A 72,089-nucleotide genomic window follows, 5' to 3' on the forward strand; every position below is an offset into this window, starting at 1 on the left:
GATAGGAAAGCAAGTGTGAGCTTGGACACAGTTCAAACTCATGAAGGAATGGAACCAGAACATGGGACTCCTGGTCCGAAGAGCAAAGAGTCAGAGTTCATAGAAGAAGGAGGATTCCTGGAACTTGGACTAGATGAGGACTCCAGGACATGGATGAAGAAGAGGTGTACTCTTGAAGACAAAGACGAGACGAGACTCTTGGAGAGGATAAAGAGAGACACTTTTGAGTACAAAGACAGACAAGACGAGACTCTTGGAGATGATGAAGAGGAACACTCTTGGGTACGAAGAAGAGACGAGGCTCTTGGAGTAGAGAAGAGACGAGGATCTTGAAGTTAGGGAGTGCTATCCCTTAAGGCGCCCTACACAGTCCAAGGACTGGTCACGGACCACCTTGTCCGCTACGCGCCCTACACAACCTGGAGGATGGCCGCGGACCACACTAGGAGCAGGAGGACTACCAGACGGAGAGGAGTCAGGCAGCACTCGATGAAGTCCAATGGAGGGATTCCAATCTATCAAGCGTAGACTGATTGGAGGGTCCGGGGAACGCCAAGATCTGCTGACATGTTCTCCAGGATAAAGAGGTGAAGTGAAGAGAGAGGTATGCAGAGGGCAGTACCTCAGAGAAGCCATCTTGACATCAGGGAACCTGGACATCTGAAGAGATGGACGACAGCAGGAATGGGCCTCTGCTTAGGGTAGGATCTGGAAGTCTTTGCAGAAGAAGAAGACGGACGAACATCTGGATGAAGGACGTCAGGACTCCAGGACATCTGGGACTCAGAACAGGCAACTTCGGGACGTCAGGACATCGAGACATCGGAGCATCAGGGACATCTAAGAATAGACGAGGGATCCCGAGTCTTGTGGAAGGAAAGCCTGAGACTGGAACATACCACGAAGAAGGTTGATGACAAGGAAGACCTGGACGTTGGACGAAGACATCACAAAGAAGACATCACGAAGAGAGAAGACTTGAAGACGAAGTCTTCTGAAAAGGAGCTTGAAGATAACCACGTTGGAACAGTGACACTCCGAGGATGGAAGCTGGAGATGATGGAACTCTGAAGATGAACTCTCTGGAGGATGTTACTCCTGGAGGGTGTTACTCCATCCGAAGGCACAGAAGGAATGAAGCAGCGCCTTTTTATAGGGCAGGAGCAGGAAGTGCCCTGAAGACGTCATCTAGGAGGACTGTACCTTTAATAGAGAGAAGAGCCGCACGGCCAGCCCCTAGAGGGAGCCCTGGAGCACAGGGGCGGAGCCATGGCCTGCAGCAGCGTCGAAGATGAAGGAGGAAGGCCGGAGGCAGCTCCTGCCGCTGAAGAGGAGCAGCACTGGGGCTGAACCGGCCCCGAGAAAGAGGAGATGGTGTTGGCGGCTCTGTGCCGCAAAGAGGAGTCAGCAGCAGCAGCACTTGGGCTGTCATGGAGGGGAATCCCCATGAGGGGATTCCCCAAAGCGGAGGAGCTCCGGCGGCGGCACAGGCCATGAAGAAGGAGATTCCCAACGGGAGGGGATTATCCCAAAGGATCAGAGGCACGGCTCCAGCTGCGCAGGAGGGTCTGCAGCAGCAGCAGAAATGCCATGAAGAGAAAAGCAGCATGCCTCGGTGGCAGACCGGGCCACGGGAAAAAGGTGAGGCCCTGTCTGCGGAAAGCAGTGGGCAGGGATGTAACAACATAGTTTATAGTTTATTATAGTTTATAGTTTATTATTTTTATATACCGTCACATTGGTTTATACCATCACAATGGTTTACAGTAGAAATACGATAAAAGAAATACAATAAAACATTAAATAAGTAGAGGTAACAGCTAAAATATTAAAATAAGATTAATAGAGGATTTAGCTTGTTAAGAAAAGATTAAAAAAACCCATTCACTCTTAAAATAGTATTAAAATATAGTAATACAAAATATAGTCTGAATAAAACAAACATTAGATAGCTGCCTGTAGCCCATTTTCTGAGTAAGCACTTTTAAAAAGCCAGGTTTTAAGTTCAGCCTTGAATTTGTTTTTATCTGACAATAATCTCAGTGCTGTTGGCAAAGTATTCCAAAGCTTGGATCCGGCTATGGATACCGCATGTTCTCTTACTTGATTCAATCTTGCTCATCTTATTGTTGGAATAGATAATAGGCCTTGGTTTGCAGATCTTAAGTTCTTCTGTGGTACATGTAATTTTACATAGACTGGAGAATCCCTTCTGCGGAATCTACCAGAAGTAGATAGATAATGGATGCCCTGCAAGAGGCTCTGTTCAAACAAATGGCAATGAAACCCACAAGGGAGGGAGTTAAACTCGACCTAGTGCTCACTAATGAGGTTAATGTCTCTAATGTTCAAGTGGGTGCCCCCTTCAGCACCAGTGATCATCAAAGGGTATGGTTTGAAATTACAAATAGGATACAGAGAAGTCACACAAAGACCCAAGTTTTGAATTTCAAAAATACGGACTTTGTTGAAGTGGGGACATACCTGGAGGTAGAACTAGAAGACTGGGCGAAAATGAGAGAGGTGGAACAACAGTGGGACAAGCTAAATTGAGCAATTAGAAAGGCAACAAATCTATATGTGGCAGTGCCAAAAGTTCTGTATAATGACACTGTCAAAAAGTTTTAGTTATCTGTAAACCGATACGATGTGCAAACGGCTATCGGTATATAAAAACCTATAAATAAATAAATAAATGTTAGAAAAGTAAATAAAAGTAAAAGGAATAAGAAACTGAACTGGTTCTCAAAGGAGGTGGCTGTTAAATAAAAGCAAAAAGAAGAGCATTGAAGAAATATAAAGGATCCCAAAAAAAGGAAAACAAAGGCATTATGCTCAGGCATTGTGCTCAGGCTGTGGCCCCTGCTTTGGGACTCAGCCTATGCCCTAGGTAAGGCCATAGCCTTGGGCATAGGCCTAGGTCTGATGCATTAATTTAAAATGAATGCAACAAATAAAGTTTGTTTCATTCAGGGGGTCCCTGAATAAAATGATTTGACCTTATTTACTGCATGTTAGGCATTCGTTTTAAACGACTGCACATCCCTATTGTCTAACAGACCCAATAATAGATCTCTCTTTGCTTATCCTCTATCAACAAATGACTGTCTCAGAATAAGCTCTGTCTGAACCTATCAAAAACAAATAATTATTCTTGATCTAGCATCAACAGCTCTTCAACTTCAGAGCACCACACTCCAAATCTCACAATCTTTTGGAAATCTTGGAATTATTATCATTGACCCCAAATTAGACATGAAAAGCATATTAAACCAGTACTTCAGACTTCATAATACATGCTCCAACTTCTTAGGCACATTAAGCCTTTACTTGAATATGACGACTTCAGAACTGTACTTCAAACTCTGAATCTTACTAATATTGACTACTGTAATTCTCTCTACATGGGTCTTCCTCAGTCTATAATAAGATCCCTACAATTTGTGCATAATTCAGCTGCTCATCTACTCACTAATACTAGACTACATGATCATATCATTGGTCTTCTCCATTCTCTCCACTGGCTATCCATACAATGGAGGATAATATATAAAACACTTTCCACAATACATAATCTAATCCACAGTGTCAACAGTCCATTGTTGTGTGTAATTCTTCATTTCTATGCTCCTACATGAAATCTTAGGTCACAAAATCAATTTCTGTTCAAAATACTCTTGCAAAAATCAACCAGACTCTCAGCAACTCTTGAACATGCTTTTTCCATTGCTGGCCCCATAATATGGAACTCTATACCACTCCACATAAGATCTATACCTGGTGCTAGGGACTTCAGAAAAGCTTTGAAATACCATCAATTCAATCAGGTATATAAAGATCTTAACAGACTTTAAATACTTTCTCTCCTCCACATCCACAGTCCAATTTTCTTTAAACCATTTAGGTTTTTCTTTTCAAGTCTATTTTTGTATGACAGTTCATTTTCCTTTGCCCTTTATTTTTACCACTATATTTATTATTTTAATGTGATTATTTTATTATGAATGTTTTATTACATAAATTATTTATTAAATAAATAAACAAACAAATAAATAAATAAATAACAGTTAGGAATTAAAAGCTTCTTAACAATTATTGCTAATTACTGTAGAATTTACTCAATTTATTGTTTCACTCATAATATTATCATGAGATTTTTAAGGGTGAAAAGAAGTAATGTGAAGTAATTCTAAATTCCCATCATTTATTTCTGCTTTGACATTTTGAAATATTCTTCTATCTTCTTTCTTCTGATCTCTGACAACAAAGCCATGGAAGTTTTCTTAAATAGAATGCAGGATGTATAGGAATGCATAGCTATTTATGGCTAGCCAATCACTGGATTCTTTATTTTCAATATCACCTTATATGGGTATTAGCATATGTTCATATGCTTGCCATATATGTAGTCTTTACAGTAATACTGTATATTATAATATTTTTAGCATTTCTTATTTTCCTGTTTAGCTATCTTCCTGTTGCTGCTGCCTATCTACAGCATATTTCTGGTCTGCTTGGCTCAGTTTGGACACATGTAGCTGTCAATCAATCTTCAGCCCTTTTGTTGTTCAACCTCAGAAACAGTAATTTCTGTTTCAAATCAGTAAATGAATACAAGAATCAAATAATTACTCCTTCTTCATTCTACAGAACCCACACAATGGTCTTCTTTATGGAGCAAGTTATAGAAAGTTTTAATTGCAGCATCCCTCCCTGAATTGCCTTAGAGAGATCTTCACATATGATATATTTTTGTGGCAATATATGGAAACATTGGAAAGGGCTTTTGTGAAGGATTAAGGATATATCAAATATCCAGTGAGCTCTCTTTGCAGATTAGAATTGAAAAAAAAATTGTAATTACAATAAGATATTTCTATCTGTAATCAGAAACTGAGAGATATTTAACTATAAGAACATTAGATAAGAACATAAGATATGCCATATTGGGTCAGACCAAGGGTCCATCAAGCCCAGTATCCTGTTTCCAACAGTGGCCAATCCAAGTCACTAGTACCTGGCAAGTACCCAAACATTAAATAAATCTCAAGCTACTATTGCTTATTAACTATTAGCAGTTTATGGATTTTTCCTGTAGGAAATTATCCAAAACTTTTTTAAACCCTGTTATACTAACTACTGTAACCACATCCTCTGGCAATGAATTCCAGAGCTTAACTATGCTCTGAGGGCCGGATTTTAAAAAGGTTACACGCGCCGGGCCTATTTTAAAAAGGCCCGGTAAAGCGCATAAAGCCCCGGGACGTGTGTAAGTCCTGGGGCTTTACTAAAGGGGCAGGGTGGGGGCGGGGCGGTCCGGGGCAGGGCGGGACCAGAGGCCTCCGACAGAGTGACCAATGCCGCTGTGTTGGAGGATCGCGTGCCGGCAGGCTGCCGGCACGCACAAAAGGTAAGATAAAATTTTGGTGGGGGTTAGAATAGGGCTGGGGGGGAGAAAGATTAGGGGAAGGGGTGGGAAGGTCAGGTTAGAGGGAAGGGAACGGGGGAAGGCAGTGCAGCTCGGAGCGCGCAAGGTGCACAATTGTGCACCCCCTTGCACGCACCGACCCCTGATTTCATAACTTGCATGCGCCTGCGGTATACCGTAACACAATTTACAATAAATATTTGCAAATTCCATGTCAGGCATTTTGAGTGGGAGAGGGAGAGAGAGAGAGAGAGACTCTGGGGTGGCACACATAGTAGTCAACTATTTACTCTGCTGTAGGAGGGCCAGCTAATAACTAGAAGTAAGATGTTGGTGGTGATGTAGGGTTTTGGGGCCAGTTTTACATGCAGAGTGAGATGTATGAACAGCACAGTAAATCTCATAGAAATTTTGACATCATTTGGAGTGAGGAAAGCCAGACTAAGATGAGATTACTTCAATGTTCTTTCGCCCTAGCTTGATAGTACCCTGGTAGAGAGTCTATCAAGCTAAGGCAAGAGAACATTGTAGAAATCTCATTTTTGTGTGACTTTCCTCATGCTAATGACATCAAATCTTCACTGAGGTCTACTGTTCTGTTTGTATGTCTCACTCTGCATGTAAAACTGGCCCCAAAACCCTAACACACCACCAAAACCTCACTTCGAGTTACTATCTGGCCCTCCTATAGCAGTGTAAATAGTTGACTATGGGGTTCATTCTCTAACACTATCGCACGCGAAAAGTCCCTTTTCGCGTGTGATAGCTAGCTCAGGGCGGAGTCGGCCCCGGAGGAGTCGGGGCGGCACCGGGGCCGATGCTGCGGACACATCACTGGCGGCGAAAGGTAAGAGTCCTTATCACCGCCAGTTTCGTGCCGAATAACTTTACCTTTTATGGTGTAGTTATTCGGCGCGAAAGCCGGCAGCGATCGCACCGCAGAGGTGCGATCGCTGCCGGCTATCGCAGGACCGCCCCCCGCTTTGCCCCCCCCCTGCCCCCATTACCGCAGCATTCTCTAAGGTCTGCGACCTTAGGGAATCCAGGCCTCTGTGTGCCACCCCAGAGTGTCTCTCTCTTTCTCTCTCTCTCTTGTGCTGTAATAGAACCTTTGTTGTAATATTGTTAAAACTAAAGAACAGTCTATTATTATAACTGTAAAAAATGTATAATTACATTTTCTTTACACTCAAAATGTATTCATGACTCCATTTTACAACATTATAATAAATGATTTAACAAAATGTTTGTCTCATTATAAATGGACATCAACATGTCACTTCAAAGCAATTACAATTTCAAACATTCTAACTCTCCTCTCACATCCCCTTATAGCCTTCCCATATTATGCATCATTCCCCTTTAAAATCACTCATATCACTAGAAAATCAACTAAGACTGTGAAAACACTTTAGATGAATTTATAAATTGCTGAAGAACAGTCCAGAGACATAAAATGTCCACAGTTTTAAAACTACATTTCTTTCGCTGATGTGTCAACTTTCTTTGATAATCAGAGTGGACCTCTCATTTTATTCAATGGTGTATCAAATATCTTTATAATAATGATGTAACTTATCAATTGTCAATCACATTCTCAAAAGGGCTTTCAAAGAACTCCCTTTCACCTTGTTAAATACAGTTCATTGTACAATATGGTAGTAATATCTCCCAGATGTTATGCTCACTAAGTGGAAATTACATATTAAAATTCTTGTGAAATCAATTAAAAAGTACAAATACAAAACAGATCTCTTGTATGAGTTCATGTGCATATGAAAACACAAAGATAGTTCTCTCCTAGACAAGTGTAAAAGTGAATGAATTCCTCTCTGTAGCATTGTAAATTATTTATGCATTTATTTGTTTGATATCCCACCTCTTCCTCACATCTCAAGGCACAATATAATGAAACATGAAATGTAATAACCAAATGGCATAATATATAAATAATATAACAAAATCAACAGTAAACCACACAAAATATAAAACTCCTAGCAATCTATTAGGCATAAACAATTGCCAACAGACTTATTTCACCCAAGGTCTGTTCATAGAACCAGCTTTTATCCCTCTTTTGAAAACTCAGATGGTTCTTCTTCATTCAGAAATCCACAGGTAAATTGTTCCAAAGATCAAGAGTAAAGCAGCTAAACATACAATTGCAAGTCAATCTGAGAGAAGACAAAATAGCAACACGATGGGTGGGAGGGTCCGTATTCAGCCATTGTACGGTTCTGCTAGTTAGCCCTATAAACTTATTCAGCTAACTAGCACTGTATGTTCAGCAGCACAACTGTGCCGCTGAATATACCTGGATATCCTGAAGTTAGCCGGATAAATTTATCTGGATAATTTTAGGACAGGTATATAGGCTGACTAGAATTAGCCAGATAAATTATCCGGCTAACTGAATATTGCAGCTAGTCAGAAAATGTATCCGGCTAGCTCGACATCTCCTTGATCTGCCCATTTCTCACCACTTAGCTGGATAAGTCTGACTTATCAGGCGACATCCATTTTGAATATTGGGCTCATAGTTGCTGGCAAAACTTGCTGAGACAATCTCAGTGCTCTTGTGAGAATATATTGCACCAATAGCTTTGACAGGTATTTTGGAGTGGACAAATGCAGGCATCTAAATATGACAGCAAAAACTTTAAATTTTAATCTGTCACCAGAAGTCAGTGCAGCTCCTTCAAAATTGGTGTGATGTGATCACTACACTTTACACCCATCAGTAAAATAACTGATATATTTTGAAGGAGCTGCAATCATTTTATAGAAGATGATGTAAGATCCTGATATAATAAGTTGCAGTATTCGAAATGGCTCATGATCAAAGCATGGATAATCATGACCTGCTCATTCCTCTCCAAAAATGGCCTAAGATGCCTAATCTGGCGCAGATGCAAAAAACTATCTGTAGTACAGAAAAAATCAGCTCTGCATGGTTAACTGTGAATCTAGCTTTATATTTAGTCTGGTGTCAGTACTGTCCCAGCCATAAGTTTATCCGCGTAACTTTGCCAATGAAGCAAGAGGCACAAAGAACTGGCAAAATTACTGATTCTTGGAACCCCATATTCTATACAATTGAGGCACCTTTTGCACTCATCCCAGAATAAATTATTTGATTTATTTAAGGTGATTTGAATAAATAATTCAAATCATCTTAAGGCTGTCCCAGTAAAACCGATATCCTTCAAATGTTGCTGCAGCAGTCCATGATCTATGGTATCATATGTGACAGATAAGTCCAACAAGACAACTATACCACCATTGTCCTTATCCACCTGCACTCATGTACCATCCATCAATACTAATAGGACTCTCTCAGGTATATGATCCTTGTGCAATCCAGACTACCAAGTATGAAATTCTAAGGGACACCTGGAGGTCTAAGTCAGGGATGAGCATACTTTTTTGTGCTGGGGCCACATTACAAGTTATCAAGTGAAATGAGGGCCGGAGGGTGGGACAGGGTGGAGCAGGGCAGGCCAGGCCAAGTCTCACTTGGAGCTCCTTGACACAGCAATGAAATCCCCACCACATGCTGCAGGCTTAAGCACCAACCTTTTTTTGCACCCAAGGAGCCCCTTCAATCATGGATCCCAGCCTCTACCGAAATCAGAAAAACCTTCGAACCAACAGGTACAAGGCATTTTCCCAGCTTGCAGACGTCTTAATTTCAGTCACAAATGCAAGACATAAAGAATAAATAGTAAGGTGCAGACAAAAAAAATGGTCTGGAAACCACTAAAAGAAAGACTCATATGCAGTGCAATAATGCAAAATCAGAAATAAGATTCCTCATAAAACAAAATCAAGAAATATAAATCAGTCATAACTGTGAGGAAACCATACTAATACCAACCATATTTCAAAACAGATGACAAAAAGAACATCTAATAATTAAGAAGGCTAAGGATAACAAATGTTAAATATTTTCTCCAAATTAATCAAATACTTTAAAACAGCAGATATATCAAACACCCAATAATTAAAACTAATAAGGATAAAAAAAAAAAATTTCCCCCCTCTCCATTGCTGGAAACTTTTCATTTCCAGTCATCCTGAGATTGTAGAGGATTAGTAGAGGGAAGGAGAGGAGGGCACGCACATACTTCCTTCTTTCTCTCTCATATACACACATTCATTCACACATACATACTCATGCACCTTTCTACCCTCTCTTCTTCTCACTCCCCTCTTCTACTTCCTCCCTCCCTTTCCTCTTCCCTCTCACTCACCTTTAGTCATTCACCCCTCCCCTCTCTCAGCCTCCTTCCCTCTCTGTCACTCAACCTCTACACCTCTTCCATCTGTCACTGACCCCCTTACTTTCACTCACCCTTTTCCCTTGCTTCATTCTCATCCTTCCCTCTGTCACTTACCCCTCAGTCACTCCCTCCCTCCCATTCACTCCCTTCTTTCCCTTCTCTTCTCTTCCTTTCCATTCCACCCCTTCCCTCTCAGTCACTCACTCTTACTTGCATTCACTCTCCTCTGTCACTCATCCTTCCATTCAAAACCTTCCCTCTCAGTCACTCACCCCCTCACTCCCATTCACCCTCTTCTGTTTCTCATTTCCATCCCATTCCCACTCAGTCACTTGACCCTCTCTCCTACCCACCCACTCGCTCATTCCCTTCCCTGACACTCAACGCTTCCCACTCAGTCACTCACCCTCTCCTTCCCACTCATTCATGTCCCTTCAATGTTAGTCACTTATTTTCCTCCCCATTTTCCTTCCTTCTCTCTCTGTCCCTTCCCTTACTCCAATATTACTCACCACTCCTCCTCAGAGCAGAGCGGGGCCTCTCCTCACTAGTGGGGGTGTGAACCCTATGAGTGTGCCAATGAACAGGGCCTATCCTCGCTGACAGGGGAGTTGAAACCCCACCATAACACCAATGAATGGGTTTTCTTCTCACTGGCAGGGGTGAGAACCCTGCCTGCGCAGTGTGGCCTCTCCTCGCTGGTGGGGGTGGGAATGCCCTACCAGTGTGCCGATGAACACGGTCTCTCCTCGCTAACAGGGAATGGGAATACTGCCAGTACATCAATGCAGGAGCCTGCAGGAGCCTCTCCTCACTGGCAGGGAGTGGGAACCCTACTAGCACATCATTAAACTGCGCTGATGCTCTGGCCTGCCTGCTCTAGCGTCATCGAGAGTGTTAACTTAGCCTCTGATGATGACGGACACTCAGGCAGGCAGGTCAAAGCACCAGCAGGCTGCAGATAATGAAGAGTGTCCAAGTAATAGGCAGGCCGGAATAAAAATCTTTAGTGGCCGTAGTTTGTCCACCACTGGTCTAAGTGCACCTATAAGGTATACTTGGTGAACTAAGTGATATATGTTTTCCTTATATATAGAGAGATATATATAGATATTTCCTTTCGACCTGAAGTTTAAAGACTGACTCCATGTCACAAAGTTGCACATTCAATCTATACAATGCTTATGATGGAATTTGCCTACATTATAGAAAAATGAGCAAATAATGCTAGATGGCTAATGAACAAAGTCTGAATCCTCAGTAACTGTAAATATATGCTGCACATTTAGTAATAATATTAGCCAGTAGAGTGATAATTATCTTCTTCATTTGGAACAACACAGTATGAAATTCAGTTTTGGAGGCATGTGTGTGGGTGTGTATGTGGGAAGGGGGCCACTTTTGTGTATTTCTTGTACTATTACACTTGGAGAAAATTGAGTTCTGATTTTATAGAAACCTCCAGTTCATCACAAAAATGTTCAAACAGAAGGACTGACAAGGTATGTCCTTTATTTACCACTCAAGATATTTACAGTATTGTAAACAAAATATTTGAAGGTACAAATTATTAATCTATCCCAATTAATTATTCTTAGAAAGCAACTATGTTCATGTGGTAAATGTACATAATAGGAAAAATGATGACTTATTATATATATAATGCCTTATACAGCTGTCTGCTGGTGAGCCATAACCATCTAGTAGAAACAAGGAAGTTTAAAATAGAAAAGCATTTCCAACAGTAGCACCTGTCCAAGCCTAATTACAGTTATTTTACACCACTATCAAGGTTAAGAATGTTGTCCATAAAAAAGATCAATTTATAGTTGGACGTTTCTTTTGTGAGCACAAATTCAGGGTTGCTGTTGCTACTGCTTTTGTAGTTGAGGTGCTGTGGGTATCAGTCACAGAGATGTAGTTCCTTCAATATCACTAAATTGTTATGTACCCTTTATAGCTATAAATAAATGGAATACAGTTGTTAGGGGCATCTCTAGAGAAGTACATCCTTGAAATACACATAGCACAAAATTATCCTAGCTTGTTTGTAACATAATTCAGATTTAATAGGATAACAGTACAGTATGGTCTTTTAACCAACAATAAATTTTTTGGTAACGGCGCATTAAAATGTATTGAAAAATGGAAGCTCTATAACTTACTTTGCCCTATCATTATCTACATAAATGACAGAATATAGTTTCTGATTTATTTTGCTCTCTAGTGCTAGACACAACTTACAAGGCACAATGAGGAATCATCTGGTATCCTGTCACTTCATGAGAGATGTAGTTCAAAAGGTGATGTATATCATAGTAAGGGGATGATTCCCCACAGGCTGCTAGTTCACAGTCTGAATATTAAAGCTTTTTAGTGTGAATGCTAAATAGTGACCTAATCACTAACAATTTAATACAGTTGAGAATCTGTGCTAAAGTGTACATGTGTGACATACTAAATATTAGATTAAATGCATGCAAAATATGCAAATAGTAATAATTATCTCATTAACTGTTAGCACCATATTTACTTACCCCATCTAAATTTACTGAACCCATTGGGTCTTGGCAAATTTAGCATCAACTTGTAGTTAGGTATTATATATTGGTGCACAGGACTGGCATACTAATATTTGGATCCAGGGCAATCTCATATCCTCAAGGCCACACCTAACACAACTCCTGACATCGCCTACCTTGTTCCCACTCCATGATTACAACAAAGCCCTTTGAGGCCTCCAATCTTGCCCTTATCCTCCACAACTACAACAAAGCTTTTCCAGATTTTCAGTCTCCTCTCACGACAAAATCCCTCCTTTAGGCTATCCCCAACCAATACTCGTATCCCCTTGATTAATGCAAAGTCCCTCTGTACAACCTTTCCATTCTTCAACTTAAAATTTGCATCTGGGCTTACTTGCACCTCCTCCAATCTTAAAATTCACCACAACAAACCAGCAAAGTCTACACTGACAGGAAGAAAGATATCTACCTCCGGTTGGCACAACTATTAAAAGCACTATACCTCGAGAGCCGCCAACAGGCCTGGTTTTCAAGATATTCACAATTTAATATGCACGAGATTGACATGCATTACCTCCATTGAATGCAAATCTTTCTCATACATATTCATTATGGAAATCCTGAAAACTTGGCCTGTTTGTGGCTCCTGAGGTCTGGAGTTGTATACCCCTGTGCTATACTACTTCTTGTTAAAGTATACCTGTAAGGGACCCTTCGCAAGATATATACTTTGTTTCTATTATATTTTGACTTACTAAGTTAAAGACTGAATCCATTTCATAGAAACAGGCAATTAAGTTCTGTCCTTTTACATATGTATATGTAACCCTTACTAGGGATTTTTTTGTCCTAAGGGCACACAACACATTTATTTTTCTTTGGGGCTGCTCCAGCTAGCAATTTACTCCATGTTTAACTGTTTATCCTGGGCATATTCTTTTTATGGGGGAAACTTTCACTTATGGCTCGGGCCATGTTGTCTTGCTTTCAGTATATGTAGATAATAGGTGATTTCCATGGGGTGAGATGCTAGACAAATCAAACAAGACCAGATTCTGGGTATTAAAATAAAGTTTACTGATTGGTAATAATCAAACTAAAGTCCATTAATCCACAATGTTGAAGTTACATCAGACTTCATAGTGTGTTTCCCTATAAGTAGGTGTCCTTTTATTTCAGGCATCTAGGTAGAGCTCCTATGGTGATTTTACTTGCACAAAGCTCACCCAGCGGCTAACCAGGAATCATATTGGAGAGTAGGGATGTGAATCATTTTTCAACGATTAAAATTATCGTCCGATAATTTTTAAATCGTCTTAAATCGTTAAAGAACATGATACAATAGGAATTCTAACGATTTATCATTAAAAAATCGTTAATCGGGTTAGTGCGCACTAACCGGGAGTTAGTGCACACTAACAGAAAATGATACAAATTGACACTTTTCAGGTCAGTTAGGAATGAATATGTATTCCAACTGGCTGGCTGCCTTCTTATTTATTGATGTTACCAAGGTTCCCACTGAGGTGATGGTTGGGGGGATGGGAAATGGAAACGGTTGGTAGCTTGACAAAAAAAGTAATGTGATCAGTCAATGTGACTAGAACTTGTGCCTATCCCTGATAGCGGGAGTGTTGTGATCTTCCTGCACACAGTTCCCTAACCCTGATACCGGGAGTGTTGTGATCTTCCTGCACACAGTGTCCTAACCCTGATACCGGGAGTGTTGTGATCTTCCTGCACGCAGTGCTCTATCCCTGATACTGGGGGTGTTGTGATCTTCCTGCACATCCTTAATATCTATTTATCTTTAAATATATCTCTTTACATTTAATCTTTAGTTAAGACTAGCAAGTGAGCTGATTGAGGCCGTTTTTAACACATATTTTCGGTTTAATGCATATAGACTACAAAGATCAAGGTATTCCATGAACTGATGTCACTTACAATTTCTGACACTGATTATATAGTGTTGGATGACAAAGGAAAATACACATCCTGGTCTTCATATTGATTTTCACCGTGCTGTGACTATGTAAGAAATTATTTTATTCAGTTAATTGAACTGAGTCCTACTTGATTTGCAAAAAAATAAATAAATAAAAACAGTGACTGGCTGTAGGAGGGTAGTAATTGATATTGTGCAAACAGGGTGAGATAAATAGGAGCTGCACTAGAATGCTTCATATTCAAAGTTGACGATGTGGAATATAGCCATATTGGACTCCAAATAACAATGTGCAAGCTTGAAAAAAGAAATGAAATTGCACACCCTTAAAGGGCAGGCATGAGTACATCTACCTTATTAACAGCTTAAAAACAAACATAAAAACCATTTCACAGTAAAGGACCTGAATAGGCTTAATAAGATGCCATTGATCCTGCTAGAATTCTGCTGTTAAGTACAGCTTCAGCCAGGAAGAGTAGATTTTAATACAGCTGTTTTCTATAACACCGTATTGTACTCTTTTGCAGCAAATTATACAGATCAGAAGAATGTGGTTAGCTGTTTCCTCTGCAAGAAATGGAGTTCTAAATTAGGATAAAGTAGTCTTAACCAAGTCTCCAGGGGACTGGGAAGGGAGCAAAAGATCTCATCAAGCTTTTCACTCATTCCCCTCAAGGAAAGAAGGCTCCTTTGGTATCTGGTTTAAAAATATGATTGAAAATTGAACCCCGTGAAAAGGAGTGGAACAATATTTTAACACCACATTGGCAGATGGATTCCGTTTGCAGGTTAGCAGCGCAGCCCGATTTTCAAATCTCTCCATTTCAGAGAGGCAATCCGATACTTAAAAACAAGTTTATACCAAGACAGCTAATGCCAAAGTGTCTCAACGCTAACTGAAGATAAATTGTTTGAAGTGTACCGCCTGAAATGTAGTCCGTGCTGTCAAGCACATGTTACCGGGCAGTAAATGGAGTCAAGATGCTCAGGCTCTGATCCCATGCCGATGTTTGTGCTGCATAGAAAATCACATGCTTTCAATTCTTTTCTCTGTTGTTTTTCTTTTTTTTTTTTTTTTTACAGTGTTTTACCTCATGACAATAGTAAAAATAACTAAAACCAACTCAGCATAAGATACATTATTTTACACATAAAAGACATTTTCCATGCCATTTTTTGTGGTGCAATAACATTCATAAACAGGTTTCTAAGAGTAACTTCCTGCTAGTTTGCAAGCCTGTCATTTAATTGTCATGAGACCTTTTCCATCTTTCCATCTTTCCTTCTTATGTTTTTAAGACCTTATCATAGCATCTAATGTTATACTGTTATACTCTTTAGAAGTATTAACTGATGCTCGGCAGTTGAGTTTTAAAAGGCTGGCAGCACTATCCATTCTTTAGCAAGCTGGTTTGTGTCAAGATTGTAGAAACAAGGAATAGGACTGCAGATAAAGACTGTAAGGTCCATCCATCCAGTCTAGACAATTTACTTCCTTTTCCACTGCCATAGTCCCCAGTTCATCTCTACCTTTTCCTTTACTTCCTCATGCTTATGGATCATCTGTGCTTATTCCATGCTTATTTTAATTCTGTTAACTTTTTTGCCTCTGCCACATATAAGTGTGTATTTTCAGTACACACTTGTGGCGAAACTCGGCCAGAGTCGGGCAGTGTTTAAACTAATACTACACGTCTCCTTTATTAAAGAATTGAAAAAGACTTTTCTGTGGCATCCACTTCTTTGTTGTTTCCCCATGGATTTTCAGTAGAACACCTAACTGGACATGTGCATGCATACTTTTCAGCCCACACAAATCCAACCAATTTTCAAACACAAGTTTCCTGAATATATTGCATCTTGAAATTCAGCTTGTTGTATGCCTAAAAGTGCATCCCTAAAATGGATGTGTACTCTTACACAATATATTAAACAATGTTATAAAGCACACATTAGTGGATGCCAGCTACCAGGGACAGATTTAGGATTTTGCTGCCCTTAGGCCCTGTTGATGCTGTCACCTCCTACCTCCTGTAAGAAGAGGATATTACAGGTTACCAGAGGGCTGTTCTCTGTTGAATGTGATTCAGCAGAGTTGGAAGTCAGCAAATCTTCAGCCAGCCTGCTGTCTCTAAATGTTTGCTGCCCTAGGCACAGGCCTATTGTGTGCCTGTTGACAAATCTAGGGTTTCCTAATACACCTAAACATTTTTTAAAATGAAATGCACACATCATTTCCAAACATGCCACTGAAACCCTCTCAAAATCCCACTTCTCTATGTGATCAAAAATATTCATGTATTTTCTTATGGCTAAAAATCCACTTAGCCCGAAATGATAGATTCGGAAAGGTTAGCTTTGAGCTTTTGAATATGTACCACTAGAGTGTGGGAATGTGTGAGCCTGTATATGAAAGTGTATGTTTGTTTGTAACAAAGACTATTTGCTCTAGTCTTCCAAACTTAGAAAATTTTCTGTTATAAAATTATTTGCTGACCTCATTAAATGAAAATGATCACATCATGTGTTTAACAAAAGAAAAAGACTCAGAAGATCCTAGAAAAGCTGATTTGTCAGGAAGATCAGTTGTGTCCACTACCATAGTAGTGAGTAGGGATGTGAATCGTTTTTTGACGATTTAAAATATCGTCCGATATATTTTAAATCGTCAAAAATCGTTAGAGCCGCGATACAATAACAATTCCCCCGATTTATCGTCAAAAACTCGTAAATCGGGGGAAGGGGGAGGGCGGGAAAACCGGCACACTAAAACAACCCTAAAACCCACCCCGACACTTTAAAATAAATCCCCCACCCTCCCGAACCCCCCCAAAATGCCTTAAATTACCTGGGGTCCAGAGGAAGGGTCCCGGTGTGATCTTTTACTCTCGGACCTCCGGTGCTTGTAGAAATGGCGCCGGCGCTACCTTTGGTTTTTCCGTACAGAAAAATGATTCGCGGCAGGAGATCGCTCCCGGACTCCAGCTGGACCCCCAGGGACTTTTGGCCAGCTTGGGGGGGCCTCCTGATCCCCACAAGACTTGCCAAAAGTCCAGCGGGGGTCCGGAACGACCTCCTGCAGTCGAATCATGTTGTCTACGGCCGGCGCCATTTTGCGCAAAATGGCGGCGCAAAATGGCGCCGGCCGTAGACAACACGATTTGACTGCAGGAGGTCGTTCCGGACCCCTGCTGGACTTTTGGCAAGTCTTGTGGGGGTCAGGAGGCCCCCCCAAGCTAGCCAAAAGTCCCTGGAGGTCCAGCGGGGGTCCGGGAGTGATCTCCTGCCACGAATCGTTTCTCCGTACGGAAAAACGATTCGCATGCAGGAAGTCGTTCCCGGACCCCCGCTGGACTTTTGGCAAGTCTTGTGGGGGTCAGGAGGCCCCCCCCAAGCTGGCCAAAAGTTCCTGGGGGTCCGGGAGCGATCTCTTACGCTCCTGACCTCGGGGGACAAAAAACAAAATGGCGCCGGCGCTACCTTTGACCTGTCATATGACAAGGCAAAGGTAGCGCCGGTGCCATTTCTACAAGCACCGGAGGTCTGAGAGTAAAAGATCACACTGGGACCCTTCCTCTGGACCCCAGGTAATTTAAGGTATTTTGGGGGTGTTCGGGAGGGTGGGGGATTTATTTTAAAGGGTCGGGGTGGGTTTTAGGGTTGTTTTAGTGTGCCGGTTTTCCCGCCCTCCCCCCCACTGGACCCCAGGTAATTTAAGACATTTGGGGGGGGGGTGTTTGGGAGGGTGGGGGATTTATTTTAAAGGGTCGAGTGGGTTTTAGGGATGTTTTAGTGTGCCGGTTTTCGATTTACACGATTTTCACAATTTTCACGATATTTAAAAAACCCAAATGGCGACGATCCGATTCCCTTCCCCTCCTAGCCGAAATCGATCGTTAAGACGATCGATCACACGATTCACATCTCTGGTAGTGAGACAGAGGATATGAAGAAATGGAAGAAACTGGAAAACAAAGCCAACCAGAGACTTGTAAATCACTGCAAACCTACTACAGCTCTAATGTCAAGCACCACACAAGAACAGCATGTTGTTGCGATGCTGCTCGCGGCAGGGCTGTTACGCCTCTTCAGGCCAGCCAGCCCGACCCCCGACGTCATTCTACCAGCACGGCAGGAGCCGTGTCAGGGTTTCCTGCAGAGGCAGAAGGCTGCCATCGTGCCGGCGCGGCAGGAGTCGTGCCAGGGCTCTCTCCCGTGGCTGGAGCTGCACTGCGAAATCCTGCATGGCCCGGAGGCCGCTGACGCAAGCCCTCGTGGTTGGTGCCGCGTTGCTACATCCCTTGTGGCCCGGAGGCCGCGACTCTCGGCCTGCGTGGCTGGAGCCACGCTGCTGTTCCCATGTGGCTTGAAGGCCACCAACCCTATCTTGGGGTCTCAGAGGGAAGAGGGCCCTCTGCCCCAGTGTCTTCTCGTGGCTGGAGCTGCCCTCAGTCCTTCTTGTGTGGCAGGGAGCCACCTCCCACGTTGGGGCTTGCACGGCCCAGTTCTAGTTCCTCCTCGACTTCGGCATCTGCAGGGTCGCTGTCCAGGGTCCTGCAGACTTCCTGTTCCTGCCCTACTAGGGGAGGGCCCACGTCTCTCCTCTGGAGTTAAAGTGCCAGGAGGGAGTAGTCCCTCTGGCCCTACCTGCAAGCTCCTCCCTGGTTGTTCCTGCTTCAGCCTACAAAAGGCTTCTTTTGTCAGTCTTTCCTTGCCTTCGCAAGGAGCAAGTTCTTCTTGGAGTTGGTCTCCTGAGGATCTCCGTTTCCTGCTTCTGCCTGCCGTTCCAGCTCTTCTTGGGATCCCTCTACATTTCATGTTCCAGTCTCTGTATTATGTCTTGATGCTCCATGATGTTCAGTTGTCCGCCTGTTCCTGATGTTCAGTTGTCCACCTGTTCCAGATGTCCAGATGTCCTCTGCACCGCTCTGACTGTCCCTCTTGTTCACGACTAGCCCAGCTGGGTTGAGTAGGGCGCATAGTGCCCCAGTGGTCCGCGACCACCCCCGCTGGGGTGTGTAGGGAGCTGGTGGGTCTTTCCATCCGATGGTGCCATAGAGTCCTCTACCCATCTGAGTCTCATCTCAGATCTTCACTTTCGTCCTATCTGAGTTCCGTCTCAAATCTCCTCCTCCTCCTCCTCCTCCTCCTCCTCCTCCAATGAACTCTTGTTACTGTCTGTCTGTGGTGTGGTCCGTGCCTGGCCTTGATTGGCTGTGGAGGGCACCCTTGGCACAGATTCTAGAGTCTTCGTTTGTTCCATCGACCAAGTCTCCAGAGTGGTCTGTGACCAGCCCGGTTGGACTGTGTAGAGCGCCTGTGGGACTTTGCCTCTTCAACGCCTGAATCCTCGTCTACCTCAATGTCTGAATCTTCATCTACCTCAAAGCCTGAGTCCTCGTCTACCTCAACGCCTGAGTCTTCGTTCTGCCTTAGATGTCTTCGTTCCTCTGTCCGGCCTGCCGCTTCTGGCCGTTACCCAGCGTTCAGTCCAAAAGGGCTTGGAACGGTCGGAGGACCATTCAGAGACCACCATTGCATTGGTGGCCTCACGGAAGCATGCAGGTCTGGTAGAGGGTCAGGGCCTCCAGGTTTCTCCAGTCTTCACAGCAGGGACGTCTCACCGCAGGGACATACATCTTGACCCATGCTGGGAAGTGCCCCCTAGTACTCCCTTCTATCCGCAGTGCTACAAATGTACTGAGACCTTGGTGAAAATTAAAATTAGGTTCTGAAACATTCAGCTTCTTATTGATATGGATGTGCAATCACTTTAAATAAAATAGACTATTGCAACAAAATTGTCTGTTTCATCTCATTTTCGGAGTCATATGAAACAAAATGAAAAATGCCGAAATGTCAGAAAATTTGGTATTTTGTGACTGGTTCAGGTGGTAACTGGTGAGAGAAAGACAACCTGGTGTGTGTGTTTAGGGGGGGAAGATGACTTGTCACCCCTTACAGTCACCCAGTCACTTTCCAGTCACTCCCCTACACATATACCCACACACACACACCAGGCTATATCTCTCTCTCCAACCATCACCCCAACCAGTCTCTCTCCCACCTGTCACCCCATAAAGGCACCCAGTCACTCCCCCTCTCATCAGTCACTCACACACATACACATGGCTGCCTCTCTCTCACCAGTCACCTCCCCATCTAGTTTCTCTCCCACCTGTTAACCCATAAAGTCACCCCAGTCATTTCTGTTCTTACCAGTCACCCACACACATACCAGGCTGCCTCTCTTACACAATCACCACCCCATCCAGCCTCTCTCCCACCTGTCACTCCTATACAGTCACTCCAGTCACTCCCCTCTCATCATCCCCCCCCCCCCCCACACACACACAGCAGGGTAATTCAAAGTATGCATATCCCAAAATGCCAGGGCCCCTTTCCTAAAATACAAAGGATTGGTGAATTTAAAAAATGCATTTCTATTACATGCTTTTGCTTTTGCTGACTACTTCTTGATGCTATTATTACATCACTTGTTTGTTTACACTTGTTACCAGGCACTGGCCATCCACATACAAACACCACCTTACAATCTTAGCAGTACTAACAAGTAACTAAGGAGACAGCCAATGGGAATGCAGAACTATACCTCTAGCTAATGAACAGCTCCCCAATTGACACGTTTTAACATATTGGTAACACTTCCTGTGCTAACATCCAGTTAGTGTGCAATAAATCCTGTTAGTGCACAGTAACTCTGAAATTAAGGAAACCCAAAATAAGTACCCCCTGAACCATTTTAAAAACAAAATAAAACAGACAATAACATGAAAAAAAACCCCCAAACAAAACACATCCCAACTTATTTATTTATATTCCAGGTACTTCAAAGCCAATTACATTCAGGTACTTCCCTATCCAAAGACAGCTTATGATCTAACCCTTAGATATTTATTTATTATTTTTATATACCAACATTTGATCTCAATATCACACCAGTTTACATTCAGGTACTGTAGGTATTGCTCTATCCCCAGAGGGCTTACAATATAAGTTTTTGTACCTGAGGCAACAGAGGGTAAAGTGACTTGCCCAAGGTCACAAGGAGCAACAACAGGACTCAAACGCTGGTCTTCTGGGTCATAGTCCACTGCTCTAACCACTAGGCTATTCCTCCTCCTATCAAAATGCTATTTTTATAGCAGAATTAGAACCTGTGATAAAAAAGGGGGGCATGGATAAGCTAAATTCCCTTCTCCCACATCACATAGGTAATTTTCACAAGGTGAGGTAAATTTATCACACCTGTGCAATTTTTTGTTGATTATTTCACCACTGATGGGTTTATAAGAGTGAGTGAGAGAGAGAGAACCTCTGTAGAGAACAATATGCCTCTGAAAGAGGGGGTACTTTTAACTTGGTGTAGGGTAGGTTTGTGGGGGTTATATACACATTATACAACAGCAAAGTTGACATCACTGAAGATTTTCTGCTGCTTGAATAGCTGAAAGGTACAAGAGGAGTAGATTTGTACAATGCTCTCTCTACCTAGCTTCAAACAAGCTAGGCAGAGAGAACATAAGAACATAAAAACATAAGAACATAAGAAATTGCCATGCTGGGTCAGACCAAGGGTCCATCAAGCCCAGTAACCTGTTTCCAACAGAGGCCAAACCAGGCCACAAGAACCTGGCATTTACCCAAATACTAAGAAGATCCCATTCTACTGATGCAATTAATAGCAGTGGCTATTCCCTAAGTAAACTTGATTAATAGCAGTTAATGGACTTCTCCTCCAAGACCTTATCCAAACCTTTTTTGAACCCAGCTACACTAACTGCACTAACCACATCCTCTGGCAACAAATTCCAGAGCTTTATTGTGCATTGAGTGAAAAATAATTGTCTCCAATTAGTCTTAAATGTGCTACTTGCTAACTTCATGGAATGCCCCCTAGTCCTTCTATTATTCGAAAGTGTAAATAATAGAGATGTGAATCGGCCATCCATTACTCCTACCATGTGACAGGGGCTAGCCAATGGCACGGATACCCTGTCACATGGTAAGGGCAAAGGGCCATTGGTGCCATTTTTATTAGTGGCAGCCGACGGCCCGAGAGCGGAAGATCGCTCCCAGGACCACCACTGGACCACCAGGTGATTTAAAATGTTTTTTTTTGGGGGGGGGGGTCGGGAGGGTGGGGGAAGCCAAGGGAGGTGTTTTGAAGTGTCGGGGTGGGTTTAGGGATTATTTTTTGTGTGCCGTTTTTCCCGCCCTCCCCCAAAACGATAAGAGAACCCCACGAACAATTTTGTGGGGTTTTCCTATCGGTTTCGGGGAGCCCCCGATTTCAGATGACTTTGAAAATATTGTACGATATTTTCAATTGTCAGAAGTACGATTCACATCCCTTGTAAATAACCGATTCACATCTACATGTTCAAGACCTCTCATGATCTTAAAGACCTCTATCATATCCCCCCTCAGCCGTCTCTTCTCCAAGCTGAACCGCCCTAACCTCTTCAGCCTTTCCTCATAGGGGAGCTGTTCCATCCCCTTTATCATTTTGGATGCCCTTCTCTGTACCTTCTCCAGTGCAACTATATCTTTTTTGAGATGCGGCGACCAGAATTGTACACAGTATTCAAGGTGCGGTCTCACCATGGAGTGATATAGAGGCATTTTGACATTTTCCATTTTATTAACCATTCCCTTCCTAATAATTCCTAACATTCTGTTTGCTTTTTTGACTGCTGCAGCACACTGAGCCGACAATTTTTTTTTTTATAATTCTATATTTATTGCTTTCAAATAATTACAATAAACACAATACACTGAAACATCATAATGACAATTGTAGATTATAACCAAACCAGGCAATATCATAAATCAATTACATTTTTCCTTATCAAACCTTTGTCACTAATAGTTATATTAGGAAATATAAGCGAAATCCTCACATTTTGAACAGAAAAAATAGGTAATAATTAAACTTTAGGTAAGTATACATTATTTGAGACTCAATTCTATTTTAATGTCGGTTCTTTCACTTCAAGGAGATCTTTAAGACCATCTTGATCTGTAAATGAATAGGTTTTACCTTCTAATTTTACAACACACTTACATGGATATTTTAAACTAACTGTTATATTATCCCTGTCTGTGGAAAATGCAAATTGAACTAAGAGAGTTCCCCTAGATTTTATTTCTAACTCTTCCTGGGACTTTTGTAGTAAGTCAGATAAATCAATGGAATTACTACCAATTTCTTTTCCTATAATATTCTCTGTTGTTTTACCTATTTCAACCTCATTTTTCTTGCCTCCCAGATAGAAGGCTTTAACTATCACTGGTAGACATTTTCCAGGTATTTTCAAAATTTGTATTGAATTGCTCCTAAATAATTCCAATGGATCTATTTTCTTTATGAATGGAAAATTATTGACTCTCAGATTCAATGATCTTACTATATTTTCTAAATTTTCTAATCTTTTATTTACTACATCTTCAGCATTTATCTGATGCCTCTGGATTTTTTCAATCTAAAGTATGCGTTTTTCTAATACATTTACAGCTTCTTTTTGCTTTTCCAACTCGGTAGTATTTTGTACTAGCTAGCTGGAAATTTTCATCACTACTTCAGTTAAAACATCTATTTTTGCCATATAGTTCCACAGACTTTCCAAGGTTATATTTGCAAGTTTCTTTAGCAAATTGTCTGTTTTAATTATTACACTAAGGGGCGGATTTTAAATGCCCTGCGCGTGTAAATCTGGCCGGATTTACGCGTGCAGGGCCCTCGCACGCCGGGCGCGCCTATTTTGCATAGGCTGCCGGCGCGTGCAGAGCCCCGGGACGTGCATAAGTCCAGGGGCTTCGTAAAAGGGGCATGTCTGGGGCGTGTCGAGGGCGTTGCAGAATGACGCAGCGTTTTGGGGGCGTGACACGGCGTTTCGGGGGCGGGCCCGGGGGCGTGGCACCGGCCCGGCGTGGTCGAGGCATCCGGACCAGCCCTCGGGTCAGGTGATGGTGCGCCAGCAGCTCGCTGGCGCGCGCAGATTTACGCCTGCTGAAAGCAGGCGTAAATCTGGCAACAGAGGTAGGGGGGGGGGTTTAGATAGGGCCGGGGGGTGGGTTAGGTAGGGGAAGGGAGGGGAAGGAGGGGGAAGGGCGAAGGAAAGTTTCCTCCGAGGCCACTCCGATTTCGGAGCGGCCTTGGAGGGAACAGGCAACGCGCGCCAGGCTCGGCGCACGCAGGTTGCACAAATGTGCACCCCCTTGCATGCGCCGACCCCGGATTTTATAAGATACGCGTGGCTACGCGCGTATCTTATAAAATCCAGCGTACTTTTGTTCGCGCCTGGTGCGCGAACAAAAGTACGCGCGCGCGTATGTTTTTAAGATCTACCCCTAATGTTTTCTTGCTCTCCTTTAACAGAATCAGTATACCTCGGCGTACCTGTCTCTTTCGGTGAAACAGTAAGATTTTCCAACAAACTCAATTGTGTTGCTTCTTGCTTCTGCTGTTCAAAAACTTCCAAATTCCTATTAGGTTGTTCTGATTTTTCTTGAAAGTCCAGAGGGTTTAAGATCTCCTTGTATAAACCACCCGTGCTCACTGGGGAAAAAAACCCTTTCTATTCCCGGTGGTGATGGTGGAGCTGGTGCTCCAGGGCCCAATGATGTCTCAATAACCTGAGGAGAAGCACTCCGTTCTAGTATTTCTCCTACAATGGTCTGCCCAAATGGGTTATTCTGAGGATCCAACCATTCTAATACGGTTTTTTGTCCTATTTCTGCTATAGCCACATCACTAGGAGGCCTTAATTTGGACTTCCTTTTAGTGTGTGGCATAATTATAGGAAAAAAAACCAAAACAAAACCAAATATCCAGACACTAGACACATATTCGATAGTAAAATGTATAAAATATAGCGAGGATTTCACTTTGGAAGCTTTAGAGGAGATAAGGCTTATGTAAATCCTACTTGAAGGTGTTAATCAGGTCACGAAACCCAGCATTACAAAGTCCAATGAGTAAAACTGAAGATAATGGCGAAATCCCGGTGAAGCCTGGCAAAGCCCTGCTTAGCCGCGCGCCCCTTGAGCACGTGTAGCTTTAGCAGCGCGCCGGCGTCAGCTGCGCGCCGCAGGCAATTCAGAATTTATAGTCACTTCCAGGTCCCGCCTTCGATAGACACCCCCAGCAGGCAAAGGCAGCGTTTGAAAGTATAGTTACCGTCAGGGCAAGCCAATTCACCCCCGGAATCCTCTGCTCACTTCCAGGTAATTGAAACCAGTTCTCTCAGGTAATTCTAGCTAGTTCTCTCCTCCCTGCCTCAGAGAACTAAGGCAGGCAATTCAGAATTTATAGTCACTTCCGGGTCCCGCCTCCGATAGACACCCCCAGCAGGCAAAGGCAGCATTTGAAAGTATAGTTACCGTCGGGGCAAGCCAATTCACCCCCGGAATCCGCTGCTCTCTTCCAGGTGATTGAAACCAGTTCTCTCAGTTAATTCAAGCCGGTTATCTCCTCCCTGCTTCTGAGCCGACGATTTTAAAGTATTATTCTGGGGTCACTCTCTACATCTCCACCTCTAAGTCTGCTGTATCCCATCCTGCAGCCGAGGCTCTACCTCCCCATGGTGAGGCCCAGCGGGGCTCCTCCCCCTGGGTGGTTCCACCTCTCACCTTGGCTAAAGGGTCCACTCACTTACTTATCCTAACAGGGATACTCCTTCTAGTTAATGGTAATGGATTCCACAAGTGAAAATCTACTGAATAATGGAGTGGCCCCTAAGTGTCTTTGGTGAGATGGGATTCTTGAAAGATAGTCTTGTCTTAAACCAAGGAGCAGAACCTTATATTATGGCAACCTTCCATCATATTCCAATGCCATTGTAACTGAATATCAAGGCAGAACAGAAAGGCATGGAAATGGCTGGTGTGATTGAAAAAGTAACTGAACCAACTGAGTGGTATGCACCTATGCTTCCAGTGGCCAAACAAAATGGGAGCAACTGCCTATATGTTCATCTAACAAAACTCAATAACATTTTCAAAAAGACAAAATTTAACTTTCCCACACGAGAAAAAATAACGCCCAAGCTGGCAGTAAGAGCATATTCTTCAAATGTATAGCAGTCAGTGGATTTTAGCAGATCTTATTAGATGGGGGAAGTGCTAAGCTGACTACATTCATAACTCCAAAGGAACATTATTGCATCAAAAGACTTCCATTTGATGTGACTTTAGCCCCTGAAATATTCCAGAGCAAGCTCTGTCAGTGTCTTCTTTGTTTGCTCTGTACTTGTCATTTCCTCAATAAGCCCATTGAAAAAGGTTGTCTGATCTAAAAGATCCTCTTTAAGAATGTAAAAAGATTCATTGCACTTTTCTCTTTCCTTGTGGGGATTCAATATCTTCAATATGTCATTATCCTTTCCTTAGATGTTTCCCTAACAACTTTTGGGTTCCCTCCTGACGCAGTCTCTTCGAAACATGGCCCAGGTCAGGGGACAGTGAATTTATTGATATAATTTATCTGGTTTGATGCTGACAACTGAACTCTTTCTTGTTTGCCTGTACACAATAAAACCTTGCATTCAAACTTTAAGGTCATTATTGAATTTCTATGTCCTTCCTCCTTGTATTGATTATCCATTTTTGATGGTTAAACTGTCACCTATTTGATTGTTTGAATTTCCTGAAGGCCATAATGGCATAGTGACCTACATGGACAATGTGTTATTGTATGGGACCAAACCTGAGAAAAATGATGGCTGACTGGAAAAAGTAATTGAAAAACTTGCATCTTTAAAATTGAAATTAAACTAAGAAACTGCAATTTTTAGGACAACTCATTAGAAAGGAAGGAATGACCCAAAACCCAGAAAGGTTGAAATTATTACAAATATGGAAATTCCTAAATATTCCTTTAAAAACCACTTATTTATCAATTTACATAATACGTACTAGTAAAATACTAGATCTAGAAAAAGGATAGCCATAGTAAAAATCTCTTTCAAGCAAAAACATAAATAGAAAGTAGACAAAATATTCATCTGGTATTTTCAAAATGATTAACAGCATTGGAAAGATCCAATAAAGAATTAAATGAAAATTTTAGCAAGCAATATAGAAGCTAAACATGATGTAATTCCAACAGCAAATCAGTTCTCCAATTGCCCTCAAAAACGAAGAGCTAGGAGAAGGGTCCACAGTAAACAAAGCTTCCACTGTTTGAATGACCAGAGTTTTCTTACTGAGGAAAATGGTAAATTGAGGAAGGTTAAAAAACATCTAAGTCTCTGCTATTTGATTAAATATTTGCATCTAAACCTAAATAAAATCATTCCAAATTGCAATATTCTTGACTTCACGAGAAGGAACCTCTTTCTTTTCTTTTGGGTAGCTTTGAAGACATCAGGGTACATGTTACTACAATTCAGAAACAAGGAGTCTTTCACTTCAAAAACATTTTCCCTATTGGAGTCTAGTGCACATGTAATTATCAAAGTAGATGATACTGCTAGGTCAGTTTCTGACTCCTCCAAACTAACAAGGGTTATCTGATAGGGTTGTCCCATTCCCTTAGCTTTCCTTTTCTTAAATGGTTGTAAGTAAAAGGCCCTGGATAGAGGCAGAATTGAATCTTCAGAAAAGAAAAAGCAGACTTTTTAAACATCACAATTACATATATTGTACCTACCTTCAGAAAGCTCATGAGGCACAATTTGTGCCTTCTTATTATATTCTCCAAGTTCTCTAATTTGTTATGAGTCACCACAACGTCTTTATCAAAAACATATTCTCTGTTTCGAAATTGCTTAATTTTATCCTCCAGTAAACCCGCACTGTTTGATGTTAGAAATTTCTGTTTCTTGGGCATTATCTCTCTGCAAAGGACTCTTCTAGTTTCACAGAGTTTCTTTGAAATTTCCTAAAGAGAGACCATTCCAGAGCGCAAATACCCTTGCTTTTCCAACAGCTTCCCTGCCTTTCCAAGAACTGGCTTCAAGTTATCTGAAAAAGCAGCTGCAATTGTAGCACCAATTGAGCTCCACTCCCCTCAGTGCTAGTCCCTGGCCTTCATTCAAACAGAATGGCCTACTTACCCACAGTGTTTTCAAGATGATCCTCTACTGATCCCTGTATACTGCCAGAAATCCCTATCTTCCACACTCCTTCAATGTTATCAAAAGGTGCCAGCATCAGCACTTCCCCGAGCCCCATGGATCTATGGAGTAGTGGGAAGATGCTACAACCCTGGGTTCAAGCTGACCTTGAAGTCTTTAGTTATCAGAGAGCTTCCTTTCACTATTGGCATCTACAAGGACTGCTCTAGAGTTGTAGTCATGGTGCTGAATCGAGAGACAAAAGAGTCAATTGGTTCCCAAACAGTGTGAGGAGGATCAGATGTAATTGCCTGCGGGTAGCCTTTGCATTTCAAATTGCCATCTACAAGCATTTTGCTTCCACTATCTAGGCTCTCCTGTGCTACCATTCCTTAAAATTCTAAAGAGCTCAAATGTTTCCTGGGGGTGGCGAACTACTTAGAATGATACCTACTACAGGTACCTTCAACTGCTCAACCCTTCTAAAATACATGACTGGATCCACATAGGACCAGCCTTAGCAAGCAACTTTTGAAGCCCTGAAGCAGATGGTATTGGAATCTCCCATATTGTCCTTCTTTGACCCTGCCAACAGTGATGATTACTGATACAAGCAGTTATGAAATAGGAGGAGTCCTGCTACAGGATCACAACAATGGCATCTTCAAGCCAGAAGTATTCTGTTGTCTGACAGAGAGGTGATACACACAACTAGAAAAGTAATGCTTAACCCCTACTTTATCCCTGCTTAAATATCTGCTTAATCCCTATAATCACAAACTAAAAAGAAAAAAAAAACAAATGCAGACAATGCTGTCAGCTTGCATACTGTCTATAAAAAAAAAAAAAAGAAATCATACAAAAGGCAAACTGCTATACCGTCCTACATCAAAGAAACATTCCAGTATTCTATCAGCCCTCTTTTCCTTCCCTTGCCCCAGTCACAACTCTCAAAAAATACAGCAGGTCTCAGGGAAAACAAGGATATCAGAAACCATAAAATGTCTCAGCCTTGTGATTTATCCCAGAAGTAAGGTTTTCATCAAAATTCCCACATTTGAACAGTTCCCTGTCAGCCCATGCCTCCAAATTGCAGGGTCATCTCTCTAAGAACATCACATTGCTATTAAAGGCAATATATAACCTTTTACAAGTGAGTCAGTCCTGTCCTCATCCTAAATGCTCCAGCAGAAAGTAAGTAGTAAATTACATTTATCATGTTATTGTACAGTTTAGGTTTCAGGGTGCTATTTGATATATATAAAGAATATGAGAGCAAAACATTATTTCTGTAGGGTTCTAATAGACATACTAATTTAAATCTCAGTGGGAGAAAGCCCAGACTCAAAACATTTAATGATATGCTACCAATCAAATAATCAGGATATCTATTTTAATCTAAGAGGAAACAGATCTTCTTATTTTAATCTTGGGATAATGTCTTTGGCTTCCTGAAATATGTGATCATGCTAAATTAAAGGATTAGTGAATGCATCCTTACTTTGTCATGTACTTACAACTAAATAAATAACGCTTGTTATGTCTCTGCATACAAAACGAATTATATAAAGCAAGACAGACAATATGAACTTTCTGATGTCTTTGTTTTAATCCTGGGAAGAACTATAAAATTCAAAAATGAAAAAAATAACCCTTTGTTTTTAAAATTATGTTTACTTAAAGGTTTAACATGAGCTATGCTGTTAATACATATTGGGGATAAAATACTTAAATATTGTAAATTTAACCAATCACTGCAAATAATGTCCCAACACCACACAGTAAACATGAGCTAATATCGGTCTATGAACTAAGCTAATGAGAAGCAAAACTATGGTGTGGTATTTTTACCACAATACTCAAAATATCTTACTTACTGAGCACAAATTCCATAATGTAGGAAATAAAACCTGTGTGTAATTTGATGAAGCAATAGTGGCCAGTGGCCTCAGAACAGTTATAAAATCACAGCCATGAGAACTGCTTGTAAACAGTGCTTCTAAGAGACAGTAAAGAGCAAACTGAGGATGAGGAGGAAGATGAGGAAGAAAGGTAGAAAGCAGAGGACAGAATAGGAAGGAGAAGTTGATAAGATAAGGAGGTAGGGAAGAGGAATGTGAAGAGAAGGAGGTGAGAAAGAAATGGAAAAGAGGAGGATGAAGAAAGGGAGTAGTCAGGAAGAGGATGTACAGGGAAGACAAGCAGATAACTGGAAGACAGGGAACCTCTACATCTTCCTGAACTATTAAATGTGAAAACAGCATCACAGACAATGAACAGAGCAGAGACACTGCAACCCAGATCTCGGATCCACAACATTCTTTATAGCATTGAGGAAATCGACCTTCCTTTTGATCTGATCTGGGAGCACTATTCACCATTCCAAGGGAAGAGTTTGGAGAGAGCTGGGCAAGCTTTTGGGGAAGGGGGGAGTCTTCCAAAGGGACAGACTCCATTTTAAGCAGGGTGAAACCAGACTGCTGGCTTAACCTTTAAATAGGAGACAGAACAGCTTTTAAACTAAAACAGAGGGGAAAGCTGAAATTCACTTAGCCGCACATGGTTTGAAGGGAGGTATCGTCGAAGGATACTAATGAAGCAGGAGAGTTAAGGAATCCCATCAGAGAGGTTCCAATAAAAGCAAAAGTAGCCCATGTGCCTATAAGTATAGAATCACCTGAACTAAAAGATTCCAAATTATCCCTAACAACTAAAAAGCAGAATGTTAATACAAACAAAAAACACACTTTGAAATGCCTGTATGTCAATGCCAGAAGTCTAAGAGGTAAGATGGCAGAGTTAGAGTGTTTAGCAGTGAATGAGGACATAGACTTAACTGGCATCTCAGAGACATGGTGGAGGAAGGATAACCAACAAGATAGTACTATACTAGAAAAGAAATTATATCGCAATGATAGGGAGGAACAAATTGGTGTGGGGGGGGGGGGGAGGGTTGAGTTTTATGTCAAGGATGGCATAGAGTCCAACAGGATAAAGATCGTGCAAGAGACTCAATGCACAATAATCTTTATGGGTAGAAAACCCTTGTGTGTTGGGGAAGAATATAGTGAAAGGAGTATACTACCACTCACCTGGCCAAAATGAAAAGATGGATAATGAAATGCTAAGAGAAATAAGAGAAACTAACCAAATTAGTAGTGCAATAATAATGGTAGATTTCAATAACCCCAATATTTATTGGATAAATGTACCATTAGGGCATGCTAGAGAGATAAAATACTTGGATGGAATAAATGACAGTTATATGCAACAATTCATTCAGGAACCGATTAGAGAGGAATTTTTTTTAGATCTAATTCTTAATGGAGCACAGGATTTGGTGAGAGGTAACAGTGGTGGGGCTGCTTGGCAATAGTGATCATAACAAGATCAAATTTGAATTAATGACTAGAAGGGGACACAATGTAAATCCACTTCTCTAGCACTAAACTTACAAAAGGAAAACTTTGATAAAATGACAAAAATAGTTGGAAAAAAAATGAAAGGTGCAGCTACAAATGTTTAGAGTATACAATAGCAGTGACATTCTTAAAAAAGACCATCTCAGAAGCACAGTCCAGATGTATTCCACATAGTAAGAAAGGTGAAAAGAAGGCCAAACAATTGCCAGCATGGTTAAAAAGTAAAGTGAAAGGGGCTATTTTAGCCAAATAATCTTCCTTCAAAAATTGGAAGAAGGATATACTGAAGAAAGTATGGAAAAGCATAAGCATTTGCAAGTTAAAAGTAAAACACTGATAAGACAGGCTAAGAGAGAATTTGAAAAGAAATTGGTCATAAATGCAAAAACTCATAATAAAAAATGTAAAAATATAACCTGAGCAGGAAATCTATGAGCGAGTCAGTTGGACTGTTAGATAATCAAGAGGTTAAAGGAGTACTTAGGGAAAATAAGGCCTTCGCAGAAAGACTAAATGGCTTCTTTGCTTTGGTGTTTATGGATGAGGATGTTAGGGAGACACCCATCCCAGAGACAGTTTTCAAGGGTGATGATGCAGATGGACTGAACCAAATCACGATGAAATTAGAAGATGTGGTAGGCCTGATTGACAAACTGAAGAATAGTAAATCACCTGGACCAGATGGTATACATCCTAGGGTTCTGATGGAACTCAAAAATGAAATTTCAAATCTATTAGTTACAATTTGTAACCTATCATGAAAATCATCCATTTTACCTGAAGACTAGAGGGTGGCTAATGTAACCCCAATATTTAAAAAGGGCTCCAGGGGCGATCTGAGAAACTACAGACCAGTTAGCCTGACTTCAGTGCCAGGAAAAAAAGTGGGAAGTGTTCTAAAAATCAAAATCACAGAACATATAGAAAGACATGGTTTATTGGAACAAAGACAGTATGGCTTTACCCAAGGCAAGTCTTGCCTCACAAATCTGCTTCACTTTTTTGAAGGGTTTAATAAACATGAAGATAAAGGTGAACCGGTAGATGTAGTGTATTTGAATTTTCAGAAGTCATTTAACAAATTTCCTCATGAGACGTTTCTAAGAAAAGTAAAAAGTCATGGGATAGGTGGTGATATCCTTTCATGGATTACAAACTGGTTAAAAGACAAGAAGCAGAGAGTAGGATTAAATAGACAATTTTCTCAGTAGAGGGGGGTGGGCAGTGACATGCCTCAGAGATCTGTACTAGAGATGTGCTTAGTTTTAAGTTTTTGGGTTGGGCTTCGGGTCAGGTGATTCGAGGAAAACTTTGTTTTCCTATATTTCTTTTTTTTCGGCAAAACGGCAAAAAAAAGATGGGGACGGCCATCCATTGCTCCTACCATGTGACAGGGGCCGACCAATGGCATCGGTAGCCCCTGTCACGTGGTAAGGGCAAAGGGCTACTGGAGCCATTTTGATTCCTGGCAGTCCCGAGGGCCTGAGAGTGGAAAATCACTCCTGGGACCCCTGCTGGACCACCAGGGCTTTCAGTAAGACTTGGGGGGGATCGGGATTGTGTGTGTGTGTGTGTGTGTGGGGGGGGGGGGGGGTTGTAATTAAGTAAATTTGAAGGGTTGGGTTTGGTTTGGTTTTTTTTAAAATAAATGTGCCCCCCCCCCACCCCCCCCCCCCCCCCGCTAACCCGAAAAATCCATTTTGGGATTCGGGTTTCCCAAACCAGGAGAAATTAGGCAATTTTGTTGAAACTGCCTAATTCGTTCTAAATGAATGCACTTCCTGAAAAGTGGTACCCGTGCTTTTCAATATATTTCTAAATGATCTGGAAATGAATACGACGAGTGAGGTAATCAAATTTGCAGATGATATAAAATTGGTCAGAGTAGTTAAATCACAAGCAGATTGTGATAAATTGAAGGAAGACCTTGTGAGACTGGAAAATTGGGCATCCATATAGCAGATGAAATTTAATGAGGATAAGTGCAAGGTGATGCATATAGGGAAAAATAGCCCATGCTATAGTTACACAATCTTAGGTTCCATATTAGGAGCTACCACCCAGGAAAGAGATCTAGGTGTCATAGTGGATAACACATTGAAATCGTCAGCTCAGTGTGCTGCGGTAGTCAAAAGAGCGAACAGAATGTTAGTAATTATTAGGAAGGGAATGGTGAATAAAACGGAAAATGTCATAATGCCTCTGTATCGCTCCATGGTGAGTCTGCACCTTGAATACTGTGTACAATTCTGGTCACCGCATCTCAAAAAATATAGTTGCGATGGAAAACGTACAGAGAAGGGTGACCAAAATGATAAAGGGGATGAAATAGCTCCCCTATGAGGAAAGACTAAAAAGGTTAGGGCTGTTCTGCTCAAAGAAGAGACGGCTGGGGGGGGGGGGGGGGGGATATGATAGAGATGTTTAAAATCATAAGAGGTCTAGAATTGGTAGATGTGAATCAGTTATTTACTCTTTCAGATATTAGAAAGACTAGGGGGCACTCCATGAAGTTAGCATGTAACAAAATTAAAACTAATTGGAGAAAGTTCTTTTTCACTCAATGCACAATTAAACTCTGGAATTTGTTGCCAGGGTTTGTGGTTAGTGCAGTTAGTGTAGCTGGGTTTAAGTTTGGATAAGTTCTTGGATGAGAAGTCCATTACCTGTTATTAATCAAGTTGACTTAGAAAATAGCCACTGCTATTACTAGCATCAGTAGCATGGGATATACTTATTTTTATGGGTACTTGCTAGATACTTGCAGCCTGGATTCTCCACTGTTGGAAACAGGATGCTGGGCTTGATGGACCCTTGGTCTGACCCAGTATGGCATGTTCTTATGTTCTTATGCTCTTATAAATAGATGTTCTATTCCCTCTTTTCAGAGTAACCCACAGTGTCTCCTCCTTACCTCATAAACCCAGCAATGCTGTTGCTTTAATACTATTGTTTAAATATAATGCCATGCCTCCTCCTTTCCTTACTAATCAGTCCTTTCTGAATAGATTGTATCCTGGTATAACTATATGTCAGTCATGGTTTTCCATGTACCGGGTCTCTGTGACAGCTGCTATATATAAATTAGCTTCTTCCATGACTGTGTCCAGATCTGAGTCTTTATTCCCCATACTATGCTCATTAGTGTACATAGCTTGATAAATATTACCTTTCTCTCCTCATATTTCCCATGGAGGGGGGCACCATCAGTAGGGCTGAGGAGGAAGGAGGCATCAGCAGCACTGATATTTGACTGGAGCTGGGGAGAGCAGGGCAACAGTTACTCAGAGCAGACGGAAACCTTGCAATGACCCTGTTTCTAAAGCTTTTCCTGATAAAAGGTTATTGAACTGTGATCCACCACTGTAAAACAGGAAAACAGTAAAACTCATGTTGAACTGTTACCAAAAGAAAAAGTTGTGTGTTTATGTTAGGCTTTACCGTTACAAAAATATTACCTTCATAGGTAAAAATTACGAGAAAGTCTTCAAGAAACAGGGCCTGTTCTTTAAATGAACTTGTGCTGAACTAAGGCCCCCTCCTTTCTTCTTTGTTGCATATTTAGGAAATCAGATTTAAAAATATGATTTGTTTTCAATGAAACTGTAGTACCTTAGCAATGCTTTTTTTTTAAGGTATGTGGCATCAAAGGCCAGTCTCACTTATGTGTGTGATTTCTGCAAACATATCCAGGATATCCTTGCATACATAACACACATGTTAAAACCTGCTCCAGCTCCTAATTCCCAATGCTTGTTAAAAGATTTGCCTTCTCCCTTCCCATCCCCCCCAGTGTTCATTAAATTCTATCCGTCCCCATCCAGACCCCCCAAAATATGTAATCTTGCTTCTAGATTCTTCGGTTATTGTAAACTCCACCAGGGGACCCCTGATTTCCCCTTATTCCAACACACAGGAGACCCCCCTTGATTCCCCCCCATCTCCACATCATCAAGATAGAGGCTTACCTCCTTTCAAACTAAGAACCCATGTTGGTTCATTTTTAATTAATGCATGCCACATTGTTAGCTGGGGCAAAGTTTTGTGCAGCAAATTGGCTATACAAAATTTTGCACATCTTAATAAATAAGGATAAATGAGCTAATGAACGTATTTTTCCCATTTGCGTTAATTAAATATTTGATGGCACTCAATTTAGTACTCTCATGTGGTTGATTTAATATAGGTTTACACCCATGCTAAAGCTTGGGCCTCTGTGATAGAACCAACCTGACCTCTGGCTGGGCCCCAGTATTGGGTCTGGGCTCGGTGACAGGATCTGGCCTCGGATTGAGTTCCAGAGTCAGGTCTGGGCCCAGGCCCATTTTATTTATTTATTTTTTTGCTTTAAAATCAGTGAGGGCCTTCCTCATTGATCTTAATGCAAAACAGAAAATGAATAAAACTAGAAAATAAATAATCTTTTTCATTTCAAATGAAGCAGATGAATGACTGTGACCTAGGAAATAAATTAATGAACCAAAACTAATTTTTAGAGCCTGAACATACCTACTGAATATAATCCCCTAAAATTAGCCAGGTAAACTTAACCGGGAATCTTTAGTGCAGCATTTTTTAAGTTTAGCTAGGTAATTTTCAATATTAGTGTTATCCAGCTAAATTGAAGCCTTGCCCCTGGAATGCTTTTCACCCTACCTGTTTTTGCTACTCTAAATTTTTCCTGGGTAAAATGTAACTAGTGAGGTGGGAAAATGGACAATTAAACATTTTTGTGAAGTAAGAGAAACATAATTGAGACAAATCCCTTTGAATATGGAGTTTATAATGTTTAAGCCTGTGTTAATGATAGTGCCCTTCAAGGGCCAGTATAACTAGAGGTGTGCAGGCCAAAAAATGCTGTTTCATTTTGTGTCGTGTCATTTGGGGAGTTATTTTCTTTGTTGTTAATGTTTTACCAATTTATTTTCATTTTTCTATGTTTCAGAAAGACTATACACTATTTCTGAATAGTGCACACCATTCAGAAACAGTGCACACCTTTTCCATATAGTGCTTACTAAGAATGATAGAAAAAGAACCATGAAATTTCATGTTTTTTTCTATTGTTTCATTTTGAAAACCACAAGAAATGATACGGTCAATGTTGTTGACATTGTCAATGTCATTTCAAACAAATGCACATCCCTATAATGTACTAAAATCCTTTATCGGTAGCATAAGAGTTAATGCATATTAATATGCAATGTCTACTATAAGTGGTTAATGTGCATTAAAAGCACTATTAAAGTAAAATCAATGCTAATGAGGTAATGACATGGAACGTATGCAAAATAGCTCATTAGAGCAGCAAAAATGCATGTGTATCTGTGGATCCTTGGGCTGAGGCAAGACTGTCGCCAACTGCAGAGAGAAGCCCTGCAGATTCTCACTATCAGCAAGTGGACCCAAGCAAAGAGGGACCAATCAAATCCTTCACCCAAAGGTTTAACCCCAGGTTCCCTCAGGTTGAGCCTTCGGGTGCCGGGGCCGGCAGAACTTAGATGGAGTCTCTACTGATGACAGAAGAGAAGGTCCATAGTTAGTTATGGTTGTAGGCAGATGGAGATCAGGACTATCCGCGGTGCAGTCCATGCAGTGGTCAGTAGGGATGTGAATCATTTTTTGAGGATTTAAAATATCGTCCGATATTTTTTAAATTGTTATTAATCGTTAAAGGGTGCGATACAATAGAAATTCCACCGATTTATCGTGAAAAAAATCATTAATCGGGTTAGTGCACACTAACGGGAGTTGGGACACAACCTAAAAACCCACCCCGACCCTTTAAAACCGTTCCCTTAGCCTCCACCACCCTCCCGACCCCCCCCCCCAAAAACGTTTTAAAATTACCTGGTGGTCCAGTGGGCCCTGGGAGCGATCTCCCATTCTCAGGCCGTCGGCTGCCACTAATAAAAAGGCACCGATGGCCCTTTGCCCTTACCATGTAACAGGATAACCGTGCCATTGGCCAGCCCCTGTCACATGGTAGGAGCACTGGACGGCCGGCGCCATTTTTAAAGATGGTGCCGGCCGTCCAGTGCTCCTACCATGTGACAGGGGCCGGCCAATGGCACGGTTACACTGTCACATGGTAAGGGCAAAGGGCCATCAGTGCCATTTTTATTTGTGGCAGCCGACGGCCCTAGAGCGGGAGATCGCTCCTGGGGCCCACTGGACCACCAGGTAATTTTAAAACGTTTTTTTTTTTGGGGGGGGGGGGGTCAGGAGGGTGGTGGAGGCTAAGGGTGCGGTTTTAAAGGGTCGGGTGGGTTTTTTGTTTATCGGCCGACAGCCCGAGCATGAGAGAATGCTCCCGGGACACCCACTGGACCACCAGGTAATTTTAAAATGTTTTTTGGGGGGTCGGGAGGGTGGTGGAGGCTAAGGGAGCGGTTTTAAAGGGTCGGGGTGGGTTTTTTGTTTATCGGATTGGGCGCAGCCGATAAAAAAAAAACGATCAGGCCGGACGAAAAAAAATGCACGATTTGGCTCGGAACCGGAACCGAACCGATTCCAGTTCCGATTCACATCTCTAGTGGTCAGAGGCAGGTGGTAGTCAGGCAAATGCAAGATCTGAACTGAGGTCAAATCAGGTATCCATCCAAAGGAAAGGGAGAGGGACAGACAGGGCTGAGACAGGCAAAGGGTAGAACAAGTGGGCAATGGACGATGGAACAAGCTGGATAAAGACTGAAGACAAGCTGGACAAGGACTGAAGTCTGGAATGCTCGGAAGCAACATGAAAAACTGAAGAGTATCTGGACCTGTTGCAGAGGCGAGTTGCTTCTGGGGAGCTGCCCTTATATAAGGCATATTGATGATGTCATCTCGAGGGGCTGCAGGGATTTTCTCACTGTGGTCTGTTTAAATGCCAAGAGTTGGTATGCACGTGCACCTAGGGAGAGGTGTGCATGTGCTTTCAGCAGCATCCTGTTGCATGGCTGGCTGGTGGTGTGTCACTGCGTTGAGAGACAGTGGGACTGGCCCGCCTGGGGGAGGTGAGTGTGGCAGTTCACGGGGGCAGCCAAATACAACAACAAGTTAATATGTGCAAAATGTAACACAGGTGCATTAATACAAAAAATTAACTACAACTCAAAAAGGCATAGTTAGGTTTTTGTGGTACCTAAAAACATAAGAACTTAATTTACGTTTCATTAGCATAGGGCTTTAATATATGCATAAAACACAGTGTTTATCCACATTAATGACTGATGTTAATTTTTTAAAATATAGCAACTCCTAAAATGATTAAGCCACCAATGTGCCTTCCACAAACATATGCTTCTAGATAATCAAAAACTACAAACCTATAGAATAATAACGTGTGTGTTCTATCAATGCCAGGTTTGAAAATGCAGTGGTTAAGTTACAGTAAACATCATAAGGAGTACAATATTAAAAACTCTGGGAAGTCATCAACCAGCCTCTTAGATCTAAAACACATGAGTAAACCACAAGCTGCTTTGTAAGATCTGAAGCTGAAGAGTGACCTAATGTAATACATGTGAGCTATATGTTTGATGTTTATAAACCTTTCTTACTGAGGGGGATGAAATAAAACCTTAATAAAATACTGCTGTAACAGTTACCCTAAGGAAATCATTATTTTTATATTATGATTGATATGTCATGAATTCCAAAGGCTTTCCTGGAATTTTTACATATCCCATTTAAAAATGTAATTAACTCTCTCAAGTTCAATATATTTTGTAGCTGCAGGTATAATAGTGGTAATATGGCCAGATCATTCATTTTAGCAGAACAATTTTATACTTTATCTGATTTATTACATTTTTTTTTTGCCCTGGACATAACTGGTGACATGTACTTCCAGTACCATCTTCGTTTGATTTTCTTTCCCATAATGGGGGCAATTTGCTTTAACCTGCATAGTTGCAACATGCATACTTTCTAGCTAATTTTCAAAGGGAAACTATATGCAAAAGTCATATAAACTTTGTATGTTGTTTACTTATATTCTTTATCAAGCAAACTTTCATCATTCAATCTAATGATCCCAGTTGAATTGAGGAAGGCATTAAGTTTGATGACCTCAAGTTCATCTCCCTTGATCCATTGCCTTCTAATAGGGAGATTTACTAAGTCATGATAAGGTGGTATCATGAGGTAAACAACATGTAACACAAGTTAAATGCTGCTTATCACCCAATATTCCCATGTCACACTATTATCATGCAAAATCACATGATACAATACAAGATTTCCTCTCCCTATGGAAATAAGCTGCTTTGCATGCATTTGCATGCCTACAATTGCCTAATGCATGCTATTGCCAAGCAGATTATACATAGGCAATCAATCCTAGGGTATAAAATAGCATAGCTGACTTTTAAAAGTCAGTCCCATTATTTTAGTGCAATTTAGAGAGACATAATTCTTTTCCTGAGGGAGTTCTGGCGGCCTAACGCAGGTGCCCAATAGTCTCACAGGAATATTAAAGGGCCCAAAACACACTTCCACCAAAGCAGCAAAAAATGAGGGTGCTTTCCAGAGGTCCCACATCCTTTGCAGTAGAGGAGGACCGGAATCTCAAACCCTTTAATTAACTGAGTGAAGATTAATTTAACGGTGGTTAAAGGGGATTGGTAAGTATAGCTTTCAGAAATCTTTGGACTTATAAAAGTTTGGTGAAAGGTGAAATTGAGGGATATATTCTTTAGAGTTTGTGTGTGTCTAAGGTAATAAGCAAAACAATCACACAAAACTTGACCTCAGTAGAACAAAATTTTTCTTTTAAATAGGTAAAGTTTGTAGGACCTTCATGACCTCAGTTTGCAATAATCACAAACTGTATAGACCTCTGGTCCACTTTATTATTTTTTATTTTCCAGACTCACTTCAGAGTAACAATTTTTATGAAAAGTTTTTTTCAATTTATTTAAAAAGTCATGAAAGTCCCCGGGGAAAGATAGATCTTCTCCTATTGTTTCACATGGAAAGAGAGCATTTTGATATCAAACACTTAACTTAAATGTCCAGTCCGTACATCACCCCGACATGGCCATGTTTCGATTGTTCTCTGCTTCAGGGGGTCTTCACATCCAAATTAGCCTTGCTCTCAGTCACTGCCTCTGCATTCTTAACGTCCAGATCTATCTTCGGGGACCCCCTGAAGCAGAGAACAATCGAAACATGGCCATGTCAGGGTGATGTACGGACTGGACATTTAAGTTAGGTGTTTGATATCAAAATGCTCTCTTTCCATTTGAAACAATAGGAGAAGATCTATCTTGCCCCGGTGACTTTCATGACTTTTTAAATAAATAGAAAAAAACATTTCATAAAAATTGTTACCCCGAAGTGAGTCTGGAAAATAAAAAATAATAAAGTGGACCAGAGGTCTATACGGTTTGTGATTATTGCAAACTGAGGTCATGAAGGTCCTACAAACTTTACCTATTTAAAAGAAAAATTTTGTTCTACTGAGGTCAAGTTTTGTGTGATTGTTTTGACAATTTTTCCTCAGATTTCTGAGATTTTTGGGCTAGTTTGTTTGATTTAAGGTAATAAGCAAGCCAGAGATAGTTAATTCTAGTGTCTGTCTTTCCCACCCACTCAACACTTGATTTTTAGGCACGAGACACTTTCTCATTAAAAATCAATCAGGGTCTTATCTAATTCAAACTATTGTACCAGCCCTTATTGAAAGTTTAATCATCCCCTTGTAGGACCCTAGCTGATTAATTAGTAAATTCATCTGTAAATTTAAAGTACTCTCATTCCAGCTCCCATAGTATCCTAAACTTAACTAGGAACTCAATAAAACTAAGATGAAGGCAGCAGTCCAGCAGAAAGAGGGAGGCTTTCCAGTCTTTTGCACTGAGTGTCACATGTATGATTTTTTACCCGCCGGTGAGAAATTGTATGTGTGCATTCGGTGCAAAGAGCTCCTGGCTCTCAGGGAATGAGTCCAATCTCTGTAGGCTAGAGTAGCAGACTTGGAGGAGCTGAGGTAGACAGAGATGTACATTGATGAGACCTTCAGGGACATAGTAGCCAAGTCCCAAAACCAGTCTGGCAGCCCCAGTGCTGCCTTGGATCAGAAAGGTCTCCCAGTAGGAGAACATCACCCTGGTGTAGCAGGAAGGGATCCTGTAGCAAGGACCTGCTCACCAGGTGATGTACTGTCCTCTCGCACTGAGGACAAGTCTTCCATGTCTACTGCCCAGGAGGGAAGGATTAGGCCAGCCATCATAGCTGGTGATTCAATTATTAGAAATGTAGATAGCAGGGTGGCAGGTAGGCCTGGTAACTTGCCTGCCTGGTGCGAAGGTGGAAGACCTCACGCATCACCTAAATAGGATTATAGACAGTGCTGGGGAGGAGCCGGCTGTCGTGGTACATGTGGGCACCAACAACAGGAAAATGTGGGAGAGAGGTTCTGGAAGCCAAATTTAGAATTTTAGGTAGAAAGCTGAAATCCAGAACCTCCAGGGTGGCATTCTCTGAAATGCTTCCTTTTCCACATGCAGGTCCCCAGAGGCAGGCAGAGCTCCTGAGTTTCAATGCGTGGATGAGACGATGGTGCAGGGGAGAGGGATTCAGTTTTGTAAGGAACTGGGGAAACATTTGGGGAAGGGGGAGACTTTTCCGAAAGGATGGGCTCCACCTTAACCAGAGTGGAACCAAGCTGCTGGCACTAACTTTCAAAAAGAAGATAGAGCAGCTTTTAAACTAGAACAAGGGGGAAAGCCAACATTCCCTCAGCAGTGCATGGTTCAGAGAAATGTATCCTTGAAGGATAATAATGAAACATGAGAGTTAGGGCATCCCAATAGAGAGGTTCCAATAAAAGCAAACGTAGTCCATATGCCTATATGTAAAAAATCACCGAAGCTAATGATTTCCAAATTATTCCTAACAACTGAAAAGCAGGATGTTAATACAAACAAAAAACACACTTTGAAATGTCTGTATGCCAATGCCAGAAGTCTAAGAAGTAAGATGGGAGAGTTAGAGTGTATAGCAGCAAATGATGAGATTGACATAATTGGCATCACAGAGACTTGATAGAAGGAGGATAACCAATGGGACAGTGCTATATCAGGGTACAAATTATATTTCAATGATAGGGAGGATCAACTTGGTGGGGGTGTGGCACTTTATGTCAGGGAGGGTATAAAGTCCAACAACATAAAGTTCATACAAGAGACTAAATGCTCAGTAGAATCTATATGGGTAGAAATCCCATGTGTGTTGGGTAAGAGTATAGTGATAGAAGTATACTACCGTCCACCTGGACAAAATAGTCAGATAGATGATGAAATGCTAAGAGAAATCAGGGAAGCTAACCAATTTGGCAGTGCAATAATAATGGGAGATTTCAATTACCCCAATATTGACTGAGTAAATGTAACATCAGGATTTGCTAGAGACATAAAGTTCCTGGATGTAATAAATGACTGCTTCATGGAGCAATTGGTTCAGGAATCAATAAGAGAGGGAGCTATTTTAGATTTAATTCTTAGAGAAACGCAGGATTTGGTGAGAGAGGTAACAGTAGTGGGGCCACTTGGCAACAGTGATCATAACATGATCACATTTAAACTAATAACTTGAAAGGGGACAATAAGTAAATCTGAAGCTCTAACACTAAACTTTCAAAAGGGAAACTTTGATAAAATGAGGAAAATAATTAGAAAAAAACTGAAAGGTGCAGCTGCAAAAGTTAAAATTGTTCAACAGGCATGGAAGTTGTTTAAAAATACAATCCTAGAGGCGCAGTCCATATGTATTCCACACATTAAGAAAGGTGTAAGGAAGGCAAAATGATTACCATCATGGTTAAAGGTGAGGTGAAAGAGACTATTTTATAAAAAAAAATCCTTAAAAAATTGGAAGAAGGATCCATCTGAAGAAAATAGGATAAAACATAAGCATTGTCAAGTTAAGTATAAAACATTGATAAGACAGGCGAAGAGAGAATTTGTAATGAAGTTGGCCATAGAGGCAAAAACTCATAATAAAAACTTTTTAAAATATATCCAAAGCAAGAAACCTGTGAGGGAGTCAGTTGGACCATTAGATGACCGAGGGGTTAAAGGGGCTCTTAGGGAATATAAGGCCATTGCAGAAAGACTAAATGAATTCTTTGTTTCCATGTTTACTAATGAGGATGTTGGGGAGATACCAGTTCCAGAGATGGTTTTCAGGGGTGATAAGTCAGATGAACTGAATGAAATCACTGTGAACCTGGAAGATGTAGTAGGCCAGATTGACAAACTAAAGAGTGGCAAATCACCTGGACTGGATGGTATGCTTCCTAGGGTACTGAAGGAACTCAAAAATGAAATTTCTGATCTATTAGTTAAATTTGTAAACTATCATTAAAATCATCCATTCTACCTGAAGACTGAAGGGTGGCCAATGTAACTCCAATATTTATAAAAGGCTCCAGGAATGTTCCGGGTAACTATAGACCAGTGAACCTGACGTCAGTGCCAGGAAAAATAGTGGAAACTATTCTCAAGATCAAAATCGTAGAACATATAGAAAGACATGGTTTAATGGAACACATTCAACATGGATTTATCCAAGGGAAGTCTTGCCTAACAAATCTGCTTCATTTTTTTGGTTAATCAACAAGTGGATAAAGCTGAACTGGTAGATGTAGTGTATTTGGATTTTCAGAAGGCGTTTGACAAAATCTCTCATGAGAGGCTTCTAAGAAAACTAAAAAGTCATGGGATAGGAGGTGATGTCCTTTCGTGGATTACAAACTGGTTAAAAGACAGGAAACAGAGAGTAGGTTTAATGGTCAGTTTTCTCAGTGGAAAAGGGTAAACAGTGGAGTGCCTCAGAGATCTGTACTTCAACCGGTGCTTTTCAATATATATATATAAATGATATGGAAAGGAATATGATGAGTGTGGTTTTCAAATTTGCGGATGATACAAAATTATTCAGAGTAGTTAAATCACAAGCAGATTGTGATACATTACAGGAGGACCTTGCAAGACTGGAAGATTGGGCATCCAAATGGCAGATGAAATTTAATGTGGACAAGTGCAAGGTGTTGCATATCGGGAAAAGTAACCCTTGCTGTAGTTACACGATGTTAGGTTCCATATTAGGAACTACCACCCAGGAAAAAGATCTAGGCATCAAAGTGGATAATACTTTAAAATCATGGCTCAGTGTGCTGCAGCAGTCTAAAAAGCAAACAGAATGTTTGGAATTATTAGGAAGGGAATGGTTAATAAAACGGAAAATGTCATAATGCCTCTATATCGCTCCATGGTGAGACCGCGCCTTGAATTCTGTGTACAATTCTGGTTGCCGCATCCCAAAAAAGATATAGTTGTGATGGAGAAGGTACAGAGAAGGGCAATCAAAATGATAAAGGGGATGGAACAGCTCCCCTATGAGGAAAAGATGAAGAGGTTAGGGCTATTCAGCTTGGAGAAGAGACAGCTGAGGAGGGATATGATACAGGTCTTTAAGATCATGAGAGGTCTTGAATGAGTAGATGTGAATTGATTATTTACTAGGGATGTGAATCGGGCTTCGGACGATTGAAAATATCGGACCATATTTTCAAAATCGTCAGAAATCAGGGGTTCTCCAAAATGATAGGAAAACCCCACGATAGTGATCGTGGGGGTTCTCTTATCGTTTTGGGGGAGGGCAGGAAAAACGGCACACAAAAATAACCCCTAAGCCCACCCCGACCCTTTAAAACTAATACCTTAGCTTCCCCCACCTTCCCAACCCCCCAAAAATCTTTTACAGGTACCTGGTGGTCCAGTGGAGGTCCCTGGAGCGATCTCCCACTCCCGCACCGTCGGCTGCCACTAATCAAAATGGCGCCGATGGCCCTTTGCCCTTACCATGTGACAGGGTATCCGTGCCATTGGCCGGACCCTGTCACATGGTAGGAGCACTGGATGGCTGGCGCCATCTTGTGCTCCTACCATGTGACAGGGGCCGACCAATGGCACCATTAGCCCCTGTGACATAGTAAGGGCAAAGGCTATCGGTGCCATTTTGAATACTGGCAGCCGACGGTCCAAGTGCAGGAGGTCGCTCCCGGACCCCCGCTGAACATTTGGCAAGTCTTGTGGGGGTCAGGAGTCTCCCCCAAGACTTGCCAAAAGCCCCTGCTGGTTCAGCGGGGGTCCATGAGCGATCTCCTGCACTCAGGCCATCGGCTGCCAGTAATCAAAATGACGCCGATAGCCTTTGCCCTTACTATGTCACAGGGGCTACCGGTGCCATTGGTCAGCCCCTGTCACATGATAGGAGCACAAGATGGTGCGGGTCATCCAGTGCTCCTACCATGTGACAGGGTCCGGCCAATGGCACAGATACCCTGTCACATGGTAAGGGCAAAGGGCCATCGGCACCATTTTGATTAGTGGCAGCCGACGGCCCGGGAGTGGGAGATCGCTCCAGGGACCCCCATTGGACCACCAGATACCTGTAAAAAGTTTTTTTTTGGGGGGGGGTTGGGAGGGTGGGGGAAGCTAAGGTATTAGGTGCTCCATGGAAAATGTATTTAACCTCCAGAACTACTTGAATAGTGTGCAGATACATAGTTGAGTCCTTTATGTGAATGTGCTGCTAGAAAATAAAGCTGATAAACTTATAATTTTATCACAATGCAACTTGAAATAAAATTATATGAGGCAAGCTGGTATGCTTAAAAGTAACCAATTGTCTGTTCTGATATTTACTACACTAAGAAATAAGGGTCAACAAACAAGTTGTAGATGATAGCTTACTACTAGACTAATTTAATAGATTTCTGACTAGTTTTCAAGAGCTACACTCTAGGGATGTGAATCGTTTTTCAACGATTAAAATTATCGTCCGATAATGTTTATATCGTCTTAAATCGTTATAGAACACGATACAATAGAAATTCTAACGATTTATTGTTAAAAATCGTTAAATCGTGTTAGTGCGCATTAACTCGAGTTAGTGCGCACTAACTCCCCGTTAGTGCGCACTAACTCGATTTAGTGCGCACTAACTGAAAATGATACAAATAAACACTTTCCAGGTCACTGAAGGTCAGTTAGGAATGAATATGTGTTCCTATTGGCTGGCTGCCCTCTTATCTATTGATATTACCAAGGTTACCACTGAGGTGATGGTTGGGGGGATGGGAAATGGAACTGGAAACTAACGAACACCAACAGAAAATGAAACAAAGTGTTCACACTTCCCAGGTCAGTAAAGGTCACTTAGGAATGAATATGTATGTATGTATTCCTATTGGCTGGCTGTGCTCTTATCTATTGATGTTTCCAATATGGTTGGGGGGATGTGAAATGGAAACAGTTGGAAGCTTGACAAAAAAAGTAATGTAATGATCAGCACTCACGTGACTAGAACTTGTTTGTTTATTATTTTTGTTAGCAGGCACCTGAAATGCTAGTGCATGTTGAATTTGCCAATCACTGTGCATTTTAGAAAGGTGGTCCTGGCTGGAACTGTACACAGTTCAAATATATGTAATTGATTGTTGGTAAGTGTATTTTTTAAGTAGCCACACTGGCACCAGTATGTTTACTTTTCCTCCTACTTAACTCACTAGCTCAGCTTTGTAAGAAGGGCTTCTCTGCTTGTGTGTTGTTTTTGTTTGGTGTGAGGAGAACAGAAACATCAGATCTTTATTCAATCTACTACAGTCATCTCTTACAGTGCCCTATCCCTATTAATACCAGGAGTGTTGTGATCTTCCTGCACACAGTGCCCTAACCCTGATACCAGTCTGAGACAGCTCCCTCCCTGCATTACTAGTGAGAGGCTGGCTTCACAGACAGGGGGGAGCTGCCTGACCCTCACTCCTGACTTCCCCCATGTCCCAGCTAGTGAATGGTGTGTGGGTGAGGGGGGGGGGAGGATGGTGAAGTCTGAGACAGCTCCCTCCCTGCATTACTAGTGAGAGGCTGGCTTCACAGACAGGGGGGAGCTGCCTGACCCTCACTCCTGACTTCCCCCATGTCCCAGCTATTGAATGGTGTGTGGGTGAGGGGGGGGGGGGAGGATGGTGAAGTCTGAGACAGCTCCCTCCCTGCATTACTAGTGAGAGGCTGGCTTCACAGACAGGGGGGAGCTGCCTGACCCTCACTCCTGACTTCCCCCATGTCCCAGCTAGTGAATGGTGTGTGGGTGAGGGGGGGGGGGGGAGGATGGTGAAGTCTGAGACAGCTCCCTCCCTGCATTACTAGTGAGAGGCTGGCTTCACAGACAGGGGGGAGCTGCCTGACCCTCACTCCTGACTTCCCCCATGTCCCAGCTAGTGAATGGTGTGTGGGTGAGGGGGGGGGGGGGGGGAGGATGGTGAAGTCTGAGACAGCTCCCTCCCTGCATTACTAGTGAGAGGGCTGGCTTCACAGACAGGGGGGAGCTGCCTGACCCTCACTCCTGACTTCCCCCATGTCCCAGCTAGTGAATGGTGTGTGGGTGAGGGGTGGGGGGGAGGATGGTGAAGTCTGAGACAGCTCCCTCCCTGCATTACTAGTGAGAGGCTGGCTTCACAGACAGGGGGGAGCTGCCTGAACCTCACTCCTGACTTCCCCCATGTCCCAGCTAGTGAATGGTGTGTGTGGGTGAGGGGGGGGGAGGATGGTGAAGTCTGAGACAGCTCCCTCCCTGCATTACTAGTGAGAGGCTGGCTTCACAGACAGGGGGGAGCTGCCTGACCCTCACTCCTGACTTCCCCCATGTCCCAGCTAGTGAATGGTGTGTGGGTGAGGGGGGGGGGAGGATGGTGAAGTCTGAGACAGCTCCCTCCCTGCATTACTAGTGAGAGGCTGGCTTCACAGACAGGGGGGAGCTGCCTGACCCTCACTCCTGACTTCCCCCATGTCCCAGCTAGTGAATGGTGTGTGGGTGAGGGGGGGGGGAGGATGGTGAAGTCTGAGACAGCTCCCTCCCTGCATTACTAGTGAGAGGCTGGCTTCGCAGACAGGGGGGAGCTGCCTGACCCTCACTCCTGACTTCCCCCATGTCCCAGCTAGTGAATGGTGTGTGGGTGAGGGGGGGGGGAGGATGGTGAAGTCTGAGACAGCTCCCTCCCTGCATTACTAGTGAGAGGCTGGCTTCACAGACAGGGGGGAGCTGCCTGACCCTCACTCCTGACTTCCCCCATGTCCCAGCTAGTGAATGGTGTGTGGGTGAGGGGGGGGGGGAGGATGGTGAAGTCTGAGACAGCTCCCTCCCTGCATTACTAGTGAGAGGCTGGCTTCACAGACAGGGGGGAGCTGCCTGTCCCTCACTCCTGACTTCCCCCATGTCCCAGCTAGTGAATGGTGTGTGGGTGAGGGGGGGGGGGTGGATGGTGAAGTCTGAGACAGCTCCCTCCCTGCATTACTAGTGAGAGGCTGGCTTCACAGACAGGGGGGAGCTGCCTGACCCTCACTCCTGACTTCCCCCATGTCCCAGCTAGTGAATGGTGTGTGGGTGAGGGCGGGGGGGGGGGGGGGGAGGATGGTGAAGTCTGAGACAGCTCCCTCCCTGCATTACTAGTGAGAGGCTGGCTTCACAGACAGGGGGGAGCTGCCTGACCCTCACTCCTGACTTCCCCCATGTCCCAGCTAGTGAATGGTGTGTGGGTGAGGGGTGGGGGGAGGATGGTGAAGTCTGAGACAGCTCCCTCCCTGCATTACTAGTGAGAGGCTGGCTTCACAGACAGGGGGGAGCTGCCTGACCCTCACTCCTGACTTCCCCCATGTCCCAGCTAGTGAATGGTGTGTGGGTGAGGGGGGGGGAGGATGGTGAAGTCTGAGACAGCTCCCTCCCTGCATTACTAGTGAGAGGCTGGCTTCACAGACAGGGGGGAGCTGCCTGACCCTCACTCCTGACTTCCCCCATGTCCCAGCTAGTGAATGGTGTGTGGGTGAGGGGGGGGGAGGATGGTGAAGTCTGAGACAGCTCCCTCCCTGCATTACTAGTGAGAGGCTGGCTTCACAGACAGGGGGGAGCTGCCTGACCCTCACTCCTGACTTCCCCCATGTCCCAGCTAGTGAATGGTGTGTGGGTGAGGGGGGGGGGGAGGATGGTGAAGTCTGAGACAGCTCCCTCCCTGCATTACTAGTGAGAGGCTGGCTTCGCAGACAGGGGGGAGCTGCCTGACCCTCACTCCTGACTTCCCCCATGTCCCAGCTAGTGAATGGTGTGTGGGTGGGGGGGGGGGGGGGGGAGGATGGTGAAGTCTGAGACAGCTCCCTCCCTGCATTACTAGTGAGAGGCTGGCTTCACAGACAGGGGGGAGCTGCCTGACCCTCACTCCTGACTTCCCCCATGTCCCAGCTAGTGAATGGTGTGTGGGTGAGGGGGGGGGGGAGGATGGTGAAGTCTGAGACAGCTCCCTCCCTGCATTACTAGTGAGAGGCTGGCTTCACAGACAGGGGGGAGCTGCCTGTCCCTCACTCCTGACTTCCCCCATGTCCCAGCTAGTGAATGGTGTGTGGGTGAGGGGGGGGGGGTGGATGGTGAAGTCTGAGACAGCTCCCTCCCTGCATTACTAGTGAGAGGCTGGCTTCACAGACAGGGGGGAGCTGCCTGACCCTCACTCCTGACTTCCCCCATGTCCCAGCTAGTGAATGGTGTGTGGGTGAGGGCGGGGGGGGGGGGGAGGATGGTGAAGTCTGAGACAGCTCCCTCCCTGCATTACTAGTGAGAGGCTGGCTTCACAGACAGGGGGGAGCTGCCTGTCCCTCACTCCTGACTTCCCCCATGTCCCAGCTAGTGAATGGTGTGTGGGTGAGGGGGGGTGGGGTGGATGGTGAAGTCTGAGACAGCTCCCTCCCTGCATTACTAGTGAGAGGCTGGCTTCACAGACAGGGGGGAGCTGCCTGACCCTCACTCCTGACTTCCCCCATGTCCCAGCTAGTGAATGGTGTGTGGGTGAGGGGGGGGGGGAAGGATGGTGAAGTCTGAGACAGCTCCCTCCCTGCATTACTAGTGAGAGGCTGGCTTCACAGACAGGGGGGAGCTGCCTGACCCTCACTCCTGACTTCCCCCATGTCCCAGCTAGTGAATGGTGTGTGGGTGAGGGGGGGGGAGGATGGTGAAGTCTGAGACAGCTCCCTCCCTGCATTACTAGTGAGAGGCTGGCTTCACAGACAGGGGGGAGCTGCCTGTCCCTCACTCCTGACTTCCCCCATGTCCCAGCTAGTGAATGGTGTGTGGGTGAGGGGGGGGGGGGTGGTGGATGGTGAAGTCTGAGACAGCTCCCTCCCTGCATTACTAGTGAGAGGCTGGCTTCACAGACAGGGGGGAGCTGCCTGACCCTCACTCCTCTGGGGTATTGTGATCTTCCTGCACACAGTGCCCTATCCCTGATACCAGGGGTGTTGTGATCTTCCTGCATGCAGTGCCCTATCCCTATTAATACCAGGAGTGTTGTGATCTTCCTGCATGCAGTGCCCTATCCCTATTAATACCAGGAGTGTTGTGATCTTCCTGCATGCAGTGCCCTATCCCTGATATCGGGATGTGTGCAAGAAGATCACAACACCCCCGGTATCAGGAATAGGGCACTGCGTGCAGGAAGATCACAACACCCCCAGTATCAGGAATAGGGCACTGTGTGCAGGAAGATCACAACACCCCTGGTATTAGGGATAGGGCACTGTGTGCAGGAAGATCACAACACTCCTGGTATTAATAGGGATAGGGCACTGTGTGCAGGAAGATCACAATACCCCTGGTATCAGGGTTAGGGCACAAGTTCTAGTCACATTGACTGATCACATTACTTGTTTTGTCAAGCTACCAACTGTTTCCATTTCCCATCCCCCATATACTGTCAGTAGGAAACTTGGTAACATGAATAAATAAGAGGGCAGCCAATAGGAATACATATTCATTCCTAAACTGACCTTAACTGACCTGAAAAGTGTCAAATTGTATCATTTTCAGTTAGTGCGCACTAACTCCCAGTTAGTGCGCACTAACTGCCGTAGTGCGCACTAATCGGAAAAAACGATTTTTAACGATTTTTTAACTAAAAAATCGTGCCTAAGACGATTTTCTTGCCCTGCCACACGATTTCTATCGTTAAGACGATATGGAAAACGATTCACATCCCTACTACACTCCATTAGGTCGAAGCACTGCATTAAATTAGTCCAATAAAAGGGTTATCACCTAAAACTTGCTTGTTGACTGTTAGTTCTATGTATTCAAGTGGATTAATATGGTAACTATGCAATCTTATTATACTGAGAGAAAGAGATGAAGGAAGAAGACAAAGACAAATGCAGTTAAATTTTAGTGTCCAGAATGAAAGCAAAAGCAAACAAATGAGTCTGGATCTTATAAAATGAATTGCAACCTGCTTGGATTCATTCACTGCCTAGTGGATTATGTGCAGAGGAGGTCTGGCACTATCTAAGCATCTCTTGATACAGTGTAATTATACTGCTGGATATAGATGATAAAGACAATGACATGAATTCAAATTTCTAAGCAGTATAATTACTTCCACAGGTTTTCGTATAGTGACAATTGGAGATGATGCCATGTCTCTCATAAGGATAGCATTCATGTCTCCTAGGGACATTGAGTGTATGAAATGCATCTTCATGAAATCACTCATATCCAGCCTTGGTACTCAAAATCCTCCAATTTAGATGCATAAGATTTTTGACATCTAAAAGAGAAGTTAATTTCCAAAGGGTTAGGCACTTGCATGTCAAGCAGCCATTTGAACAAGCTTATGCATCGATGCCCTTTAGTAAGCATATTCTATGCATATATAATGATAAATTCTGCAAACATCTAGCTGTCTAACAGGTTTCTTTTTTATTGTAAAGAAGTCTAACAGAAGCTTTATTTGGCAAGTTAACAGCAACAGATTTATTTAAATATTAAGTTTACATTTTAATATAATCAAAGATTCAACCACCACTGATCCATATCAACATATAAAATATTGCAAGCTATAGTTATTAAAATAAAAATGTACTTCTTGCTAGAGATGCCCAATCATTTGAAAGCAAATGTTTCTTTGGGATGAAAAATTCTACTTTTGGTTTGTTCGGAATGGAATGAACTGAAAACAGACTTACCTGAAAATACTGAAAACTATTTGGATATTTTTGTTGCCGTACGGCCGGCGCCATTTTGCGCAAAATGGCGCCGGCCAAATGGCAGCACGATTCGACTGCAGGAGGTCATTCCGTACCCCCGCTGGACTTTTGGCAAGTCTTGTGGGGGTCAGGAGGCCCCCCCAAGCTGGCCAAAAGTCCCTGGGGGTCCAGCGGGGGTCCGAAACGACCTCCTGCAGTCGAATTGTTTTTCCGTACGGAAAATGGCGCCGGTCATACGGCGTATGGCCGGCGCCATTTTCCAAACCAAAATGAAAAGGAAGAAAATTAAAAATTAAAGAAAGAATGGAACCTCCTCAGCGTCCCACTGCTGCTTCCTTAGATTCCAGAGCTTACCAGGGTCTTCCAAGGCCTTTCTGGGTCCGTCTGGTCCCCCCATTCCCTATCAAGAAGCTGGGACAAAGGCCTACTTGGCTGGGATACGCCAAACCAAGCCAAGTCAGGGCCTCCCTAGGCCTCTCTGTACCCTCCTCCTGCTCGTTCAAATGAACCAGTGTAGAGGAACGTCCCAGGCCCCACATGCCCATTCTGTGAGGGTCTTCCACAAAGAAAGGGAAAGGAGTGATCCCAGTGTATTTATTTATTTATTTTGAAAATTTATAGGCCACACTATCCCATGGCCTAGGAGGCTTGCATAATAATCATTAAATAAATCATAATTTATAAACATAGCAAATGCATAATATAAAGCATAAACACAAATCAACAAGACAATGAAAATAACTGATCAAAAAAAGAGCTAGCCATAATCAGTAAAAAAAAAAAAGCAAGATAAAATTGTTTAAATAGCTTCCTTTAGCCAGTCAGTTTGTACTCATAATATGAGGGTCTGTGCAAATTAATAGAAAGCCTGTGTCTTTAGTTGTATCTTAAATATTTTACTACATGCTTTTTAATAGAGATGTGAAACGTGTGATCGATCGTCTTAACGATTTCGGCTGGGAGGGGGAGGGAATCGGATCGTCGCAGTTTGGGTTTTTTAAATATCGTGTAAATCGTGTAAATCGTGTAAATCGTGTAAATCGTGTAAATCGTGTAAATCGAAAACCGGCACACTAAAACATCCCTAAAACACACCCTGACCCTTTAAAATAAATCCCCCACCCTCCTGAACCCCCCCAAAATGCCTTAAATTACCTGGGGTCCAGTGGGGGGGGAGGGGAGGGCAGGAAAACCGGCACACTAAAACAACCCTAAAACCTACCCCGACCCTTTAAAATAAATCCCCCACCCTCCCGAACCCCACCAAAATGCCTTAAATTACCTGGGGTCCAGAGGAAGGATCCCGGTGTGATCTTTTACTCTTGGACCTCCGTGCGTTGTAGAAATGGCGCCAGCGCTACCTTTGACCTGTCATATGACAGGTCAAAGGTAGCGCCGGCGCCATTTTGTTTTTTTGTCCCCCGACGTCAGGAGCATAGGAGATCGCTCCCGGACCCCCGCTGGACCCCCGCGGACTTTTGGCCAGCTTGGGGGGGCCTCCTGACCCCCACAAGACTTGCCAAAAGTCCAGCGGGGGTCCGGGAGCGATCTCCTACCGCGAATCGTTTTTCCGTACGGAAAATGGCGCCGGCCATACACCGTATGGCCGGCGCCATTTTCCGTATGGAAAAACTATTCGACTGCAGGAGGTCGTTCCGGACCCCCGCTGGACCCCCAGGGACTTTTGGCCAGCTTGGGGGGCCTCCTGACCCCCACAAGACTTGCCAAAAGTCCAGCGGGGGTCCGGAACGACCTCCTGCAGTCGAATCGTGTTGCCGTATGGCCGGCGCCATTTTGCGCAAAATGGCACCGGCCGTACGGCTGGTTAAGATAAAGTTAACTGGGTACATCCAGCTGGATAGCTTCAACCCTGCATTGAGGCAGCTAATGCTGAATATTAGTGTTAGCTAAATAAATTATTCAGAAAGTTAACTGTGCCTCAAAATGCCCCAGAAATCCTACATTTTATCCAGATAAGTTGTATCTAGTTAATGAGTTAGCCAGATAAAATGAATTAAGTTAAATGGGCCCTATATATAAACCTCAGGGTTTATCTAACTCCAAAGTTATCTGGAGTCTGGACAAACCTCTTTGAATATCAATCTCACTGTATCTGATTTGTCTACAGTACTCTAATTCATGTTATTGTAACCTTGTGACACAGTGACAAGAGGCAACAGTCAGCCTACCTCTTTTCTCCTGTATAAATATTTATGTAAATTTTTTCTTTCACTCTAAGTAAGAGCTTAAGAAAGACTCCTCTCTTTGGGAGTCATTTATCAAAGGCTTATTGCACGCAAAAAGGGCCTTTTCGCATGCGATAAAATGCAAATTAGGGGGAAGGGAGGAGTTGGGGCGGGGATGGGCAGAGTCGGCGGTGTCTTTGCTCCCGGGATAATGCTACTAACATTATTGACGGCAGTTGCACGTCAAATAGCATCACCTTTCACGGTGGCGCTTTTCGGTGCAAAAGCCAGCAGCTGGCGCACCGCTGTGGTGCGAAGGCTGCGGGCTTTCGCAGGCCTACCCCACCCCCCCCCCCCCCCGTTTTCGCAGGATTCATCATTCTGCGAGGAATGATGAATCCAGGCCTTTGAAATTCAAGAGAAATAACTCTAGAAAATGCTAATTTCTGTCTAAGACCAGCTTTACTTTCAGTTTCATGTTAAAAAATGAGGAAGTCACACTGGGATATGCTAGTTCAAAAAGTGCTTCAACTTGATTTGTTGTCCTCCTTTCTTATTCCTTCTCATTCTGGTTTCACTCTGTCTAGCTTCAAGAAAAAAATACCCTGCAGTTGTGTATGACCCATAGACTTTAATGTATCGAAAAAGAATGCAAAGTATTTTGTTATTTTCAGAGCATCCATTCATTCATTTGAAATGAAAAGAAATGAAAATTGACACATCTTTCACATTTTATCCATTCATTTTAAAGGCATGCACATCCCTGGATAATTTTTAAAGCGAACATACATACAGGGTGGGTAAGTCTCATAGGTACGTCTTAGGACAAAGTAGTGCTTTCTCTATAGAAATAGCCCTTTAGAAAATTGCCTGACAGGTATGAATACAAAATTATGTGTATGCAAATGGTGGGCTGCATTTTCAAAATGTTTATGCGTGTAAAATTGGAAATTACATGTTGCGCTGGAGGTGGACCCTTGGCCTGGTGCAGGATTGGTACGGCCCTCCAGTCGGACCCGGAGAGCACCTGCCACCAGGAGGTGGAGCACAGGAGGAGACAGAGGCTAGCTGGAGTTTCACCAATAGTAACCTGGGGTTCCCTCAGGTTGAGCCCTTGGTTATCCGGGCTGTCTGGTCTTAAGTGGGCCTCGCAGGGTCTCCTAGAGAGGAAGCGCAGGGGAGTGCCCACCACGAAAAAGGGTGCGCAGTCGATATCCAAGCAAGTTTGTCCAGAGGTTACAGGAGGCCAGAAGAGAGAGTCCGAGTGGATAGCGAGGATCAAGGCCAGAGTATCAGTCCAGAATGGTCAGCCGAAGCAGGGGTCAGTACCTGTAGTCAGTCTGGGAGTAGTCAGGCCAGGCAGAGGTCAAGTTCCAGGCAGCGATCAGGAGTAGTCAGTGGACAGGCAGAGGTCGGATCCAAGCAGCAGGCAGGTGAGGTCAGGAGCAAGCAAAGGTCAGTACCGTGAGATCAGTCCGAAGGGTACCACCAGGGATGGAGAGACGAAGGAACAGGAGACGCTGGAACAGGAGACACAGGAACAGGCAAACTAGAGAACATCAGAGTATACGACCCGATTGTCAAGGCAAGGAAGTGGTGTCTGACCACTTCCTTATATCCGGTTGTCAATCAGGGCATGCCGCGGAGCTGGGAGCTGCTCTTGGCCCTTTAAGAGACTGGGCAGTCCCCGTGTGTGCGCCTAGGGGTGAGGCTGACGCCATGGAGGACGTTGAGCCCCGCCATGAGGCCTGGTGAGCGGTGGAAGGCCCGGCGGATGCCGCCTCGGGACACCGAGGACGAGCAGAGCTGGCAGCAGCAGCGGGGGAGAACGACCCAGAACCCGCCGGAGCAGGGACTAGGTGAGCAGGTCCAGGCGTGGGCTGAGCATGGACGAGACGCGCAACATTACCTGCATAAATATTATGTACGCATAAGTAGTATTTTGCAAGAGTCTGAAGTATACTATCAGTATTGCACAGAAATATGAAAGAAAAAAAGGGGCAGTTTAGGAGCATTTAGGAGCAGAGTTAAGAAGTTTTCTCACAAGTTAGTGTTTTGCAAGTGGAATACATGCATGCATTACTAAACTTATCCGTATGATTTTCAGCCAGCTAATTAAGTTGCAGACGTGAAATAGCACTTACCTTTTTCTTTTTTTTGGTTGGGGGGTTCTAGGTTAGAGTGGTGAAGTGGAGGGGGGGGGGGGGCTTGCAGGTGACATACTGGAGGATCTAAGTTAACGCATGGAGGTCTGGGTGAACAGGTGGTGTTGTGGAACTATGCATGTACTTTTACTCACATATGGGATGTGCAATCTTCAGACAGCTGATTTAAGTGGTTAAAATGCTTTTCACTTGTGGAAATCCCTTTGAAAATCATGCCCTTTAAGGGAGTGATTTTCAAATTGTCTGTGTTGCTGAAAATTTTGCCGCAGTCTTTGCACCAATTTTCGAAGGAAAATTTCACACGTACTTTTACTTTGAAAATTGCCCCAGGCACAAGCATCCACAGAGATTTGTACCTGCTTTTTCTGTGGATACTATTTTCAACAAAACTACATGCATAATTTGATAATCCATAGCCATTATCTTCCTCAACCACACTCGCTCCAGGAAACCTCCACTACAATGTCGGTAAACTGTCTGAGTTATTTTACCTGAATACGGGGGGAGGGGGGCAATTTTCGGACAGGTAATTTCTACTGGTAAAACACTTTATAACTATGGAAATGCCTTTGAAAATTGCCCTCATAAAATGTGACTATTATTCATGAGCTTCTGCGACCAGACTGTGGGTGGCTCAGTTTCTAAGTGAACTTCATGATATAGTGAACTTCTGGCCTCCCATCAGCAGCGCTTAGGAGTCCTAGTGGAGGAATCAGCAAAGCTGCTGCGACTGGCACTATCCACACCTGCAATGAAATCCAACACATTTCAGAGCTAGGGGTAGATTTAATCAGAAAACCCAAGGGAATGTGGAGATGGAGAATGAGTATTTGAATGCAAATGATGGGCCATGCATACCAGAGCTTTTCCCCGTGGTGGAGGAAGACGAAGATAACAGGCATCACAGTAGGGAAGAGTGGTCAGAGTCTCTCTTGTCAGATCTGGAGATGCCATTTACACCAGCTGAGCTCCAGATGATGTGAAAAAATAATCAGCTTGCACGTTTTCTTAAGGGACTGTGGGAGCAGATATACTGCATCCGAGAAGTGCTCATGTTTCAGGCCTCAGACAATTGATACATCACCCAGAGATACCTTGAACACAAAGGTTAGCATTTACTGCAGCCTATTACTAGTTAAACCAGCCAGATGGGAGAGGCACCCTTCCTCTTTGTTAAGAGCTACTTGGACATAAGGGGCATATATGCATATACTCATGGTAAAAGCGTATGTATACATGGAATGTGCATATGTTTAAGTGCTATTTTTTTTTAAAGTATACACCTATAAAATAGGTGCATACTTTTCCCCTCATCAGTATCTAATTGGCTAACAATTATGAATGGAAGAAGGTATATAACAGAGCCTCCTAAACTCGGGTGGGACCCCAAATAGGGTCAGCAAACCTTCAGTTGGGGTAACAAGTGCTTCAAGTATCAGCACTCTTCAGGTGCCAGCAGCAGTAGTAGTGGAAGACAGCATGAGACCTGTGAGTGAGCACATGCTCACAGGCCCTACAGTGGCACTGCCTTTGCATGAGTTTCTGTAGTAACACAAAGCCCTAACTGAGGAGGGATCAGGGCCACTCTAGACCCTGTGAGCTTGCACTAGCTCATGGCCCCATGCTGACTTTCATTCACCACTGAATCCATCCAAGAGTAAAATGTTGCCTGCATTCTATTCCCACCAGTTGTCATTCAACTTTGGCCTAGGACTCAAAGGAAAATGGGTTTGGGGTTTGTTTTTTTTAATCTGAAGGCTTGGGGAGGTTTCGGGCATCGTTTCGGGGGGACAGACGAAATAAAATTGGCCCGAACCGCAGGAAAATGAAATTTCCCGCAGCGGGACGATAACAAAGGCCGAATCGAAAGGTTCAGCTGAATCACATCTCTAATGCTTTTCCCCTTTCATGCTGCTTTGGGGGTCTTCCTGCTGCCATTATTGGTGCCATTTGCCTCTCTGATGAAGCGTTGGTGTATTCTTTGCAGGGTTGCCTCTGCTTTGCTCCTTTCATGGTACAAGAGCTGTTCATGCCACTGGTGGTTTTGCTTTGCTGCTATTTTTGTGCTTTGGGCTGTTCATGCCATTGTTGATAGTGCTCTTTTCCCCTTTCTAGTGCCTTAGTTTATTCCTGTCATTGTTAGTGCTACTTTACTTCACTCACTGTACCCTGGGGTGTTGATTCCTCTGTTTTGGCTGATTTACCCTGTCTCAATGCTTTGGGCTGTTCATGCCAGTCTTGGTGCCACTTTGCCACACTCTTCTTTGTGCTGCTGATGTCTGCCTGCAAGTGTCATGAAACCTGAATAGAAAACCTCAATTTTAGAGCCCCAAATAGGATTCATTGCTTCCCCCGTTGACTTTAATGGAAAACAAATGGATCAATGGCACAAATAAATACATATTTTTTTTGGCCCCAAACTTAATAAAATGAATTACCAAGTCAAACAAACTGAATGAACAAACCAAACCAACAATTTTTCCATGCATGTCCCTAAAACTACACATGCACATGCACACACACACACACACACACACACACACACTGTTACAAATTTACCTACAGACAGTCCTTTGAAGATTGTTCTTCCTGCCTGTAATTTGAAAATTATCTCAGCGAAACTAAATGCGCACAATTACAGTATACCTTCTATTTTGTATGTGTAGCTTTGTAGTGAGAATTTGTGCACATACCTTTAAAATCCAAAAGTATGCACATAAGTCCCACCCCCTTGAATGTCTTTCCCCTGTGCATACAAAAATAATGCACATAAGGTGTATATGTGTATAATTTTACGTGCATATTGGTTGTGCAATTAAAGGACCATATTTGTGGATAAAGCATTACTTAACTTACAGAAGTCCCTTTGAAAATTTCCCTCCCTGAAGGTAATGATCATCCCTGAGAGTGAAGTATGAATTAATGTGTTGTCTGTTTATATCACATGCTCATGTGACAGCATTGCTGCTCTGTGAAAAGCTCAACAACTTGTCACATTATCCCATTGATTGTCTATTAAAGAGCCATCTATCATATATGCATACTGTGATAATTTTGCCAGCCCCTTTTTTTTTTCTTTGCTGCATGTTACTATAAGGAACAGCTGATTGCAGGTGGGTGCAATTCTTAATGCTCACCCTAGATACCATGTAACACCTCTACTGAAAAAACTACATTGCCTACCTCTTCTCCACATAATTAAATTTAAGTGGTTCTCCTGGATTTTTCAAGGCTTTAAATAAAATAAGTTCATGCCTCCTGAAAGAGTGATTGATCTAATATATGCCATGAAGATCCTTGATATCTGAAAAAGAAGAGTGTAAGGGCAAAGAAGTGACACTGTGTCTTATTTCAGCAAACAGAAGAAGGTAGGCAACGTGGGTGGGACCCCTGATATGGGTTAGGAAGAATGGAGTGGAAGAGAAGAGGCATTTTAAGGAATCTAATGGAACACACATCTGGACAAGTGCTTCTTCAGGAAGACTGTGAAGATGGGAAGAAAAGAGGCCTAGAATACTGAAAGCAAGGAAAGTATAAAATGGTTTCCGTTGTTGTGAAAACCTGGAAGCTTTTTCAAGAATTCCTCTTGAGTTCATTCTTTATCACTTTCCTCCTCAACTTCCATCTTTTAAACAGATACTGATACTAAGTGGTAATGAGACACCACTAGAGTTGAGAGTTAAGTCTTTGTAACAGTGAAGAGGCATCTAGTAGTGCTGAAAAGTGCAGGGGACCCACTTCATTGCCACATTGATCGAGGAGAAAATGTCTGTTGAAAGAATGAACCTCTTAAAAGAGTACATTCTTCTCCAGTATCCAAAGCAAAGCATGTAAAAGACCCCCAGAGAGATCCCTATTTCAGACGCTTTCTAAAAAGAAATCTTCAGTTTGAAGCAATGAATTACAATGGCCTGCTAAATGAATAAACTAGTCAAAGAGTACCTTTTTTTCATGTGTATCCACACAATTCAGTAAAGTTAGAGACATTTTAACTTAGCTGAGTCAGACAGTCAAGTAGGTTGAAGTTCTCTCTGCTAGTATATAGTGCTGAAATATAATGCAGTATGCCCTCAAAAAGAGAAAATAAGTTTTAGATCAAAAGTCCTGTTCTGATTTATAGAAAGTATGAAAACAGATAAACTGTTGGCTTATGTAAGAGGAGACAAATACATACTGTAGATACATTTTTTTCAATATTTGGCAAGTTCTCATTAATATTTGCCCCTAGAAATCACAAATCTCATTCTGCAAATCATTTTATCACTTGTCATATGTCCCGGATTGGTCTGCATACCATCCTGTACTAGCTGATTTCAACGATCAAGGTTTCTGAAAGCAGTTAATTAACAGTGAATGTTTAACACATGGCTGTGTATTCAGATTTCTATGTTCATATATATATATATATATATATAATATATATATATATTTTTTTTTTTTTTATTTCAATTTGCTAACCACCTTATTAAAGACCTCAGTGCAAGTCACTTAATTTGCTTTCCCGCCATGTCCCTACCACTGGCCATGCCATAAATTTAGATGCCTAGAGTAAAAAATGTGTCCAAATATAGGGGTTTACCCACAGCCAATTTAGGAACCTAACTCTCAAAGTTAGGCAAAAAAAAATCCATTGAAAATTGATTTTGATGCTATTATGTCACTTGTCCCATGTGCTAAGTTGACTTTTATACAGATTTGTAGTAAAGGAGCTGAGCCATGAGGAAAAAAGGACTGTGCAGCCTTAATTTAGTGTGCATATGTTCTCTTTGTTATGGTCTCATGCTATTTAGTACACAGATCCAATTAGTATACAGAAGCTGCAGTTCTATGGGTTACTGTGCACACCAAAAAGTGAATTTTAAAAGCCCATTGCGTGCCAAAACCAGGAGATACGCGCACATGTTGGGCCGGGATGTGAATATTAAGAGCGGCCTGGATATGTGCATACTCGCTGCGCACACAAATTAAAAGTTCAAAAAAGGGGCGGGATGTAGGTGTGGTCTAGGCAATGCATGGACCTTCCTGGATTTTAACTTGAAATTAGAGTGTAAATACTTACGGGCACAGGCGCTCACCCATCCTCTGCTGCATAACTTTACTTCTGCTGTGGATGACGTGTAAGTTGTAAAACAAAAAATTCTAGGCATATCAGCGGGATTTTAAAGATCAGGGCTAACTGGGGAACAGGAAGGCTATTAAACTACAGGGGTTTGGAAGTTCTGTCCCTTAACTGGGCAAACTGGGAACAAACTTGGAAAATGGCCAATGACATTGGCGGGCGTAGCTTTTGAAATCCCCCTACTTACATGGTAGAAGAGGTATTTGTGCACGCGGGCACACGCCCACTTAAAATTGTGTGCATGGGTGTGCAGTGAGTCTATTTTATAACATGTGCACATATAAGTGCGTGTATTATAAAGTGACCATGTAACTAGGTGTGGACCGATTAATGCATGCACATGTGTGCCCATGCGCCGCTATGAAAGTTACTGTCTGATATCATTCATCCACTACTGAAACTATATTTTAGGTAATACACTAAAAAAAGGGCCTGATTTAAAAAAACATTTACACAATGAAAACTGGGTTTTACATATGTAAATACACTTTACTCATCTAAGTGGGCTTTTGAAAATTGCTACAATATATTCCATTAAATTGTCAATAAGTTTTACCTATGTTAAGTGCACTTAATGTGGGTAAATGGCTTTTGAAAATTGCTGCGATAGTATGTTGCCAATACATGTATAATTCTTTTAAAAATTCACCTGTTATGCATAGCTTACTAACTGCTATTTTAGCATGCATATTAAATTTAACTTATCCAAGCTAAAAAAAAAATTGTTGTGCACATTTTAGTGCATAAGCCCCATAATTGCTAAATACAAACAAGTATATGCATAAGATGATGATTGTGAACCATACAGATGTATATTTGGGAGCTATTAAGCATGTTTTTATACAGTGATTCTGAAAATTTCCAGCAAAATAGGAACAAGTGTATGGTCTATTCTTTTGAAGACACTTGTGAAGTAGTTACCTGAAAAGGTTTAAAAAACTGATTTTTTTTTTTCTATTAGTGTAGGAGGAGGACTATTTTCTGTGTTCTGGAGTCAACATTTGGTGTCCCTACCGATAGATTGATATCAACTACAGAATAAAATACTGGACAGCAAAAATCATTACTGAGAAAGTCCTGCCAACAAGAATGTGCAACCCTAATTCTGGCACATAAAATAATGAGAGGATCTGACCAATTTAGAGGAACATTCTGTCTCTCTAATTTATTTGGTTAGCTCAGAAAAATGGAACCATGCGGATAGTGAAGTGGATCCAGCTAGAGGCAGTGGAGTTGGTTACCCTTCTTGGACTGCTCAGAGAGTCATCCAATATTCTCCCTTCCATGAACCTCATTTGATCTTCAAGTGCAGGCCAATCTTGGAGTCCCACAGATTTCATGCCACTCCAAGATTAAATCAAACACTCAACTTTATTTTTCTGGGATGTCCAGCCAGCAACTATGAATATGTTATATTGAGGACATACAGAGCATATTGAATTATTTGGAGTTCATGGGTATTCAGCCAAGTTAAACATTCAATAAATCACGGTAAAAATTTACATCCCAAAGACTTGCATACCTACTTCCCCTTAAACAATATCCTCTCACCACCATACCATACTCCATCAGAATATAGAGATTACATTCTCCTCTTCCATAACCTTGTGGAAGAACCCAAATTGTAACACTTTGCAGATCTTCACAAGAAAACTTGTAAAATGCTGCCTCCATTTTCCCTTTATATAAACTCCTATATGGGTCATGGGGCTCATATCGCTAACTCCTGGGGTCCTTTAATCTATATCCCAATTTCTCCTTCCCCATCTTCTCTTCATAGCTCCCTGAGCATCAGACACTGCTACTTGTTAGATATTGTTCCCCTGTCCAGCAGTGAGTAGTCTTCCCCTGTATCCCACATATGCCAGTCCTTTCAAGGGAATTCCTCATCTTCCCCTATACTCTGGCTGTTTTCTTAGAAGGAAGAAATCCCTCTTCTCCTTCCCCTGGACATTGGCTTATTCCCTTGAGGAGAAGACTCCTTTCAAGACTCACTCCAGATCAGAGGGGTACTCAGGACCACCAGCTCATGGGCTTCCCACTCCAGGCTCCCTACATTTATTTATTTATTTATTTACAATTCTTATATACCGCACAATGGGTAGGGAACTATCCGTCTAGGCGGTTTACATATTAGAACATACACAAGTAATATTACACTAACATTGCATTCAAACAATACATACATCCTGGAGATCCCCAACTCCAACCAAGAGAAGACAATTCCCACCAATCGGAACCCTTAACCTTTTTAAGAGGAAATCCACACCATAACTTTTAATAACATTCAGGTTAAAATAATTCAATGAAACACAATACAATTTCTCATTACTTCGCCATCTGGAGGTCACCTAGCAATACTGTCCACACAATATATATGTGTGTACAATTTGGTGAAAAGTTGTTTTGGGTGGGGGAGACCCCAAGGTCTCCTTGGTTGGAAGTGCTATATCTATATCTATATCTATTTCTCTAATTTTATAGATAGAGACATAGATACAGAGTTAGGGGTAGGGATATAGATATAGATATAACACTCCCAACTAAGTAGACCTTTTGGGTCTCCCCCATCCAAAACAACACAATTGTGGATGGAGACACAATTGGTGACCCTTCCTCTCTCCCCCTCCCCCCCACACACACATGCAAGGTCAAAATAAAGAAGAAAGAAAACACCTCAATAGAAACAACTTATAGAGGAAATATTGAAATCATTGCATGCAGAAATGTCATTGGTAGATGAGTCCTTTAAAGAATCTTGGATGCCAAAAATAATGAGAAATATCCAGCACATTAAGCTAAAGCATACTGCACTACAGAAGAAGATGTTAAATTCACATGCTCAGGAGAAAGCTTACCTGGAGAGGAGCACTGAGGAGTATTTTTGTGATCTGGCTATTGCTTTCTCTCCTCCTTGAACGCATCCAGCTGATGTCATCGGCTGGGGATGACCGGTACCTTTAAAATTTTTGGTCCTGTGACATTTCAGTGGGAACTTGCCTGGAGAGGAGTGCTGAGGAGTGTCTATGAAGCCCTGCCATTGCCTTATCTCCTCCTTGAAAGTGGCCAGCTGATGTCAGCAGCTGGGGATGACCGTGACCTGTAAAACCAGTGGATCAGTGACATTTCAGAGGGGAAGCTTGCCTGAAGAGGAGCACTGAACAGTATCTTTGTGGCGCTGCTATTGCTTTCTCTCCTTCTTAAACATGGCCAGCTGCTGCCATTGGCTGGGGACGATAGGAACTTTAAAATCAGCAGTCCTGCAGCAAACCGCTGATGGCATGCTGAAGCCACACATCAAAGGGGACTGTGCTTGTGGCAGGTTTTTCCCCACGGAAATTTTTCCTTCTTTCTTTCATAATTAAATGGAAAGGAAGAGCAAAGGTAAGATGTTTCCTTCTACATCTACTCCTGCTCAAGACCATATGGACCAGCATGTACAGCGATCTATTAGTCTCTAGTGATAAGAACTTGGAGGCTTTCCTTTCATCTGGTGTTTCGCTGAATCCAAGCCTTGACTGCCACTACTTTTGCCTGTTGCTTCAGAACATGAAACCATGAGACTATTGATTTCTAGTGGGAATCCCATTGGAATTTCTGTGAGGAATGAGAGGGAGGAATCACAAACTATTTCTGGTTCATTAGGAGAGACACTCAATAAGCGCTCAGTGAGAGCGACCATGTCTCTTGAAGTTCCTCTATTCCAAGAACATAAAAATACTCCACAAAGGGATTCTGACTTGAATGTAGTAGGATGTTTGAATTTATGTTCTTTACCAGTATCCAGACTGAATATCGCGTGTTAGAGCTTTGAAGTACATTATTTACAATTTGAAAGTGTGATAGAGGTATTTCTTTGTTTGTAGTTGATTAAGGGTTTATTTGAATTAAAGTGTGAATCATCAAAGTACTTGGTTAGGGGAACTTTTTGTATTACAGATAAGTAGGAAGGCTGGAACAGGACAAACCTCAGTCTTGAGAGAGATGCTGATGAAACAAGGTTGGGTGAGAGCAGGACTTTGCACTGGATAGAAATTGGAATCTCTCTAACTTGCTAAACTAGTTTGCTTGTTGAAATAAATGTGATAAAGCTTTGAAGTATAGTGTTTTCTGTTTGGGAATGTGATACCATATTGAAGTATATGATTTTTCTGTTTGGGAATGTGATATAGCTTTAAAGTATACTTTTTGATGTTAGGGAGTATGATAGAGCTGTTTCCATGTTTTTTTATTCCTACCCAACACTGTTTCAAATCTACATTTATAGATTATTGCTAATTTAGGGGGCGAGGAGAAACTTTACATATTAGGAACCTTCTAGCACTTTGGACAAATAAGAGCAAAATAAACCCTTACTCAGATTTAAAAAAGAATATTAGGTCAATACATCTTTGGCTATATAAACAAAATAGTCAAGTAAATTAAAAAAAATGTTTTAGAATAACTTAATAAGAAAAGGATTCACACAACAGTCTAACAGTGAGATGGGAGATAGGAGTTTCCTGATCCTTGCACCAAATACCATTTGCAAAATTACCTGTCTGTTGGGGAGATGTTGTTATGGAGTCTCAGTTTAGTGGACCCTTGGACCGACCTGCAGGAGACTGGGAAAGGTGGTCAATGTCTCTAGTATGTGGCAGGCTGGGAGGCAGATGTTCAGGCAGGACGTAGAGTTGCTCTTCACCCTGGAAGCTGGTACTTCCCCGGGAGGAGCCCGTAGGAGCCCAACCGCTGGGACTTAGGCGGCTTCACCCTTGGAAGCCAAAGGCCCCCCCCAGGAGGAGCCCATAGGGGCCCGGCCGCTGGGACTTAGGCGGGTTGATGATCAGGACTGGGAACTGGAATCAGACTAGGACAGTAGATAAGTACTGTAATAGGGCTCGGGTTCTGGAACCAGGCAGGAACTGTAGCAGGGCTCGGGTACTGGAACCAGGCAGGAACTGTAGCAGACAAACAGGAACCAAGCAGGAACCAAGCAGGTGCTATAGCTGGCAAGCAGGAACCAAGCAGGTACTGTAGCAGGCAAGCAGGAATGGAGCGAGTAGCAAGGCAGCTCACTCCGGGGCACGACGCAACAGGGAACCGGGAGGTAAACCCGTTGCAAGGCAAAGACTGTGTCCGCGGCCGGCTTATCAAGGCCGCGGCGTCTGACGTCAGGAACTGGGCGGAGTCACAGCTGGCGGGAAGTGGCCTAGAAAAGCGTCCAAGTGGCGCGCGTGCGCACCTAGAAGCATGGCATCCATGGGAAGCTTCCCGGTGGCGCAGCCCCGTGGGGACGCCACCGAACAGGGCGCAAACCATGCCTCCAGAAGTGGGAGTAGGTCCAGGAGCACGGAGGTAAGGGTCTGGTGGCGGCGCTTGCGGCCAGAACCGCAACAGTACCTCCCCTCTTACGCCCCCTCTTAGCCGGTCAGGGTTTGCTTGGGTGGTCCAGATGGAACTGCCGTAATAAGTTCTTGTCGAGGATGTTACAGGACGGTTCCCAAGAATTATCCTCGGGTCCGCAACCCTCCCAGGCAAGCAAGTAGTCCCAGCGGGGTTGATGGAACCGGACATTCAAGACCTCACGTACTTGATACGTAACCTCATCCAGTACTGAAGGGTCCGATGGTTCAGGAGCCCGGGAGTGGTATCTGGATAAAACAAGAGGCTTCAGCAATGACACATGGAACATGTCATGTATGCGCATGGAGGAGGGTAGGCGTAATCGGTATGAGACTGCTCCCACTTGTTCAGCGACTCGAAAAGGCCCACAGAATCTCAGAGCTAGTCTTCGAGATGGAATACGTAGCTGTAGATTTTTGGTACTAAGCCAGACGCGGTCTCCTGGGAGGAAGATGGGTGCTGCCTGATGATGCCTATCCGCCCATTTCTTGGCGGACTGGGCGGCTTTACGGATCTTTTCCTGGATAGACGTCCACAAGGAAAGAAGCTGGCGGGCTGAAAGTTGCACTGCTGGGAGTGCACTAGGTTCAGGTGAAGGCAAGGGCGGTAGAAGTTGCTTCCCATAGACGTTGAGGAAAGGCGAACTTCCAGTAGCAGCATGCGTGTGATTATTATACAAGAACTCCGCCCACGGGAGTAGCTTGGCCCAATTATCTTGTTGTTCATTCACCAACGAACGGAGAAAAGTCTTCAAGGTTCGGTTAGTTCGTTCCGTTTGCCCATTACTCTGAGGATGGAACGCAGACGAAAGGCTAAGTTGCACATTGAAGCATTTGCAAAGTGCTTTCCAATATCGAGCAGTAAACTGTGGTCCTCGATCGGAGACTATATCCTGCGGGAGACCATGTAGTCTAAAGATATGCTGAGCGAAGTGGTTAGCTGTCAGGTGCAAAAGGCAACTTTGGCAAGGGGACAAAGTGCGCCATCTTGGAGAATTGATCTACGGTCACCCAAATGACCAAATTACCTCCTGAGACGGGGAGGTCCACGACAAAGCCGGTGGAGATGTGTGTCCAAGGCTTCACCGGGATGGGCAATGGTTGCAACAAGCCCCTGGGCCTCCCGATGAGCGGCTTTTGAACGGCACAGGTAGGGCACGAGCCCACAAAAGCTTGGATGTCCTGTCTCACCGTCGACCACCAATAGAATCGGTTCAACAAGTCTGAGGTCCCTTTACAGCCAGCATGGCCCCCAGTGAGGGAGTCATGGGCCCAAGTGAGAACTGCTCTCCGGGAGCGACGTGGAACGACAGTCTTCCCTTGGGAGGACACCAAGGTTGCTGCAAGGCTCACTTTCACAGGATCCAAAATATACTGAGGAGTGTCAGGAGTCTCTTCGACCTCAGAGGAGCGCGAGAGCGCATCAGCTCGAACATTCTTAGAGCCGGGTCGATAGCATAAGGTAAAGTCGAACCGATCAAAAAACAGCGACCACCAGGCTTGCCTTGGGTTCAGGCGTTGGGCTTGCTTCAAGAATGCTAAGTCTTTGTGATCGGTGTAAATCATAACCAGATGGTTGGCTCCCTCCAATCACTGTCTCCATTTCTCCAGGGCAAGTTTCACAGCTAGCAACTCTTTATCACCAACACAGTAGTTGCTCTCTGCCGGGGAGAATTTCTTCGAGAAATATGAACAGGGTAACAATTGTCCAGAATCAGAGTACTGGCTCAGCACGGCCCCCATGGCCACATTGGAGGCATCGACTTCCACCACAAAGGGCCGGCTGGGATCCGGATGACGAAGGCAGGTGTCTAACAAGAACGCTTCCTTAAGGGCCTTGAAGGCTTGGCAGATGGGAACAGGCCAATCCACCGCGTTGGCCCCCATTCGGGTGAGGGCAGTCAACGGGGCCACAATACGGGAGTAGTTAGGAATAAAGTGACAGTAGAAATTGAAAAAGCCGAGGAAGCGTTGCAACACTTTAAGGCCCTTCAGCCGGGGCCAATTCTTAATTGCTGCCACTTTCTCAGGATCCATTTGAAAGCCTGTTGCAGAGACTATGTAGCCCAGGAATGGCAGGAACGTCTTCTCAAAACTACATTATTCCAGTTTCACTTACAGACCATGCTCCCTAAGTATTTGGAGCACTTGACGGATATGCTGATGGTGTGAAGGCAGGTCCTGGGAGTAGACTAGCACATCATCGAGGTAAACGATTATGCAGGTGTTCAGAAGGTCCCGTAACGCCTCATTCATAAGGTGCTGGAACACCGCTGGAGCATTACATAAGCCGAAAGGCATTACAAGATACTCGTAATGCCCGTCTCTGGTATTAAAAGTGGTTTTCCACTTGTCTCCGGGACGGAGTCTGACTAAGTTGTAAGCACCTTGTAAGTCCAACTTTGTGAAAATCTTTGCTCCCTGGAGCCTATTGAGGAGCTCCGGGATTAACGGGAGTGGGTAACGGTCTCGCTTAGTAATGGAATTTAGGCCTCAATAGTCTATACACGGTCTCAGTGAGTCGTCCTTCTTGCTGACAAAGAAGAAGCCTGCCCCTGCAGGCGACTTGGACGGGCGAATGAACCCCTTGGCCAAATTCTATGAAATTTATTTGGACATGGCCCGGGTTTCAGGTAATGATAAGGGATACACCCTTCCTCGGGGGGGCATAGTACCAGGTAACAGGTCTATAGTCGATGTAGTACCAGGTAACAGGTCTATAGTCGATGCTGTGGAAGGATCTCTGCCTTGGTCTTGGAAAATACGTCCATAAAGTCCTCATACGGTGCAGGAGGACCTAAGGCAGAGTGCATCAATGGAAGTGCGGGAGTCTTAGGCACTTTCATACAATTAGCTAGGCAGAAAGGGCTCCACTTGACAATCTGTAAAGTATCCCACTGAATCGTGGGCGAGTGCTTCTGTAACCACCGCAACCCTAGCATCACAGGGTGGACAGCCTTATCTAACACTAGGAAGGCTATCTCCTCCAAATGGATCGCCCCGGTGCGGACAGTAATGGGTGCCGTGGACATCAGGACAGGTCCTGGAAGAAGCGTCCCCTGGATAGAGGTAATTCGTAACAGGACCTCCCATCTATGCGTAGGGATTCGCAACTGGGAGACTAAGTCCTGCAGGATGAAATTACCTCCGGCTCCAGAATCCAGGAATGCCATCGTCTCAATGGACCATGCAGGGTATTCCAGGGTAACAGGCACAGTACATTGAGGAGCTGTAGCACAGCCTAGGAGGAGCTCCTCCCGACCTCCTAGGCTTCAGCGTTTTCTGCACGCTCCTGGCAGCGTGCCAAGAAGTGGCCCTTCTGACCACAATATAAACACAACTTCAACGAACGGCGACCTTGCCTCTCAGCAGAGAGCAGAACCCGTCCCAGCTGCATGGGTTCGCAGGTGGGAGAATCTTTACGAGAAGTCTTAGAAGACACAGGTCTCGCCGGCCCAACAGCAGGACTGTGGCGAGAGGAGCACTGCTCCTTGGCCCGTTGTTGTAGGTGGCGGTCAATGCGGGCAGCCATCAATATCAAGGAGTTGAGGTCCTCTGGCAGATCTCGAGCAGCAATCTCATCCTTTATGCGTCCGGAGAGACCCTCCAAGAAGATGGCCTTAAGACTACCATCCTGCCAACCTACTTCTTGGGCTAAAGTTCGAAACTCCATAGCATAATCTGCCAAGGAGCGAGCCCTCTGACGGAGTTGCAGCAGATCAGATGTTGACGTGGCTACTCGGGCGGGCTCATCAAAGGCCTGTCGGAAGTTCGAGATGAACTGTTGTAAGTTCGTTAGCGAAGTATCATTGTTTTCCCAAAGGGGAGAAGCCCATATTAAGGCTTTCCCATCAAGCAGGGACAGGATATATGCCACTTTTACCGCATCCGAGGGGAATTGCCGAGGCAACAGAGAGAACCATACGAAACATTGGTTCAGAAAACTGCGGCAGGTCCTTAAATCTCCAGCGTAGCGGGAGGGTGCCAGTAGCTGAGTCACAGAAGAGCTGTGTCCCAAGGGGACCCTGCCAGCAGGAGGCAAGGACTCCAGGTGAGAGGAAAGCCGTTCCACCATGGCTTCCAGAGTATCAATGCAGCTCTGGTGCTGTAGCATCTGCCGGGCCATCCCGGGCAGATCCGAGGGAGCGGGCACATCCGCCAAGTCCATGGCCTTGCAATCTGTTATGGAGTCTCAGTTTAGTGGACCCTTGGGCTGACCTGCAGGAGACTGGAAAAGTGTGGCAGGCCGGGAGGCAGATGTTCAGGCAGGACGTAAAGGTGCTCTTCACCCTGGAAGCTGGTACTCCCCTGGGAGGAGCCCGTAGGAGCCCAACCACTGGGACTTAGGTGGCTTCACCCTTGGAAGCCGAAGCCCCCCCCGGGAGGAGCCCGTAGGGGCCCGGCCACTGGGACTTAGGCAGGTTGCTGATCAGGACTGGGAACTGGAACCAGACTAGGACAGTAGATAAGTACTGTA

Source organism: Rhinatrema bivittatum, chromosome 1 (assembly GCF_901001135.1).
Source record: "Rhinatrema bivittatum chromosome 1, aRhiBiv1.1, whole genome shotgun sequence".
Lineage (NCBI taxonomy): Eukaryota > Metazoa > Chordata > Amphibia > Gymnophiona > Rhinatrematidae > Rhinatrema > Rhinatrema bivittatum.